Below are 72,089 nucleotides of genomic sequence, written 5' to 3'. Positions count from 1 at the left end.
AGATTATCTGTGCACTTACAACCAATGGGAAGCATTAGTTCACAAGTCCCTTGGGTTGAGGGGGATGGGTAGTGCCAAAGAGATTTTCACTTATAAGACAACATCTTAAAAATCCAAAATCCCTCTTAAATATTCACTTCAACTGAATCAATGACGCGTTTTAATGTGTTCATAAAAGATTTAAATAGATAAAAGATTCATAAGAAAAAAGAGATAAAAGATTTGTAAAATATTCAATTACAGCTGTGTAACCAAAACAGAATTCGTTTCTGCATCGCATAGAAAACAAAACACGCAGGTAGGGACGAATTTTATGGAGATTTTTATGTTCGGTTACCAGTAAATAAAGTGAGGAACTTATTCATCTACCTGATATTTACTAATGGCGTTCATGAACAGGAAGGAGCTTCTGAGATTTGCTAAGTAAGAATTAAAGAAAAGGTTAGTGAAGAGTCTGATCTGGAGTGTAGCGCTTTACGGTGCAGAAACAAGGACACTTAGGAAGGAGGACGAGAAAAGACTGGAGAAATTCGAGATGTGGGTGTGGTGAAGAATGGAGAAGGTGAGTGGACGGAGAGGAAAAGGAACGACGAAGTGCTGGACATGGTGGGTGAGGAGAGGCAGCTTTTAGATGAGATACGGAGGAGACAGAAGATATGGATGGAGCGAGCGTTTTAGAGGGTAGAATGTTAGGCAAACGAGGGAGAGGAAGGAAAATATTTGGATTTTTAGATAAAATGAAAGGGAGTAGGCCTTATTGTGAATTGAAGGGTGAAGTGGCTGATGGGGAGGGAGGATCCGAGAATGCCTCTCAGTTCTCCATGGAAACCTACCTTAATCGTTAGAATACTTTAATAATAACAATTACTAATGATATTCTCAGTGAAATGGTGTACACATCTACCTACCACCCATTTTCATCGTTCCTATCTGTCATCGTCACCCAGATTGGAAAGCTAAAATTGTCAGATGGCAATTACCTGAGGCTTACGCTTCGAAACTTACAAATTTTGACGAGCAATTCCTTCCCGTAGAAGGTATTGTAAATATTTAGAAAATACTGAGGCAAAATTTTCGAAATTCTGGGACAGTAAAAAAAGTGCGATCTACTCAATATACTTCCTAAAAATTTTCATGATTATATCGTTTCAAGTATTAAGCTAGTAATATTTCACGAAATATACCGGTCGAACGGGACTGATGCGTTCCCGAATGTTTTTTCTCGCTACAATTTTTAAAAAGTGACATGTTTTTGTCGACGCCTATGCCCATCGCGAACTGATAGGGTCGGGTGCAGATGGAAGAGGAGTGGGTGCAGACCGCAGGGCAGCCGCGCTAGCTAGCGGAAAAGCAGAGAAGCAGCAGGGCCCTTCAATATGCTGACGTAACTCCCGCTCATTTGTTTACACACCCCCAATAACAATGCTAGTCTCCCTTTTATGGCGCTCGCGGCTTTATGGCGCCTATGCAAGGAAAACCTCCTTCCCTCGGACGGAAGGGGAAACAAACGAGACACGAAAAAGTTCCGCCGAGACCCAAATCACACGCATGTAAATGTTCAACTGTTTTCGCAGTTCCGGGTGACGAATAAAGTTCGAGGGTATTATTAGGGTTATCCGGATGGAAGTCGATTGCTGACTGATGAATGAATAACAGCGAGTATAAATTACGCTTGGCGTTTGAGTGCGCTAAATTTGAAAAGTGGAGCAGGCATAATTTGATCGCCTGCTGAAAAAAACTCGTACTGGAGAAAAACATACAGATCTCCGAAAATTCATTGCAATAATTATTAACGTTTTATTCACACTGAGTGATTTAAAAAATGTTCAGAAAAGGCATTTTTTCCCCATTAAATTTCCAGTATTCTAAAAATTGAAAATTTTGTAACATGTTCGCAGCCGAATTACAGGATTTAAATCCTACGGCTATACTTTATAGATTACTGAATATTTTCAACATAAATAGCGGAAATCTTAATTATTTCCTTAATTTCCCTGTGAAACGCAACTTTGTGATGCAAGGAAATAAAGCTTTAGTAAGAGCATTTGAAGCGACACAGTGCCAATTTACTTGCGTAGTACTTGAGAGAAAATTTACTCTTAATACATACACAATAAAAAGCGAATATCGCCTAACTTTAGGTTCACACAAAAAAATGTTCAACGCGTCTTCAGAAGATTTCTCTCTCCACCATTCAGTGGCTCGATATGCGAATTTGCTGAAAATCAAAACTATGCATTTGTCAAATTCTAGAATTTTGTACAATTACAATGCCATAATTTCTCCCCATAAATTAGCATTCTAGACCATTCACTATTCGGTTTAAACTGTAAATATATAAAGTATTGATGGTAAATATCGGTAAATTGCAGTATTACACTTAAATAATCAAATGCCTCTCGGTCAAATTTATACCATGTGATTACAATCCCCAGTGTTTCCTCCAAATCAATATCAAATAGCCTTTATTTCCGATTACCTTCCGTGGAATTCTGAGTAAATAAATTTCCTGAACGGGCAAGAGCAATTCAAAGTGATAAAAAATTAGTCAAACGGACGAGCGTAACACCACCCCAGAAGTGGTATGAAACCTTATTTGGCGACCATGCACCCACACGCGTTCCTCCAACACGGAGCCACATGGGTACAACGGCGCCAACAGTTGAATGGCGGTGATTTTTGGAACTGGAACAAATGTCACTGGAGTCTTTCCCTCTAGGAATGGGAATGAATAGCATAAGGCAATCACTATCCCACAGCAGTAAACCCTTATTGGTTTGGAGAGGCGCTGAAAAAGCCGTGGCTTAAAGTAAACTGAGTCGTATTGGGCTAGTAGAGGGGAAAAAATCACAAATAAGAGATTTTTGAGGATTTTGACAGAAAAGTTGAGCTCTCGGAAATTAACAGATGGGGTCTCATGAGAGTTTCGACCAAAAATACAATGTAAAAAAAATTTCACGCCCATTTAAGGTAATTCCTAAATTCCAGACGCAATAGAGGTGTACCATTCATAAAACAAAGAGATGATGACAAATTCAAATTATTTGAAGGCAAAATAATGTAGATGAAGAAAACTTTAGCATATTTTTCAACTATTTCAATATGAAATTGCGAATATTCATTACATTCTGTCATAGTTAATGAAAATTCAGCCCTATACAATGATGTACGTTAGTAACTCTGATAAAAATCTATGCTCAATTCAACATATTTCATCTGCATGGGATTGTTTATCAAAACAAAATCATATTTTTTATAAATGTTGATACTGTTTCAGTTTTTAACTCATGATATTTTTCACATAAAATCATACCATTCAATTGCCAAAGATTGCCCTTCGAAATATTCTTCTTAAAACTTCGACTAGAAGCGAATAGGCGTAGTTTACTTGGTAATTTGTAAAAAAAATATAATCAATTGAATACGAAAAATCGTTCGCACAGAATTAAAAAACAACGAGGAAGCCCTAAATCTGTTATTTCAGTATTCGAGTAATTTTCGAGTAAATATTCTTTGAGAAATAGGAATCAGTTGCAAAGGAGAAAGCTCTTATGTAAGCGGGATGTTTAAAAAAAAGTTAAGAGATGATGTACTTTAAAAGATAGGCATATTTTCAAGAGTTTTGTGATTAAGAGACTACAAAAGTGTAAAAGTTGAACCGACTCTATCAAGAGAATGAATTCATTGAATACGCAAAACAAAATAGAAGTTTCAATGGTTCGCACGGCCATCGGTGACTGCGAAGCCAAGTCCAGAGCTATTTTTTATAGCCTTAGGCCACTCAAGATGGCTCCACATTGACCACAATCCGCAGCCAACATTGAAACGCCAACTTCGGAGTAATTGTGGGAAACGGAAAAACTAGATATATATTTTATTCAATTCCAGATTCTTTTTCCTCTGCGAGATTTTTTAATTAGATGTAAATAAAATTTGTAATCGAATTAAACAACATGAAGACAAATTTTATCGTCATACTAATATGAATTGCCATGAGAAAATTTCCTAGGACTGGGAATTGAACCACATAACTTCGGCATACGCGCCACTGCACAGACTACTACGCTATGCAGATTTCTTAAGTCCAAAGTCAATTTTATAATTAATATATTAATCATGTCTATTTCACGTTTACACGGCAGGCTCAGAATATTACTTTTTCGTTATAGCGAACCAAGCAGACCCGTCACGTGATCTCGGATTTCACCATTTCAGTCTTCGGCCCATGCGCAGTAGCCGAATATACCCCTTGTAAATTGCGTGAAGATTTCTCGGGATCGCCACCGGGTCAGGAACTGCATTACTGCCGACGTTTCGATGTCCGACTCGGCCATCGTCTTCAGGACTAAGAGGGCGATGTCGTCGTCAGGTCTATGACACATAGCCCTGAGGACGATGGCCTATTTGGAAATCGAAACGTCGGCAGTAACGCAGTTCCTGACCCGGTGGCGATACCGAGAAATCTTCAAGCAATTTATTCGCCGGGAAAGCGCCAAATATATTTACACATCTACGAAATGTTTGCTCTTGAGCTTTCAACAAACTCAATAATAAATAAAAAAATTAATAAGACATTTACGGATAAAAATCAATTATTCTCCGCGGAACTTCCTCCACAAATCGTCATCGACAAGCGCTCCAAAGTTTATCTCCCAGTACTAATTCCGTCATGCTCGTTTCGGTGACTGTGAGAGATCGGAAAAGGTCATTCTTCATCCCGGGGAACAAGTCATTCGCTTCGGACCCTTAGGGGATGAATGAAATTCCCGAGAGGGTGATTGGCCCACGGCCTTAAGGGGTACAAAGGAGGGATGGAACGGACATGGGGACGGTGGGATAGGCATGGGCTGAATGAGTATATGAAAGATACTGAAGAGGCTCCGACAACAGCCACTACTCCCAACCACGCCTGAACGTTAACATGAATGCCCAACCCCTTAAGAACCAAGAATACCTAACTCCACAAATTCTATCATTCTTAAAATTACCACAGAAGTTCGCCAGATCTTGTTTCATTTTGAAAGAAAATTAAGTATTGACTTTCTACTGGTTATAAAGTCGAGGACACATTTTGCCAAAAAAACTATTTATGAATGGAAAATACCTTGCGATATGGAGTAGTAAAAGAGGAGATAGGGATAGGATCAATACTTTTGAGATTTGGATGTGGAGGAAGCTGGAGAGAGTGAAGTGGGTGGATAAAGTGAGGAATGACGAGGTGCTAGAAAGACTTAGGGAAGGATAGTATATTATCGAGAATTATACGAAAGAAAAAAGGGAATTGGATAGGGCATGTATTGAGAGGGAAGCGGATTTTAAATACTGTGGTCGAGGGAACAGTGGAAGGAGAAAAGAGAAGTGAAAGAAGAAGGGTGAAGATGACAGTAGAAGTGAGGTTAAAAAGAAGATATGAGGAAACCAAAGAAGAGGTACGTGACATGAGAAGGTGAAGACAACTTTGGGTTGGATAGCAGACAGAGAGCATCGATATAATTTTTCTCTAAATTTGGTAGATTTTCCGGGTGTCTTTTGACTTTGGTCCAGAGCTAAATACACCAAAGGATGAAGTTCGCCTTGAAAAAATATTCGATTTAGCCGGAATTCGAACCCGGATCTCCCGATTGCCGGTCAGGTGCGTTTAGCCAGTTACACCACCAAGCCATTTTCTCAGAGCGAACTTCGGGATGGGTTTTAACCGAACAAGATGTTGACGTCACAAGTCCACACTGTGGCACATGTGGCGAGGGTCGTGCTTACTAAGCCACTGTCGGGGTGAAAAACCCTTATTTTGCCGCTGGTCTGCGACGACGATGTCCAGAGTTTTATTTTACTTTGCGTCGAGAAATTTTTTAAAACAATGCCAAGAAAATATTACGTAATTTTCCATTTTTGGCCTCTTTAATTCTGGATTGGTATGAAAAGGATGCTAGCAAGCCTGATAAATTTCCATTGCATATCCACCATTGGTTATGGCGGTCACGGACTCTACAGACTTCTTCACATTTTGGAAAAGGTTAAAGTATATTGATTTTTTTTAATGGAAAATACTTCGGAATTGGAATAAGTCTAGCGTTGATAATGATAGCATTTTAATGCGAATACGACATACATAATATATGCCGTGTCCGTAACGTGACAAACCAATACATCTACTGCACAAACGCTCAACAACCGCCCACTGAATCAAATCCGCTCATTTAGGAGCCCAAAAACAATAATCCGCTCAGCTGGCAGTAGCAGGAGCATAAACGCTTACCTCCGCATTCGTATTGTTGAGGCTGGGGGGGTTTAGGTACAACTAATACCGGGATGTTTGGTTGTGTGGAATACCCACCAGGATAAGCGATAGGTGCGAGATTAATAAATGCGGAATTTTAAGATAAATGTTTCAAAATGGTGAGTTTTACGGCGTTCTGAGGGATATTTTATTAATCCTTACACTATTCTATCAGTAATATCAATCCAATTAAGAAAAATTTATTAAACTTAAGCATTTCTCTGAGCTCTGGGGGGGGTTTTAACCCCCAAACCCCCCCCCCCCCTCGCTGCGCCACTGATACCGTGCACTTAAGATAATAACTAGGACTCCTATGACCAGAATGCGCCGATTAGCCCATTATAACACAATATTACTTCTAAGTAATATCAAAAATGTATACATTTTTAAATCTATTCAGGAATAATTTAACCCACGCGTTTGTAAAGTTTAATGGAGAAATATGTAGATGGCACAATAATTATGATTGAGTAGAAAATTTTCTCATTTTTAACATGAGAAGTCTTGAAATTTTATTTCTCCCGGAAGCAGCTCCTTTTAAGAAAGGGTTAATTGTAAAAGGCACAACACACGTTCCGACACGATCACCCGACACGACCGTCCCTGTCGCGACATGTCGGGGCCAGCTCTACAGACGTCCAAACCAATCCACCCGACCCAGCCAACCTACCAAATATTCCGCAGTACGCAACGTGATCGCGTGGAATGCAGTTGCGGTTTCGGCTTATGTTGGCAATGGCTCCGCATTTTTCGAAAAATCAAAAAATGGGTTTGGCTTTAGCCAATTAGGTTCTCATTGATGACATCAAAAAAGAGTGTTGGCGAAGAAGTGACCGCTTGAAGTTTCACCCTCATGAATTTACTTCGAGAATTGAATGGAGATGATTTCCGAAATTAATTGAGGACGGCCGAAGTGTCTTTCATGGAGTTCCTAGGCAAAATCAAACCTCAAATTGATAGAAAAATAGCCGATAACGGTACAGACTATGCGACGTCACAGAAACTGGGGTAGGGCGGTTGGTCCTAACAGACCATCCAACGTACTTTTTTCGTCGGGCGAAGGGTCTACACATCCTTCAACCATTGCGTCGGTGCCAACGTAGTTCAACTTCATAAACGGAGTTTCAAAAAACCTGACAAGATCATGAGTTGTAGAAGTGTTGGGGGAGCATCCGGAGGTTGGAGTGTTTCCGTACAAAAGCAGAAGGGATGATTAAAATGCTGATATTCCTCTTTGGAATGAGTGCGGACTTGGAAAGCGGGCCGGAATCAGACAGCGGGACACGTCCTAGCGGAAACAGAGGAAGAGCGAATTGCGGTGCGAACAGAGATATCAAGAGTCTGCAGTGAATGGGCGTATTGAGGTGTCTCGAGCCTCTTCGGGTAACAGATCGATTTTTAACCAGCTCACTTCGTGGAAATTCATCGATAGTAGGTAATGATACAGAGGTAGTAATTTTCTACACTATTTTATTTGCTCAACTGGTTGTAACGTATAAACATCATTATCAAAAGCTGTCTGAATGAAGAACAGTTAACCTGGTATATATACTGGTGGGAGGAGTAGGTGGGGAAAAATTTAGAAAAAGGAATGCGGGGGGGTTAGGAATGGGTAATGGGAAATTTGTACCCAACCTAAAACCCATCCTCCAGAGGAGTTTACCGGGCTAGCTGCTCTTAATTCAGACAGATAATGATGTTTATACAATGGAACCCGCTGGGCAAAAAAATAGAGTGGAAAATTACTGCAGCTGTTTGTATCGTTACTCTTAGGGGTATCCCAGGTCTTATAACGTAATCCCTCCATTGTCACCACCAGATCTCGTTAAAATTTTGCTAGGAGATAGAAAATGGATACCCAGGAGTAGTTATTGTTTCAGCTGCCAACGCTCAATGCTTTTCGAGATATTAGCGACGGAAAATAGCAAAGATTATATGAAAATAACGTGTAAAGCTCCTAAATGTATGCAAACATTGCCGTCAGTGTTCTTCGTCCTAGCAAATAAGCTCTAATTATAAGGATCTACTGCTGCGCTGAGGGTTGCAGGAAATTAGGCGTTTACCTGGAACTTTCCGTCGCTAATATTTCGGAAAGTATTCATCGTTGGCAGCTGAAACAAAACTACACCTCGTGGGTATACATTTACTATCACCTGGAAAAATATTTACGAGATCTGGTGGTGATACTTGAAAGACTTCCCTGTGAGATGTTTTCAAATCAAAATCACTCCCGAAAGAGCCCATTAGTAAGAATGATTGAAATGTGACTGATATACAACGGGGACAGCATATTATACCTTCACCGATAATAATAAATTCTACATCAACGGACAGTTGAATGTGAGTTCATTTCTTCATAATACAAATGAATTTTTTCGGTCCAACCACAAGAGGTCAAGGTATAAGTCCATTGGATAAGGTATTGCTTAGTGCATTTAAATTAGCTGTGTGAAAGAATGTGTCGAAATAAATATCATGTCAGACAAATCTGAATATTTTGGATTTATTTCGAGTATCCAATGCCAAAACAATAATACAATGATGATTCCTAAAATGAGATAAAAGTAAGTGCACTCTGAATATGACTTTATTCTCATCATCTGAATTGATCTCCTTGATAACTTCGTAAGCATTTCAAACATTCAATGAATATATTCAACTTAAAAACTAATGCGTGAGCTCTAAAATGAAAACAAAAAAAATTACAAATTTCTAATACGTATACTGCTTTATTTCAAATCTTTACGACAAGATGCCTGCTAAAATTGGAATTTTGACAATATGATGTTGATAAACTGAGAAAAGTCATCAAACTTGAGTGCGGTCGTAATTTTTAAATGTTCACAATTTTTTGGTTCATAGATGGGTGAAAACTACCTCCACTTAGGGCTCAAAAACGGATTGATTGCTGCCTAAACCTCGGGTGCGGGCAAACAGATTCCGGAAAAAAAAACTCGAGAAGAGTAACGGATATATTCTGCGGAGATTAGGGGGAGGTAACTTCTCCGGGAACGCGAGTCAGGACAAAAATATGACTAGACATCCACTCTGCTTCGTGAGAAGAGACAAACATTTACCAACCGATTTCCAACAGTTGACGCTCCTCAAAAACACCGCAGTGCCGCTTCGCACGAGAAAACAAATCTGTTCTCCAGAGACCGACTGCACGGCCATATTTCTGAGCTGGAATTTTTCGCAGCCTAGTTTCCCCTCGCAAATTTATGGCGGTTCCGGGAGCATGGACGGATGAGAAATGGCTGAAAAATCTGGGACCCACCAAAACGTACGGGAAGGCCAAAAAGCATCTTTGAGGCGAGGCGTCGGGGTATCCCTAGAAACTGCCTAAGGTATTTTCAATTCAAAATCTCAACGAAAATAATTCTCAAGTAAGACTATAACGGCATGTTAGAACTTAGAAATAGGTTGGTTGAATGAAGGTTTAGCTTACTCGTTTATTCATTCCTTAATGCAACTTTCTGAATTTTTAAAAATATTTTTAACAGAGTGTTTTGAATCTCCTAGCTTCATCGGCAGATTGCCTTTCTAAGCATGGGCGTACCCAGCGAGGGGCAGCTAACCCCCCCCCCCCCCTAGAAGCAAAAATCGGTACTGAATTGGAACGAAAGTATTCAACAAATTTTCTTTAAACCCACGAAAAATGATATGTATTAGTATAAGATATGTAACAAAAATAAAACTATTTTTTCAAGGAAATAATCTCATAAACTAATGTCACAATTTGGCTTGCCCCTCCCCCAAGACTATGGCTTCCCCCCCCCCAGTTATGATCCTGGGTACGCCCTTGTTTCTAAGTAGGATATAGTAGCTTATGTGTTATACGTACCAACATTTGAGGTCTGCATGTGGGGATCCACTTACATTATGTATGCTGGCAATTGATCACCCCCTGCCAAAAACCTTAGAGGTGGCTCGCAGAGTTTTATGTAGAGAATTGTAAGAATCGACTACTGGAGCATCGGTCTACCAGGGAGACCCTTAGCTGGGCCTAGGGCATTTATTGATAATTATTCAACCGCAGAACCAAGGATATTTCCTCATCTAGGCAACGCTATACTAGAACTTGGCTAATTCAATGGTAATGTTGATTATATTTAGAATTAATACTTCCCTATTTAACCCTAAATGAGTGGAAAGGCGAAAATATGAAATGAAAATCGAGGCGATAGACATTTTACTATTTTCTTTACACTTGCTCCCGTAAACGTCTGATTCTGTGACTATCCTCAATATTTTCTTGTGCCCTTTCCCTTTCCCCACATCGTCCTGTTAAAACTGGCCAGGCGACGCGTCGCGACGAACCGGAAACGCATGGAACGAGTTCGGTGTCATCTCCTAAGATGTTGGGCACGGTAACTTTGTTTTTAGTCGGCAACACATTGGCCTATTTCTCGGTCTAAGTGTAAACTTTTACCAAATCGTTAAACGGCTTCCAGGAATGCAGTTCAGGGCCAGAAGATATTTGACCCTATACCCCCAATCACTTCAGTATTTTCATTTTCTGTGTAATTTTTCCACGGCGAGGAGGAGGAACGATGAAGTGCTGGACATGGTGGGTGATTAGACGCAGCTTTTAGATGAGATACGGAGGAGACAGAAGGTATGGATGGAGCGAGTACTTAGCGAAGAGGGGATGTTGAAAATAATGTTAGAGGGTTTGAAGTTGGGTAAACTATGGAGAGGAAGGAAGAGAATAGGACTTTCAGCAATTAAATCCACAAACATTTAAAACCTTCACCAATCCGAGCAAACAAAAAGTTGGCAAAGATGAGAGAATTTTGACGGAACTTTTGGCTACGGGCGACAGGAGGAATGCCGACAAAGACGGAGGGAGAGGGTGAAAAAAAAGAAAAGGATCCAAACGAGAGAGGTCCACAGCCATCCATCGTGGAGAAAGAATCCTCTCGGCTCGCGCTGTGGCTTTAGATTTACGACCCCTTTCGACGGTTATTGACCGGAAATTCACGCGCGCGGCTAGGTCACGCGCGTCCCCCGTGTGCGGGTGGGCGGGTGATCCTGCGGGGTCGAGTTGAAGGGGTTGGCCGCAAAACGCAATTATGTAAAAAGGCCGCAAACTCTGCCCCCTCCTCCCCCGAGTCTCCCTCGCTCGCAACCGCACCAATAACTTTTCCGTCGCCCACGGCGGCAGGACAGAAATTGTGGGAAGCCGGGAGAAGGAGATGGAAAGGAGTGGAGAGGCGAAAAATATTAAATGAAAACCGAGGTGACAGAGATTTTATTATTTAAAATTATTTTTCTCAACGCTTACCCCCAGAAACGTCTGACTCCATGACTTTCCTCCACTTTTTCTCGTGTCCTTCCCCTTTACCCATATCGTCCAGTCAAAAGTGGCCGGATGACGACCCGAAGACGCATGGAACTGATGGGATGCCGTCTGCTGAGATGTTGGCCGTGGTGACGCTGTTTTATTGTAGGCAACATATGAGCCAATTGCTCGGTCTAAGTTTAAACTTGGAACAAATCTTAAAACAGCTTCCAAGAAGAAGGGTGTACACAGGATCAAAACTAGAGAGGGGCAAGCCGTGGTCGTTCAACTTGTCACAACAGATAAGGTTATGAAAACAAAATTTCAAGAAAATTATAACAGCGCTTTATTAGTTTTTAAAATTGATATGCTCGGAAAAAATATATTTATATTAATTAGGTACATGTTTTATTCTAATATCGCTTTTCTTGGATTTAAAGAAAATTTGTTAAAAAATTTCGATTTGAACTAAATTTACTTTTGATTCTGGGGGATAGCTGCCTCCTCCTCCCCCCGCTGGGTACGCCCATGTCCAAGAATCCAGTTCAGGGACAATCCTTGTTTATACTATGATTAAAATCCCCAAGAATATATGCTATATTAGTTAGATGGGCTAAGTGAGAGTTCTCTAGATCGTCTTACATTAATTACGTAGAGCGAGGGAGTAAAGTTGAGAATGGCCACCTAGAGAATTCTTGAAGTCCCATTCCGGCGTCTCGTAGACAAAGTGTAGTCAACTATGCATACCAAGTCCAGCACCCTGATTATGTAACTGTGAGAAGGGTGAGATGGTAGGAACGATTTCGTTGCCAGGGGCAACGCGATTCCCACGACGGAAGGTGATAGCAGCGATTATGAAACCGTGATCGCACTCTTTATCACGCTGCGAGCGTCATCGGCCTATCACGTTCGATACCGATGGTGACAAGCATATGCTGATATAAAAACGAGCACCAAATGCAAATATTAGCAAAAAATTATTGTTTATTCAATTTAAAAATGCCCTATAATCGAGTAAAAACCAATAAAAGTTTTAATTATTTCTACTGGAGTGCTCTCTTGACATTATTAGTTGTCCACGTCGCTCAATTGTTATATGCGCATGGTGGTGAATTCGATTAAGCAGCTTTATTTTCACCCAGCAAATTGGAAAGTACTGCTAATTGAAGTACATCCGTGATTTAAACGTCAATTACTTTATATTGAAGTTTAATTATCAACCTTTGCCAAGTACGTTCTCCAATATATCAACAGCGTTAAACTCCTTTTCGATAGGAGAACGTGATGGTCATCTATCGCCGTCGTCGCTGTCACATTTACATAATCGAGGTGCAGCGCGCGAATGGCTTTCTTCATCTCAATTACTCCCGAAAAAAGTAAAATAAGGCCTTTACACCGGAGGTGTCAACAAGAACTACCAATAGGCGATAACAGACAACCATGCCTTGGTTTAGGGGAACCTATCTACCCGGTACTTAAATCCGCGACCTTCGGCTCTTTGCACAGACACGGATTTAGGATGGCCTGTAAAAAAAAAACAACCGGCCGTTATTTATCGGTGGAGCGCTGCTTGCACTTACGCAGGATTTTAACCGGTCAAACGATCGCTAGCTTGGTTGTCGAGATCAACCGACTTCCGATGACGACGACAACGGGTTCCACGTTGTCAATATTGACATGAAATTAACATGAAAATATAAACGTCGATGCCTCCACTTACGACATTGCTGCTGGACAAAATCTGACAAATCTTTACATCGAATGCGATGAACCAGGGTCCACGGATTGGAAACCAACTATCTAAAAGAGAAGTGCGCCAGGAATATAAAAATCAAAGCGATATGGTTGAAGATGATTATTCTTCGGACTATAAACGAAAACGTCCAATTACAGCAATTTTCTCCGCATATTCTTAAGCCCTTTTACTCCTCTGACTTCAATCTGTCAAAAGTACCGAGTGATGGTGTAAAATCGCATAGAACACTAGCGGTGCCATGTCTACACGGATATTCCCTGTGCTAACTCTCTGGTGTTCCATTGATCCGCGATAACGACACGCGAAAACCTATTTAAGCGTTATCATTTCGTTACTGGAAGCTCCATTCCCTAATGCACGTTATAGACTCGATGTAAAAACTGAAGATAAACTGAGCAGTGCCTCCGTGGCAGCGGGTACGAAAGATGAATTCTTTCGTTGAAGTCAGGGGCGGTTTGTGGTGATTGGGGGCCCTCGGTTGGGGCTAATAATGGGGCCCTCCTTACCGGGGGATTTGGGAGTCCTACTCAAGAAAAATTTAGGAAATTGCATGCCCGGAAATGGATTTTGATGCTATTCTGGCTCTATTAAAAACTAGAAAAAAGTTGATAAAAATAGCAATTTCGAAAGAAATGCCTTCCATGAAAAGTGAGAATTTCACAGCTTTTAAAATTAAATTTTTTATTATGGTTCTATTATCTATTTAGTGAAATAGTTCCTTAGAGCTTAACTTACATAAAATTGACAGAAAATAACTCCCAAATAACCTTTTCGAACAACCCTTTCAAAAAGTATCAGGTTCTCTTTTATCTTCTGACACCATTATTATATTTACTGTTTATACAATCTTTTTACACTGACAATGAGTATGTGGAAAATAAAGCAATTAATGAAAACGAGGCATTTTATAATTGTAAAACAACTTTGGTTTGGGTAATCTTGAGTCTTTTTATTACACCTTTCAAATACGCTTCACGATAGACGTGAGCATTGAGGGGAGCCGCCTAAGCTCGGGGCCCTCGGCGATTGCCGACCAGCCGACCCGGCCAGACGCCCCTGGCTGAAGTCAGGGGCGCAGCTAGGAATTAAGGCTGGGGGGGGTTTAGGTGCAACTAATACCGGGTGTGTGGGGGTATGGACTACCCACCAGGATAATCGGTAAGTACGAGATTAATAAATTGCGTAATTTTAAGATAAAAGGTTCAAAATGGTGAGTTTTACGGCCTTTCGGAGGGATATTTTATTAATCCTTACACTATTCTATTAGTAATATCAATCAAATTAAGTAAAACGAGCGTGATGCGCCCGCTCCCAGCGGGCTTCCCCCGCTCTTTTCAATGCAGGTCACAGAGGGATAGGCGCGTTTCTAATTTTAAAATGTAGAAAAACAGGCAGGGTCATATGTACAAATTTAATTGGAATGTTCATGCACAAATTGAGGTCAGAGGACCTCTTTAAACACAACATTGGAAGTAACTACACTATCCTCTGTTAACCCTTTAGCGCCTAGCGTGTTCATATGATCACAGCAAACATGTCTTGCTCCACGTAACCCTCCCTTCCGCATTTCTCAAAATTTCGTTGTGGGTTTTTGGTAACAATATCTCGATACATTTGTTGTCCAAATGACGAAATATTAAGTCCTTTCAACTGAATGTTTTTGATACACAGCTTTCTTAAAGTGGTGGTCTACCCTTCACTGCTCCGCGTGAATGCATGACTTCAGTTAACTACATAGTACAAGTACTTCTATAATATTTGAGATATATGTTTTTAAGTCAATAGCGATCAATCCCTGAAAAGAGGAAAAAAATCGGAGGAAAAAAAAATATTCCGGCGTTAAAGGGTTAATACTTGCTTAGCGTTTTCCTTAATATTTACAAAAATATTTTGAAAAGATCTCACCCTAGAGAATGCTACATAAAGTTGGTCATGAGAGAATACAGGGTCAGGCAGGAATAAGCCAGCTCTTTGCAAAGTCTGACCCTGAGCCTTGTTAATAGTCATCGCATAGGAAATTGTCTGCGAGTCAAATTAAAAGGCATGGTGGGATCCGACGGCGTTAACTGTATTCTTGGGATGAGGACAATCTTGCCGGAATCGATTATTTTTTTATGTTTAAAAACCAATTTTAGGAAACAATAACAATATTTAGGAAGTAAGATATGCCATCGCATGTTCTCTGAAAAATTCTGTGCATTTTGGTACCTCATTTGTAGATTTTGGTTGCGTATAAGTTGAGAAAAAGGTATCTATACAGTAGAAATAATATAGAGCATGGATTTAACTTAAAAATTTCTCGGAGCTCTGGGGGGGTTTAACCCCCAAACCCCCCCTGGCCACTGGCCACTGGCTGAAGTCATCATAAAATTGCTGCGATATCTTTATCAATGCTTATATTCCAGCCCTCGAGTAACTCTTAAAAACAATCGAAATTCTTTTACGTCAGTTGGCAAAATTTTGGCCACACCTACTGAGATTTTGTGCCATGGTTCTCATTTGAAAGTGTAATTGATGGAGAAGAGGGAGGTGTAGATAAATACCGCCTTTTAACTTTGACCAACGTCATTCGGAGGATATAATTCCTAATTAAGCCAGCAGTTAGCGCTTTCGCTGGGATTTCACGGGAGTTATATATCTGTGATGTCCGCAACAGTGACTCGCATGCCATCTCACTGAGAAACGTTAACTAGATAGAACCCTGAAATCCATACCCTTCCCATTACTGAAGGACTGTAAATTATTAATTTTTGACTCCATTCAGGCAAATTGATAATTACACATTTTCAAGGTAGTCTCCTGATACTTACTTCATGCAGCGCTCCTGTAGTGCCGGCAAAATTTTCATCCCTAAAACCGATCGTTCACCTTTGCACATAAGTATACAATAAGTAGCCGAATTTTCAGGAGAAATGAAAGAAGCAAAGATAAGCCAATAAGACGGAGAACAATCTCATAAAATTTTATTTTTTATTCTTGATAATAGATGAATTTGAAAAATTGTAGATATTAAAGGATACAAAAACTATGAAACTAACAAAACACATAAAAATTTGATTCATTTTGAGGCGTCACGCCTCTTGTGCCTTTAATGGTTCAAGCCTAGGCACAGAGTATATCTACTCTGTGGCCAAGGTTTAAATGTCGGCAACTTTCCACGTTCGACCTGCGGTATGAACCTCGGTAAATTACCAGGAAAATGCCAACAACATGGAAATGCAGGTGGTTCAAACCGCACTAAATGCCATTGGAATCCATGAACCACGATCAGGCAGTGGCCTGCTACGAGACCCAAGGACGAGTAAGTCCATGGTTCGATTCCCAATCGAAAGGGACTTTTCTCCCATTGAATTCATTAGTGTAAATGAAGAAGATTTTATTTATAAAATCAACTCGGTATACTGAATGATTATAGTGGTTAAATGGCAATCCATGTAAGTTCGAAATACTTCATGATGATGACAAATGAACGGCTGTTCACAGCGAGATATTTGAGAAACATACACACATGATACACCTATCGAATGAATAATACATTAAGAATATATCGTATATTCCATGACCTTTTACTTGCAAACTCTTTCGGAGGTTTTTTTTACAGACCCTACAGTCGGCGATTTTGTAAATTTAGTATTCAAAAGAGGGTAAAAAAATTGTGGTTTTATTCCGCTGCGGCGAAAATCTCGCAAAACTATGGTCATGAAGAGATTAGTTGCTCCTCTGACAGGCATGAGCCGACATGACATGATTAACATAAACTAGACTAATCAGGGAATCACAAACCAAGGCCTTCGGCGATAGAGAGTTTGAAAACACAGCGGGGTGTACACAATATTTCTGCAAACAACTTATGATTATACGAATGTAACACTCACCTTTATTCACGTACAGTGGTTTGCAAAAGTTTCTTAACAAATTGAGCGGCGCCACTTCTGCTCTTTCAGAGAAATTGAGCTTCACTTACTGCTATTATTGTCCTTGGTTACGCGCCGCATATATTTCGTTTGTTTGTAAATAGATGTTGTTCTCGAAGGTAAGAGCGTAGAATATATCGTGTTATTGCATATTTATCTTTCTTTCGTTGATTTATTTAGTTGAAAATGATTTTTTCGTGAGCTGCAATGACTTTCTGGCTTCCAGAGTTCCTGTCGGTTTGTATTTTGCGTATTTTAAGCCTTGCACTGCATTGAACTATTCGCGTTTAATTATTACGATTATTGTTTCAATTTAATCTCATATGTATGGGTGCCATATGTAAATTTAACTTATGATTACTTCTGTGCGTGAAATAGTGCATTGCGGTGTTTTTTAAAGTAGATATTTGAGGTGTGTGTGCACTACTTCGCTCGATTTCTAATTGCATTTTCGCGAGGTTGATGACATTTTCTGTATTGTGAAGTGATCGCGCCAAACATCTTTGTCGGAACGGAGATTTACTTTGTTTACTGCGATGTGTTACTATCCAAAATACGTGGAGAGAAATAATTAGGTGCATATTCAATATTTCAGTGTTGGTATTACTGTTGTCGTCGCCTCAGGCAGGCATTTGTTTATCTTGAGTGAGCATACGAAGGTAAACAATCGTGTGATGAATGATATTATATGAGTTTTCATTCAGATTTGCGAGTAATGGTGCAATTATTCTAAGCTTTTTGTGTGCGCTACGGCGATCTAAGAATGATATAAGTTAGCGATAGCCTCTAAATTGCTAATTAAAAGAAGCTTAAGGTTGGAGGCTGGTGAATTGTTGGCGTTTCGGTATATATTCGCGTTTCTCTATTATGCCCAAGGGATGTAACTTCAACTTTTCTTTTATTTAATTTCATTGAGAAAATATTTTTCCCTTTAGGGTCATTATTATTGATTTAGTGATTGTGTAATGTTATAGCCGAGTTTTTAGCCTCCATAACCTTCACATACTTCTCGAATTTGTTTTTATTTACTACTCGTGTGTCATATGTTTCTGGTTTCCAAGTAAATTGTTGCGAACACTTGCGAAGATCCAATCTATCAGGGCTGATTCTTCCAGTTTGTCTGTGGGCCAAAAAATAACAACCTGTTGATGTTGTGAGCTGTCGTTAACCCTACCGCGACTGAGCGGGGTAACACTGTTACCCCATATAATGTTAATGTTGTATAGTTGTTTTATTTATTATTTTGTCCCATTGATATTTTTTGTATTTGAGCTCAACCACTTTTTCGTTATTTAGGCGACGAATGATTTTTTTTACATTTAAATTGCATTCGAAAACTTCTATTATTATTGGTGGGGTAATTGCGTTGTTTCACTACAAACCTTTTGGCGGGTAGAAAAAAGAACTTGTTTGTTAAATGAGTGCAGGCATAAAATTTGAATGAAATACATTTTATTATTTTATAAAATTACCAATTATAATTCGATAACGCCAATATTCTACATGACTATGTAGTACGTGACTTAAACGTGATTTCTACTTGACTCACCTTTTGAACTCATATTTTCAGAGAATGTTAGTCAATGTACACTCAGGGCAAATTTTCTGCTGTGTAAACCATTTGGAACTGTCATCATTCTGCTTTGTAACCACCGATTTGTATATGCTTTTGAACTGCTTTGGAATTGAAACTAAATACACAGCAGTTGATGACATCATAGCGTCTTACCAAGTCATCAACTCCTTTGTACACATTTCTTACTTATATGTGTCACATATTGAACTGTTTTTGATTCCATGGGAAACTTCCACCGGACAAATATTCAACCTTTGGAACTCATTTGGAATGTTTCAACACTTATTTGCGAAATATACTTTGAAAGCTTAGAAATCGATGTTTTTACTATAATAATCTACTGGAAAACGCCAAAAATTGCCATTATTAACGACGTCGCTATTGAATACCTTATTTTACGCAACCAAGAATCCCGGTATGTAGTGAGAGTAGCCTTGTCACATTTCAAATCGGCCCCAAAAATACGATTTTTATCAACAGGGAAAACAGAATAATTATCATTTAAACTCATTCGAGGAACATTTTCGAGTTCCGTTTCCATTAACTGACCTACGATTATTTTTAAACCGCCTATATACATTTTTATTGCGAGGATCATTTGATAAGTTCGCGACTTTTTCAATTTCCCACTTAGTTAATATAAAAAAAACAATATTTCCGTTAGTTTACACCTATTACTAAACAACTATGAAATTTCGAGCAAATTCCCTCGTTTAGTTTGCGTTTGACAGACATTGCAGAAAACCATGTGAAAGCAGACAACCTTCCGAATTTTAACAATAACGGAAAAAAGGGAATTTCGCGTGCTAACTAAATATTATTTTTGCGCAAAAAATGTCACTAAAGCCTTGGAAAGACTTTGTAAATACTAGGGAAACTCTGCGGTATTAATTTTAATGGTGAAGAAATGGTTCACTGAATTTCGTTGTGGTCGTACCAGCTCAAGTGACGTCGAACGTTCAGGACGCCCGAAAGAGGTCGTCACGCTAGAAATCGTGAATAAAATCCATGGAATGTGTGTGGAATCAGTGTGTGAGATGACTGATAATGTAGGTATCTCAAATGTGCAGATACATCACATTTTACATAAATATTTGGGCAGGAAAAGCTATTCGCGCGATGTGAGCCGCGATTGCTCACACTCGAGCATAAGCACAACCGTATGACCACTCCAAAGGAGTGATTGGCGATGTTAAGTTGCAATCCGAGCGAGTTTTTGTGCCGTATCGTAACCGTTTATGACAAAAGATTCCATTACAATACATATATGATATGATTTCAAAGTTTTATCATAGTCGATATTTAAAGTATTATTTCATATTGGAAAAAAAGCGATTATTCCGATCGATCAATTTAAAATACTAACTATAGATATATTGTGTATATTAACATGTGCCCCGGAAATTTTTGGGCAGAGAGTGATTAACTTAACTAGTAAACTCTTAATTCTTGATAACTAGAAGCGGAAATGTTCTACTATACAGAATGTTATGGGTTCAGTTATTCTCAATGAATTTAAATGTATTAGTTGAATCGTTCGCGTTTATTGTTTTGCATCATCATCCGTAGTAACGTTCCTTGGCAATGGTGACAATCCCTAGAAAGTCGTAATTATATGAAATTTTTTGCTTAGATTTCCACTAATTAAAATGCTCGTTGACATGTCTATTGGTTCATGTTCCGTTGCATTACAATCTGTTCTTGCTGTGCCGTTTTCCTTATTTTTACGCTGTAACATTGTTTATCGTTTGATATCTTTTCACGGCGGTACATTTCTTGCGGAGGTCGTCCCCATGTATATACTCTAACTGACTGAATGCGACTGACGAAATTGAGTACATAAGAGTTGTGATATTTTAAAACTTATCGGGGGGAACCTATATGAGAAATATTAGTGGCAGGGCCCTGAAGAAGCTGGGATTCGTCCAGCATATTGTGGGAAGATTTTCGGATAATATAGTAAAAGACAGGTGATTTTTGCACTCGTCCGGCCACGCCTTGAATATGCATCGAATATATGGGATTCGTTGCAGAAAGACAATCCGTGAAATCAATAAAATACAAAGAAACTTTTCCTCTGTACGATGTATGACTTTAATGTATGCCTCGCGAAATTTCGTCAGAGCATTTCCTTTCTATGAGTAAACGGCTGGTGTCCTAACACCGTCCCACACACGACTTATGCTGATATTTTAAAATTATGATGAAGCACAAAGCACAAATTATTATACACTTATGAGCAAAATAGATGTCACCCATACCTTTAAACGTATTTATTACACTCACCAGTGATTTTTCAGTGACGTTTAAGCAGTGGCGGCTCGTGAGTCAAATGCTAGGGGGGGCGCACTCCACCGGGGGGTCATAATTTTTTAATATTTCGTGTATTTTATTAAGTTTTTACGGCAATCTAGGAATTGAATTCTGTGATGCCATACGTTCCGTTTTTTTCAACAAAAATACCTAGTTTTCCTAATAAAGCTTGATTAATAAATACTAAATGCAGTAGACTCTCGGTCATACGGATCGGCTTAGTCCGGACTCTCGATGATACTGATCAATGATCTTGAAGAATAAAAATATATTTGCTGCGATATTTTGCAAATACAAACGAAAATACGTAACTTTAGGTTTTAGCGTCTACATTCTTCGTGCGGATATGCCCGCAATACACTTCTGTTGTTCGTTTTGCAATCATAATGCGTTATTTGTCAAATCTATACAACATTTGCAATGATTTAGGTAGCAATGACACTTGTAACACCTGAGGAGGGAGGAAAGTGTCACTGACTTCCACTAGGCAACAAACACTACTAGAATGCGCGCGCTTTGCTATTGCAGATGTAAACTTTGATGGCGGTGTTCGCGTTGCTTCTTGAATACAGTATGATTTAAAATCAACAATTAAACATTTCTCACACATTTTTAACAAAATATGAAATACTCACAGGCCTTTAGTTATATTGCAAAGGTCCATCCTTCTTTCATTTTGTCCAGCAAAGTGATCAATTACACGTTCGTTGAAATCAGCGCTGGACAACAATTTCTTTCTGATTGAACACATGGCAAGGGCACTAGTCTATAAATAAACAAGGGACGACACAAAATAGGCCGACGAAAAATACGACCAAAAAGAACAAGGTGCCTGGACCAGTGGCGGCTCGTGAGTCAAATGCTAGGGGGGGCGCACTCCACCGGGGGGTCATAATTTTTTAATATTTCGTGTATTTTATTAAGTTTTTACGGCAATCTAGGAATTGAATTCTGTGATGCCATACGTTCCGTTTTTTTCAACAAAAATACCTAGTTTTCCTAATAAAGCTTGATTAATAAATACTAAATGCAGTAGACTCTCGGTCATACGGATCGGCTTAGTCCGGACTCTCGATGATACTGATCAATGATCTTGAAGAATAAAAATATATTTGCTGCGATATTTTGCAAATACAAACGAAAATACGTAACTTTAGGTTTTAGCGTCTACATTCTTCGTGCGGATATGCCCGCAATACACTTCTGTTGTTCGTTTTGCAATCATAATGCGTTATTTGTCAAATCTATACAACATTTGCAATGATTTAGGTAGCAATGACACTTGTAACACCTGAGGAGGGAGGAAAGTGTCACTGACTTCCACTAGGCAACAAACACTACTAGAATGCGCGCGCTTTGCTATTGCAGATGTAAACTTTGATGGCGGTGTTCGCGTTGCTTCTTGAATACAGTATGATTTAAAATCAACAATTAAACATTTCTCACACATTTTTAACAAAATATGAAATACTCACAGGCCTTTAGTTATATTGCAAAAGTCCATCCTTCTTTCATTTTGTCCAGCAAAGTGATCAATTACACGTTCGTTGAAATCAGCGCTGGACAACAATTTCTTTCTGATTGAACACATGGCAAGGGCACTAGTCTATAAATAAACAAGGGACGACACAAAATAGGCCGACGAAAAATACGACCAAGAAGAACAAGGTGCCTGGACACAGAATTGGGACAATTTTTCCCTATATTTCCCTTTAAAAAACGAGCACTGTTGATTAATTCAAAATTGTCTTCTTGAATGTACACACAGCACTAAGAAACTTCTTAATCGGCAATTACGAACAATTAACTCCTCGAAAATGATGTCTGAACTCATTTCACTCCGTTCTTTCCGAGAGTCTTGCCGTTACTATAAGGACGACTCAAGGGAGATAGAAGTCGTGGTCCACTAATGCTGATTCAGCTGAGGGACGAATTTAAGGTCAGCAAAGGCATTCAAGCAAACAAAGGACGTCACGGACCATCTCCTTGAGTCTAAGATTCATATGTGGTAAACACACGAGACGCCAACGGGTCGCATTTGGAATAACCGTGTCTTCGAAATCATTGCCATGATATAATAGAAAATAAGTTCTAGATCGTAAAAGAAGACGACTCGACTGAGCCACAGATGGGAGCTGTAAGGATTTACGCACTGATGTGAACTCTTCGAGGCCACTTAAATCAGACCCAAGTGGGCATTTTCCGTCAGACAGCTACCGCTCTGCCGCTGAGGAATTAGGTGAACATGAACTAATTCAACAAGGACGGCTAGAAAAATGATGAACCTACACACAAAAGGTGCATTGTACGCGGCACTTCATGACATTAATTGAATGACTCTATTTAAAGTCGCGCTTAACGATTTAAATCATATTTAATCCTTCACCCTATCACGCACGCAACTATTTCTTAAATTATAAATCAGTGGGGAATGTTAACTGATTTTTCCTAATACTGCAGGTCTTTTGATAAATTTATCTGAAAAATAGGTACCGCATTTCTAATCATCGGGAAGATATGAATACATAGTTAAGGGCTAAATATTATAATATTAGTTTCCCCAAGGTTCTTGAAATTCGTAATCATAACAGAACTGTGTCAAATACTCGAGAATAGTTTTCCTTCGTCAATACGGCCTTTAACTGGTTGGATTTTATGTGTTCCGGAATTCAAACACCAAAAAACGCAAGCATAATGGGATAATTTATTTACTGTAGCAATACCTACCAGTAATTAAAAATAAAAATAGTATAACTACACCCAGTACAGTGACCATTCTGATTCCGTAGGTCCCTTTTCTGTGGCAGCACCAAGTAGACGCCAGATTATACGCCCGCCGGCCTGCGCAGCGATATCAACTCATACGTCGCTCTGCGCATTTTCGGACGACGTCCCAAGACCTCCATAAGACACAGCGTTAGACGCGTCATAGCACCAGCGGCCCCCACCACTACCACTCTCCATATAACTGCATGGGGATGGATTGGGACGTTCTGGCCAGCGCCCCACGGCTACAAATACGAACTTCTCGCGCTATTTCTTTTCGTGTTTTTCCAACACTTTCGATGTATGGGACTGAAAAAACGCTTTGATTAATCAGATGTATAATTATAAATTAATGGATATTTATTTTTTTACTTTTTCAAATATTTGGGAGGGGCGGCGTCCGAGAGTCCTTATGGGCAAACCGCCACTGCGTTTAAGTAGGGTGAATCCGTCCATCGTGTTTTCTATAGTTAACTGGGGTAAAATCAGAAAGCGAGGCCAATAGAATTACAAATAGATATGTTTCGGTATGATTATTCAAAATATATTTAAAACTTGAAGAAATGGATGATACCCACTCGGTCAAATGTGCATAATTTTCAGTGACGGCGCGTGCTTATACGCATGTTAGCAACTGCACACCCAAAGATGAATGAATTATAAAAGAAAACTAGGTGTTCCTTTGCAAAGGGAAAGATAAAAACCTGTTCACACAGAGATGGGGTATGAAGCTCCGAACGCTACAGCAATTTCCATGGCGAATTCACGGCTCTACAAGTGAGCGATTCTATGGCATCGCACCGGCACACAGTGGTCCCAATCGCTAATCTAGCGGAACAAAAGTCAGTTTTGCAACTTTAAAAAAAAGAAGCCGCCGTAGGTGTCGCGATATCCGCAAGTAAATGCTTCATCATGATTGGTAACTTTTGCAACGTTATAAGTTATAACAATGTTATGCAGCGGCAAAGTTACGCATTGAGATTGCCTACCCAGACGGTGGCTGACTGGCCAGCATTAACACATATCTGCTAGACAGCAAAAACGCGAGGAACCACAATTTATAACGGAATCTTATAGTCATCGGTATGTAGCATTATTTAGATTGATTTTTCTTCAAATAAATTTGCTATCAAATACTAAATTTCAAATGGTAATCTCTCAGTCTTTACAACTTCGTTTTTTATCGACTTCAAATGTTTAAATTGACTTATAAAAATATATGTATAGGTAGGATTGCGAAAACTTCAAAGACATGTAGAAACGTCCTTACAGTTATACATATTTTTATCAGATTTTGCGCCTACTTACGCTTTTTGACAATTATGCCCATTTTGTTCGATGAAGTAACAAACGGGAGCCGTTGAGACCCGGGACTGGGGGTATTTCCTCGGAGGACGCCTGGATTATCGGGATAAATTACGCTAGAAAAGAAATATTTTTAATTTTAACGATTGTAGTTTTGTACGATACAAATTTTTATTAATATTTATGGTGCAGTTATTACATGGCTTCAATTTTTTAACATTTTTTGGGAAAATTATGTCGCATTTAGAGAGATTTAAGGTACCGGCGGTAAATCGCATGGAATTTTTATAAATGCTGCGGAAGAAAAGACTATAGATGATTTATTAAATGCGTAGAGCATAAATTAGTATTTGAAAGTTTTAATGAAGATACCTCAAAGGATATCAGGAAAGTTGTGATGCTATTTAAAAGGAATTTTGATAAAAAGTGGAAACAGTGCTCCAGAAAATACGACAGATTTTGTTCGATTTGTACAGTCTCTTGTGAAGAATATATCGAGAGTAAAACTTTGTTTCGCAAGCCAGATTTCATTGCGGAGCTCCGGAAAAAAGATGCGGCTGCATTTATAAAAGACGTAACTGAAAGCATACCAAAGAGAGATACCAACTATAAGAAGGCTTACTTGTCTTCACCTTTGACTCCAATACCATATGCATCATTAGAAGCTTTGTCCTTTTCCATGGAATAAACTTAATAAGCAACAGCACGTAAACATCAGAAGAGAGGCCAACCAGAGACGGTGCGATATTTATCCCTCCTACAAGATAAATTTAAATTCAAAGTTGTTTTGCTACCCTCATCACAAGAACTTACCATTACTGATACTTGGGCCGAGGTCAAATTACTGGTTCTATTGAATAGCACTATTTTGGCTCAGAAAGATGTCACCGCCGCTTTCGGTCTGGTAATGGATTCAAACTTACGATGATATTTAAGTGGGGTTAAGATGGAAGTAGTGGGCACAAGCAATATAACCAAAGTATTTCGGAAGGAATTAGGTCCAGTGGATGATTCCTATATTTTTTCCATTTCTATGTTGCATCTTCTGCTAAAATCAAATGATAAAAACAAAATCTTATGGCAGAATACCAGGCCATCCTCGATAAGGTATCGGAATGCTTTCCGAAAGGGCCCAATGAGCAAGGAATAAACATATTGGGAAATTCAAAGAAAACCACGCGCTAAAATATTCAAAAAAAGACACAATGAGAGATGTTTTTAACCTACTATTAGTCACATCTGATCCGTATGTTTCCAGGATTAGTTCATTGCACCCAAGGCATTGCTATTCCCTCTCGATGGATGTCAGACAGCTTCTCAGGGAACCAATATTACTTGTACCTAATGAAATGAGTAATGTTAAAGAGATGGAGGAAGTGGAGTCGGTAAATTTCGGAGATGAAGGGATTGGGGAGAGTAATAATGATGAAGGTGACTAATATTCCGCACTTTACATTCTGGTGTTTATTAGTGTATTTTTAACGTAATTAGTTCATTAAATTAAGAAAAGCGCATTACTATAGAATATTTGATGATTTTATGTATATTTTTCTAAGTGTTGAGTGACATGAAATTATTTTGTAAATTAAATTTAATTTTTTCATAAAAACATCTTGAAAATACCTATGATAATGTTATTTGGTCTTTTTGTTTACAATCTGGTAATTCTGAATGTTTTCACCACAAAAGCTGTAATTTTTTTGGGAAAAATAATTTTGTCACAATAGATTCGCAATTCGAACCATTGTGCGGCCGCATATTCGGTCTACGCGATCGCTTGGGGGTGCTCGGGGGGGGGGGGGGGGGGGGACGAGGTAAGCCATGCTCAAATGGCTGCTTGAAGCAGACTGAACATGACGCGAGTGCGCACGCGCATATTTGGTGAGTAAACTCCCTGCGCTAAGGATACTAGTCCATCAATGCATTCAGTACCATTTAGCAGCATTGATTAGTACTTCATGCACTTTTACATCATCGTTATCTTCTCCAATGCACACTCTGGATAAACGATTTTAGTTTATCCTGGTGAATACTTCTAAATAATATTTCTCAGGTTTCCATCCAGGTTAAAGCTTTTATACAAGCCGACGTTTCAGAAGACGACTTGTCTTTCATCCTCAAGGCTGTGTTACTTTATGGAAGTCCAATTTCACACACTCTGGATATATAACCACCAGCCGCCACTGATAATTATTTATAGTTGTCGGGTTAATAAAGGTGAAAGACTCCATAAACCATTTTTTTCAAACCTGGCCATTAGTGATAATTGCTTTTCGCACACGCACTGGAAGGAAAACGTTGGTGCTTTACATCACGAGGAATAAATTTCCCGCCTTTTTTTAGGCCAAGTATAAAGAATTTGAACACTAACATTATCGATATGATTACTATAATTTTTCTTAACGCAAGGTTATCAAAATGATTTCAAATACAAATGTATTTGGTTATTCAATGAGAGTTGTAGTTACTATGAATAGGAATTTTACTCATCGGAGATTTAACAGTAATTAGCCAAAGGAGCACGAGGATAAAACTAGGTACTGACACCTTCCCTGCTTATGTTTTCTCCGTGAATGGATCTGTTCAGAAATAAATGTGTAGACAGAGACATCATTTTAATGCCTTTAGTCTTTTCAAAAATTTAATATGAACTTTTTCTTGATTTATCTGCAAAGATAATATTGAGAGCAAGAATGTCTTGTTTAAACATAAAAGAGATTGAGATTACTTCGGACTCGAAGCCTCACAGTTGTTCACCGCAAATACCGCGAATAGAAATGCTCGGCTAAGGAGCCACGTATTTATAAAAAAAACTCGCCATGGAGCCCGAAAGAAAACACTCCGAATGCCCAACGTTTGCGTGGACGTGAGTTTCCTCAGTTCATTCTATTCGTAAATATTAATTCCGATTGGACTTATGTTCCAAAATTTTGACTACAACTATGGTTGCTCAATCGCGTCCGCGATAGTTTTCGTCGGTTCTTGGTGCCGTGGGGGCAAAGGATGCAGGTGGCTTCATGTGCCAACCTTCCAAGTTTTCGCATGCTACGAAAACCGAATTACCGACCTAACTGTGGCTCGTGTGGAGGCTAGAGTGTTGGCTTCCCAACATATGGGCTCGGGTTCAAATGCTGGTGGAGTTTAAGAATTTTCAGATTCCTACTCGAGTATTACGTGGAGGACCTTTGAAGCGCAACACCACGTCCGTCGGATGGGACGTTAAGCTGTGGTCCTCTTGACGCCTTTCGTTAAGAGCACGCTGACGCCGACGCCGAGTTTTTCGCCCCCGTTCCTTCAATACTCTTCCTTCATCATTCATGTTTGAAAAACAACGTTATCAGTGAATATGGATTTCGAGGAATCATACCTGTTTAGAAGTACTTACCTCAGAAGACGTAAGATGGCAATAGGTGAGAAAAGGTCTTGTTGGGTGAATCCAATTTATCTGAAGAGGCGGACGATGGGCGATTACAATCATTTCCATATAAATTTGGAAAATGAACCACCATAGTTTTTTTGATAATAGTGAAACACAGGGTAGAACGGGGGCCGGTTCATTAAGGGTTTTGGGTTTTTCTTGCGACTAGGAGGTGCTGTCAACTATCATAGACTATTCAAAATAGATAAACCTGTTATTGCTCATCCTCTGCAACCATGCCAGTTTAGTTAACTGAGAGTTAACATGTGAACTAGGGTTGTGTGAATTTTAGCCGTTGTTTTCTAACTTCGGAAGATCTTGCATCGATGATAAGTCATATACAAGCGTTTAAATTATAGTAATTCTTGGTATGTGTTTGAAGTTATCGTTAGTTTCGTATAACTAAATGTCTGAATAAATGTAATTTTCGGTCAGTCAGTCGGCGTCAGTTCCTAGGTAAGCGCAAACGTGTTCTTGGAGCAGAACGGGTAGGCGGAATGGGGAAGTAAGAAAAAATGGAAAAAAGAATAGGGTAGCTTCCTTCATAAAAAAAAAACGAAAGGCACTGAATGCGATTCGCTACCCAAAATTAGTGTATTCATAATATACAAATTATTTGGTTTTAGAAATCCCAGTTTATACGAATGTTAATGGGCTGCGCGTTTCGTCAAAAACTGCTACGGGTCTACAGACAATGTTATGCAGATGTTAAGAGATGTTAAGCGAATTAGGCTGGGAGTCGCTGGAGACTCTGAGACTGCGCGCTAGGCTTATATTGCTTGAACAATTGAGAATGCATATCTTCAAGAGCGACACGGAGAACATAATATTAGAGACACAATATATTTCTAGGTCCGATAGAATCGATTAATTAAGAGAGATATTTTGCCGAACGGATAGATATGGGAATTCGTTTTTCCCCCGAACCATAAAGGACTTTAATAAATGCTAGTCCCAACTTCGTAGACCACTTCATTTTTTATGTGTAGACGGCTGGTGTCCTAACACCCCCTGCCACACGCCTTTTAGGCGGCTTGCGGGGTATTATGTAGATGTAGAATCTCATTTCAAAAGGCCACATTGAGGCCATGCGATGCCACTCCACGTGACATCACTGGGACCAAGATGCTGTACGAGTAGTCAGGAGTTTTACATAGTCTGAGATTACCAATGTATGCATGTAACAGAGAGCTCAGGGAAACATCTCATAATAATCATCTATTAACCCGTTATTCCCCAGACTGTATGTAGGGCTTTTTACTTCGCTTATTCCGCATTTTCTGATTTATTTTGGCCTAATTAAGATGAATTTCTGGAAAAAAAATATTTTCATCATATAATATATGATTTTTTTAAATACTGCGTATACGCAACGCTGGGAATACTACGGTAAATAAACACGAAAAGTGTAATTTAATAGAAAGTATACGTCTTTCATTGTTTACCTTGATTAGTACAATCGAGTTAATCAGTATTCCTTTGGAGGAAATGCCCCATTCTGCCTTTCAACGGACATGCTGGTGCATGTCATTTTTCATAGCGTTTCTCGTATGTATGCATCGATTTTTATGCCAAACACCATCAGTCATAAAAATACAATCTTATAAATGAAAATGTTGGTGTACATGAAAAAATTAGAAATTGATATACTTAAAAAATGCAGTTAATCGAAGAAAAAATTATTCCGAGGTAGAAACTTGTTCTGAGAATTAGAATTCAATAATGTTGCGCCAACGCAACCCTGGGGATTAATGGGTTAAAGTTGCCATTTGCCGGAAAGTTTTCTTCGTTTGATAGGGTATTAATAATCCTTATTTAAACCAAGCACTACCTGCTAGCAGCCTGCATCGTATCGGCGCTCATAGCCTCGCACCACGGTGGCCTCACAAGGCGAAAGCCGGAACCAGAATGACGTCACACGGGCTTTTCCCAGCATTCATACTTAGCCGTCGTGTTTTCGCGCACATGAAATTTTTCACTTTTTAATTAACTTAAATTTTTCACTCATTTAACAAACAAGTTCTTTTTTCTACCCGCCAAAAGGTTTGTAGTGAAACAACGCAATTACCCCACCAATAATAATAGAAGTTTTCGAATGCAATTTAAATGTAAAAAAAATCATTCGTCGCCTAAATAACGAAAAAGTGGTTGAGCTCAAATACAAAAAATATCAATGGGACAAAATAATAAATAAAACAACTATACAACATTAACATTATATGGGGTAACAGTGTTACCCCGCTCAGTCGCGGTAGGGTTAACGACAGCTCACAACATCAACAGGTTGTTATTTTTTGGCCCACAGACAAACTGGAAGAATCAGCCCTGATAGATTGGATCTTCGCAAGTGTTCGCAACAATTTACTTGGAAACCAGAAACATATGACACACGAGTAGTAAATAAAAACAAATTCGAGAAGTATGTGAAGGTTATGGAGGCTAAAAACTCGGCTATAACATTACACAATCACTAAATCAATAATAATGACCCTAAAGGGAAAAATATTTTCTCAATGAAATTAAATAAAAGAAAAGTTGAAGTTACATCCCTTGGGCATAATAGAGAAACGCGAATATATACCGAAACGCCAACAATTCACCAGCCTCCAACCTTAAGCTTCTTTTAATTAGCAATTTAGAGGCTATCGCTAACTTATATCATTCTTAGATCGCCGTAGCGCACACAAAAAGCTTAGAATAATTGCACCATTACTCGCAAATCTGAATGAAAACTCATATAATATCATTCATCACACGATTGTTTACCTTCGTATGCTCACTCAAGATAAACAAATGCCTGCCTGAGGCGACGACAACAGTAATACCAACACTGAAATATTGAATATGCACCTAATTATTTCTCTCCACGTATTTTGGATAGTAACACATCGCAGTAAACAAAGTAAATCTCCGTTCCGACAAAGATGTTTGGCGCGATCACTTCACAATACAGAAAATGTCATCAACCTCGCGAAAATGCAATTAGAAATCGAGCGAAGTAGTGCACACACACCTCAAATATCTACTTTAAAAAACACCGCAATGCACTATTTCACGCACAGAAGTAATCATAAGTTAAATTTACATATGGCACCCATACATATGAGATTAAATTGAAACAATAATCGTAATAATTAAACGCGAATAGTTCAATGCAGTGCAAGGCTTAAAATACGCAAAATACAAACCGACAGGAACTCTGGAAGCCAGAAAGTCATTGCAGCTCACGAAAAAATCATTTTCAACTAAATAAATCAACGAAAGAAAGATAAATATGCAATAACACGATATATTCTACGCTCTTACCTTCGAGAACAACATCTACAAACCAGTGCAACTTCCTATGCCCGCCGTACAATTTTGGTGGCAGGTTTTTGAGGCTGCGGAATTTTAACGAACTACGAGCGCTACTTGTCGTGTACCCATGCTTTGTATGTAGCTCGGTAAGTTCACGTGTGTTTGAGCGAGTTATTTGCACTTGAAAAACTATTTAATTGAGTTCTTCAGCGTTTTTTTTTGTAATTCTAAACGCTAAAGTAATTCACTGTGTGGATTTCACGGGTGAGGGAGGAGCTAGTTCGCTTTATTTTCGGCGATATTTGAAATGCCACAAAGCTGTGTCGCACCAGGGTGTACTGAGGGGTATGGCTCTAAAAAGTCTACCTTCTCATTTTTCTCTGCTCCCAAAGATCCTGTTAAGAGGAGTAAATGGCAAGCTGCAATACCAAGGGTAAACTTTGAGTTGAAGGCAGGTCAGAGACTGTGTGAAAGGCATTTCATGCCCCACGACAATCATCCAGTGAGTACCTTGTACCATAAGTATTGATTATCTATATTTATTCTCGACATTTCGATGGCTAATGTAATATTTTCTTTTCACAGTTATGATGATCTCGTAAGGATGAGATACGGTACTCAACTTAGAATTATTGCAATTCATCTTTTACTCTCATCACATTTGAATGTTAAATGTCAATGTAAGTGCTACCCTTGTTAACAGATACTTGTGAATTTTTGAAGTGAACTTTGCCTTCTCCATCAATGTGAATGCTAAGGTCCTGAGTTTATGCGAGGCTCTTCATCCAGTAAGTAAAGATTAAAATGAACATTCATGATTAGCTGCGTATGGAGCCCTGTTTACTTTGTTGTCTTTGTTTTTTTAGATGCCGAGATTGCCTGAGAATGCTCAATGTCTTTTCCATTTGTCTTTTCTATTTGGATTACAAATATACCATTGCCACGTGTGTTGAGTGACTTCAGGCTTCTGTGCCAATGCTTTTACTATATATCTCAGTTCAGATGGTAATCATTGTTGTTCATCAAGTAAGTTACAATTAATATGAATGGAGATTTCCTTAGCTACGTAGAATCTTTTAAATTTGTTAGTCCTGAGTGATTGGCTGTACTAAGTCTTCATTGCAAAATGGAGTGACACTTGCGGTGTGCCTAATGCTATGCTAATTCTTCACTTTACATTGTAATACTGGTTCTGAATGCAATAATGCAAGTGATGATGAGAATTTAGTATTTAATTATTGTACTTATTGTTACAGCCATCAGGATATTGATTTGTTATAATGTTGACTGATGACAATATTTTTTCCTAGTCTAGAATTAATTAATGTGTGATATTTGATGCCAGATGGTCAACAACTTTGATCATATAGATATGTGAATTCCCTACATTCACCAATGTCATTCATAGTTTAATTCTTAATGCCCATAATGCATAATGGCATGTATTCCCGTAGTAAGTATAATTGAATGATGGATTAGAAGAATTGGAAGGTAATTATTTTTATCATTGAATTTTTCGTATTTTCAGTTAAATTGCTAAAGAAAACTGAAGATGTAAGTATTTCTGTAACATGTAATTTATTGCCTTGTGATTGACTGATGTTAGAATGTTTCCTATTTACAGATTCATCTGTTTATCAGCAATATCTGTTAAGAAAATGACTTCAGTATGTTTTTGGTGCCAAAGTGGTGTTACATTAACACGGTTCTTATATGGAGAAAATTATTGGATATAATTTTTCGTGTGGCAGTGATGTTCTTTGATAGGTGCCACTAATGACTCGGATTGGAAGATTTTTGTGTCGTGAATTGGAAACTAAGCCACAATGAATGTGCAGATAAACTTTTAAGGGACGAGGTCATCGCAATACATACATAGTTAACCCATGGAAGAAGGAGGGAACAGCTTTTTTGTGGACTGCAGGCGGCAGCCGGCCTGCTTGAATGGGTGGCGCATCAGCATTAAGTGCTTATTGCTGTTGCAAGAAGAACTGAAGGTAAGTTATGGTATCGGGAAATTAAGGACACGGGTGCTGAACCAAGATGCCTTGGAAAACATGTTTGCTGTGGTCCGTCAGCAACATGGATGCAACAGCCACCCGACAGTGGTGCAGTTTGGGAGAGGGTATAAGCAGTTGATGCTTACTGCACTCTCCAAACTGTCCCGCAACTCAAACTGTGAGTTAGATGTAGAACGGTTTTTGGTTAAGTATAGTGAGTTTGTTTTAAAAAATAGTTCTAGGATTAGGGCCGCTGATTCCCATGGTGAGGTAGATGTAGGATTTAAAGACCTAAATGTATGTCCGGAAATGGAAGTGGACGAAATGAATGTGATGTATTATGTTGCGGGCTATGTTTGCCGCCTGTTTCTGAAGAGGCACAAATGTCAACAGTGCAAGGAGAGTTTAGTAGATGAGAGTGAGATGCAACAAGTAGACATTCATCAAATTTTTGCCCACTTGAAAGCTCACAAGGAGCTGGGTGGTGATTATGGTCATCTAGTGCTGCCTCAGTCAAATGTCCTTCACGTGATTATGTGTTGGGAAAAGATTTTCCAATCCATTTTCAACGAGTGCATACATGAGAACTTTATTGGAAGGTACATTAGGAAAGTCCTGGACCAGAATGGTCCTACATTAAGTCTGCCATGTTCTTCCTCTGCGAATTTGTTCAAAGAGGTATATGTGAGGACCAGAATTTTCTGGGCAGTGAAATTTTTGAACAGGCAGATATGTTAAATGGTGCATATTGGTTATTGTTAGGGTTTATTTTTGGTCAATGGTTTTAATGGTTAAGTATTATTCATGTTGTTAAATATTTTCATTTGCTTGGACCAACCATTGGTATATACGATTTTATGTAGTTTCTTTAAATTTCTATGTCTGCTCCACACATGTATTGGTTAATATTTATTTGTGCTGGTTCATATTTTGATTTGATTGGGCCAACCCCCTTGTAGGTTAGATTTTACTTGGTCAAGTTAATTGCTTTGCTTGCTCCACACAAGTATTGGTTAATATTTTCATTTGCTTGGGCACTCCTGGTAGGTTAGATTTCACATGGTCCTTTTAATTGCTATGCTTGCTCAACACATGTATTGGTTAATAATTATTTGTGCTGGTTAATATTTTCATTTGCTTGGGCTACCCCCTGTTAGGTTAGATTTCACTTGGTCATGTTAATTGCTATGCTTGCTCTACACATGTATTGGTTAATATTTATTTGTGCTGGTTAATATTTTCATTTGCTTGGGCTACCCCCTGTTAGGTTAGATTTCACTTGGTCATGTTAATTGCTATGCTTGCTCCACACATGTATTGGTTAATATTTTCATTTGCTTGGGCCACCCCCTTGTATGTTAGATTTCACTTGGTCATGTTAATTGCTATGCTTGCTCTACACATGTATTGGTTAATATTTATTTGTGCTGGTTAATATTTTCATTTGCTTGGGCTACCCCCTGTTAGGTTAGATTTCACTTGGTCATGTTAATTGCTATGCTTGATCAACACATGTATTGGTTAATATTTATTTGTGCTGGTTAATATTTTCATTTGCTCGGGCTACCCCCTGTTAGGTTAGATTTCACTTGGTCATGTTAATTGCTATGCTTGCTCAACACATGTATTGGTTAATAATTATTTGTGCTGGTTCATATTTTCATTTGCTTGGGCCACTCCCTTGTATGTTAGATTTCACTTGGTCATGTTAATTGCTATGCTTGCTCAACACATGTATTGGTTAATATTTATTTTTGCTGGTTAATATTTTCATTTGCTTGGGCTACCCCCTGTTAGGTTAGATTTCACTTGGTCATGTTAATTGCTATGCTTGATCAACACATGTATTGGTTAATATTTATTTGTGCTGGTTAATATTTTCATTTGCTCGGGCTACCCCCTGTTAGGTTAGATTTCACTTGGTCATGTTAATTGCTATGCTTGCTCAACACATGTATTGGTTAATAATTATTTGTGCTGGTTCATATTTTCATTTGCTTGGGCCACTCCCTTGTATGTTAGATTTCACTTGGTCATGTTAATTGCTATGCTTGATCAACACATGTATTGGTTAATATTTATTTGTGCTGGTTAATATTTTCATTTGCTCGGGCTACCCCCTGGTATGTTAGATTTCACTTGGTCATGTTAATTGGTATTTTTGGACCATATATCTCTTCATTAATTTTCATTTGTGCTGTAAAATATTTTCCTTTGCTTTGGCCAACCCGTGGTTGGAACGATTTCACTCCTGTTAATAGTAATTGCTATGCTATGTTCTTATTGATGTGATTAGATTTGTGTTGGACCTATTGTAAAAACTTACTCTGATGGTGACTTATATTGTTTTTTTTTTCAATAAACACCTATTGCCGATTATAATTGATTATTTCATTTTCCTCCAACATTCATCATGGCAGGGGTGTGTACTTTCGACTGAATATACTCTTGTAGGCAGTCTCCTAGTCTTGGTTCCTATTTGTCCATGGAATAGGTTATGTATCACTATTTTCATTCCTGCCACCATTTTTTCCCTTAGACTTCATTGGTGACATTACTGGTATTCCTAACAGGTGCTTCATCTTTCCATCTATTCGTATGCATTTAATGTCTTGTGTTTTTATCCCAAGTTATTTTAGAATTATAGTGGCATATTTTAGACGTCTGATAAGGAGATGCATAATTCATTGCTGTTGTCTACTATTATTGCCTAGACAAGGCCATTTGGGGTAGAGCCAGTGGCTTAAAACCATTGGATAGTTTTTATTTCAACGGATCGAGATCATAAATAACTTTGTAGTTATTTTGAAGCCACGGTGGTCCATATCTGGTAAAACATCGCAACTAGACGTTTTGAATATAAAGGTAGTGGTGTCTATGTCGCTGTGGGCGTCAGCCATTTTGAAATTGGCGCCGATGAGGGAGAATTGGCCACCAGAGTGCAGCACTGTAAATTTATACCCATTAGCCTTATGGGAGCTGCGCTTCCTCTCCTCCTTCTTCCATGGTTAACCCTTTTATGGAGTTTACCACTTCCCAGTATTGAGAAGGTCACATTGTTCTTTTTATTTGTTCAATCCATATCAACACATGTTTCAAAGGTATCTCCAAACCTGAATAAATTACTTAAATGCAGAGGGTATTTACTTTTCATTTTGAACCAAACCTTTCATAAGATAGATATAATGAATTTATTTTTAGTATAACTCTCTTCCATTACCTAATTGAGAAATTTGTACTATTCCTCTGTTGTGACAAATATTTAGGTAATGTATCGCGTCATTTACGTAAACATCACCTTACCGTGATGAGAATCCGTTCGCTAATGTCGTAGATAATCTCCAGTATTTATTCCATTGCTTCAAGGCGTACTTAGCAGTTACAAGTTCGTAGCCGAAGGGAGAGACATACCGGCATATAATTCGCAATATTAATGTACAGGAGTGTTAGAATCCCTGCGTAAGCTCGTACAGTTTACAATAAAGAATGGCTATTTAATTTAAAATAATAAGATTTAGCCTTATATCTCCGGAATCCAACATATTCTCCACAAATTTTTCCTTAATTTACACGGATTTCAATGCCCTAACGACGTCTGCCAGGGTCCAAGACAGGTGCTGCCATTAGTTCCGACTTTCACCGCGGCCTCAAAAACATGCCACTTTTTTCTCGGGAGTAACAGCGGGTTGAACATCTATTTACAAACAAACGAAATATATGCGGCGCGTAACCAAGGACAATAATAGCAGTAAGTGAAGCTCAATTTCTCTGAAGGAGCAGAAGTGGCGCCGCTCAATTTGTTAAGAAACTTTTGCAAACCTAAAGTTTAAGTATTCCCGCACGTGCACTTGCGCAGAGGTTAGAAGCAGAAATGCATCCCACAAAGTGATCCCGTGAACAAAAATGGAAAAACATTAAGTTAAAAACAGCCTTTCGATTCCAATTTTGAGCAATAAAAATAGGTAATCATATATAATAACTCTAACCGTCATGCTGTTCTTGCTCGAGCCGACACACTGCATTGATTTAAACAAGACTGAAATGAGGCGCATCAAACACCTTTTTGAAAAACAAATGCATGATGCATTTCAATGATTGTAAATTGTCCGATTATAGGAGAATAAAAAATCGTTCTGCTATGAATTGGATTTTTAAGCGCAGAATTTCATAGTTTGATTCTTCAATGCGGCAGTCGAGCGAGCAATGATCGTCTTGTTCGCGTGCAGCCTACACCGGGACGACAGGGGACCGTCCGCGTTTTGGACTTCATTTTAGCTGTGAATCACCATGCATGGTAAACCTATAAAGTTTGACACATGTGTACATCATAGAGGTCCCATGGTGTAAATCTGGCAGTCGTATTCATCGGCGGCAGAGTCTGCGCTGTTTTTTATGGCTGAATAGTTATACTCACCATAACGCATGGAAAAGGCCTTCGCAAATGTTAGTCATTGAAAGCGTGAGGGCAAGCGTGTTATAGAGGAGGGAAGTGGTCGGTGAAGGACGAAGTCTGAGACGGTGGTCACCTCTATGGTGGTTACATACAACTAGAGCGATATTTCATTTGACGAACATCATTCAAAATAAGGATTGAGATAAACCTTTTCTTGAAAGAACTAGCTGTTACATACGATCGGCTAGCGCATTGCGAACTCAGAAAATATGAGTTTGTTTACGCATTACCTTAAATTAGGAAAATGGAAACAGTCGATTTACCAACAGAAAATAAATGCGCTGATGCTTAGCAGCACGAAAATAAGGAAAAGAAGCTTGAGTTGAAACATGAGCGATTTCTACATTTTCTATCGTTTACAGCGACAGGCAACGTGAAAGACAGTCGAAATCGATGCGAAAGGCTTAAATTCACGTAGTGAAGGCTGCTCGGGTTCTCCACCGGGTAATCTCCTCCATGGCTGCCTACGTTACGGGGCACGAGTCTAACTCCATCATCAGGGCTGAATGCGATGAAGTAGATAGACTCGTACCGCGAAACGTCGGCAGCCATGGAAGAGATTACCCGGTGGAGCACCCGAGCAGCCTTCACTACAAGCGTACGCCGGGAAAACATAAGATCTTCTTTCGTAAATTCAGGTAATATAACAGGATTCAAGTGCGGATCCTGGATTTTTTTCTAGGGGGGCACCAGGGTCTGACAGGCAAATGGTCTTCTTGTATTTGGGATTAAATAGAACAATGAACAATAGGGTAGTTTCCTTCATCAAAGAAAACGAAATGCATTGATTGCGATTCGTTACCCACCATTAGTGTTATCATAATATACAAATTATTTGGTTTTAGAAATACCAGTTTAGACGAATGGCAATGGTCAATTTTAACCGCATTTGAAAAAGGCCAGATTGGCGCCCATGCGATTCCACTCCACGTGACGTCACAGGAACCTAGTTTCTATATGAGTAGATAGGAGTTTTACATCGTCTGAGATTACCAATGCATGCATGAGGCACAGAGCTCAGGGAAACATCTCATAATAATCACACATCAAAAATACCTAAGTTCGGAAAGTTTCCTTCGTTTGATAGGGGAATAATAATCCTTATTTAAGCCAAGCGCTACCTGCTAGCAGGGTATTCAGCTACCTGCCAGCAGCCTGTGTCGTATCAGCGCTCAAGCTTCGCCCCAAGGTCACCTCACATGCCGACAGCTGGAACCAGAAATACGTCACACGGACTTTTCCCATCATTCCTACTTAGCCGTTGCGTTTTCGCGCGCTTGAAATTTTTTACTTTTCATTTAATTGCGAAAAATAGATATTGTCATTCGAAAATCTAAGAGCGTGAAATGCGCACTCCAGGAGTAATAATCTTTCGATTTAGGCAAAAAAAATAATAATAAACCACCCTATTACTCAATGAAATGAACTCTTATATTTTATATGTAAGTTATTCATACGTGTATATTTATATTTGTCATATTAAAATATAAAATTTATTAATATTTGTATTAAAATTCTCGCCTACCTTTAGAACGTCTTTTTGCTTGCACTTTAGTGTTTCTAGAGCCATGTATTTAATGCCCCTCAGGTTACTCAGGAACATGTACGATATTAAGCACATACCACAGATGCTTCCTCAGGCAGATCTAAAAAGCCATACATGGCATAGAATTATAGATCCTCTAATATCCAACCCAGATGTAAAATCTGTTTAGAGTAAACCAATGTAGCAATGGTTTCAAATATTTTTTGGGTGAAATGACAGGCCCAAGTCTAGCTAGAATACCAATTACTTAATAATTCATTGAGGTATCCACCTGCAATGTCTGAAATAATGGGTGAGCGAGCCTAAGTAGTGAATAAGCAATGAGAGTCATAAATTAATTCACAGAAGTCGATTTATTATCTTCATAAAGCTGTAAATCACACATGCTTAGGGGCACACATACACACACACATCATTTGTACAATTCTTAATCCTAAAATGGTTGGATTCACAAATGCAAGTACAAAAATGAAATTCTATAATTAATGTGAATTTCCATGAGTTAATCAATTAATTTCTAAACAGTCACTTTTTCCAAACTAGGAACCAAATATCACACGATTAAGTATAATATAACGTTCATAAGTCACAAATGATTGCAAAAAAGTTAAAATCACACTGAAACAGGACAAATATGACATATCATTTACAAATATGCAACCAATTCCTTAACTCGTAGTTTTCTTAGGAACTTCATTATACTGGCTTCTTATGAAATATATACAGTGCCATTTTAATGTGATGTTTTGTAATAAATGTATCAATAGTTTTTCAGAAGCAACAATATTTAAACTCTCTACATAAATTGCACTAAGCCACATATTTGTCAAAAGGCACCATTATCACATGTACATCTACATTTTCGCAACAGTTTTTGGAAGACTCGTACACAAATAAAATGATGTGTAGCATAATTTTGAAAAATTCCATTTCAGTGAAATGAAAACAACTTTGTACCACACACACAATTTCCCTCCTCCACCATTTCCTTCAATGCATCACAACGTTTTTAAATTACCCACCTTCACTCATTTAAATCACTGGATCATCAACATCAAATCACATCATCAGAGAGTAAATAAATCATCTTATAATATCCACATTAAAAGAGGGAAATTTCAATGAAATTCTTCAAATAAGCACCTCACATTCCATAAGATTCATTGGTACATTGGGACGCTTGAAGTTAAGAAAAGTATGAGAAGTAAGTGACACATATATCACTAGGATTGTACTCTACCTTGAACAGAGAAATTACAAATATATGTATGACTCTTTCATGGTAACTCATAACCTCAGATATGAAAAGTGATGGATTCTGCACGATTTGGCCAATCTGGCATTGGAGAAGAAAATCCACAGTCTAGTCTGCAGTCAGGTTGAAAATTCAGTTTGTAATTACTCAAATTCAGTAATGAGTGTTAGGCAACCAAGTTCTCCAATATAGATGCCAATTCCATTATTTCCAGTACCACCAATTCCCAGAATTAGGTCATTTTCTCAGTTTAATAAAAGATATTGAAATAATTACTAACAAAGGAATAACGTTGCACAAGCATAATTGCAAAATGTATATTTTGCGGAATTAGACATTGATAAGTGTGTTCTGCAGCTAAATTATCACTGTCACGAATTATTGATTTAATTTTAAGAGTTTCCAAAAGAAGAACTTTTCCGTAAAACACTCTGAACCAATGGATTATGCTCAGATAAAGAGTCAGACACACATATCAGTTGATTCAAAGCTATTTTATTCTCATGACTATGAGCCATGAAAATGTGCATGAAATATCACTGGGGTCACAGTTTTATAAGTTCCAATAAAAGACCAAGATTTCGAATATGAGTGGAATTAGAATCAGTTTATCATGTTGGAAGTGCATGAATCCAATTCCAGTCCATGAATCAGGAATCAACGAATCAATTTAGCTTATTATATCCCTGCTAGGTAATAAAAATATAACTTTAGATAAATTTAAATAATTTGTTTCCTTTCAATCCTAAATGAAATCATGATCACAAATAATGCAAAATGAGACTCGAACAAAATACAAAACATTTCTCAAGTTCTTCAGAGTTACAAAAGGAACGCATCAAAAGATTAAAAATTGACACACAATAATAATTAAAATCTAAAGAGAATAAAATTTTTCAACCTTAAAAGGCAATTAAAATAGAATTTAAAAATGTTAACACACACATACATATACACACACCTAACGATTCATATTGATTCCTTTCCATGAAAAATTTAGTTGAGTTTCTGAAATTCGAAGTCCCCAATTGGTTCACAAACAACACTCTTAAATTTGTCCATAGTATCATGAATTAAGTCTTGCATCCTAAAACAAAGAAAAGATGCTTAGTTAATCACTAATAAAATGTAAGATGAGTACTCAAATGCACTATAATTACAACACCGCCAGCTAGAATATAAGTTTACTTTACGATACAATCTAAGTTTCAGTGGCGAAGCCAGGAATTTTGTCCAAAACCAGGGAGGAAAATTTTTGAAAAACAGGATACTAAGTAGAGGGTTTTAAACTAATTTTAACACTTTTCGTAATCGAAAAAAACTTCATTTTTCAAAAAAAAATATTTTGTAAATTTATGATTTTTCAATATTCGGTCTTCCTTTGTGATGCAAAGAAAGTGTGCTTTTATTTTTTGGGGGGGGGGGGGGGTCAGGACCCCCTGATTCCCCCCTTGCTACACCACTGCTAAGTTTATTCCTTAGCAAAAGAAATCAATACAAATACATATCTTATCATACAATCAAAATTTCTACCATTCATCGGACGCAGAGAAATATCAGAAGCAACAAAAGGTGACTCATGAAGAAACATTTACAGAAAGTTCTAATAAAGAACAACAATTCAGCACTGAGAAACTTTCAGGATGGGATCATTAGAGTTTCCATTCTTAGACTATTTTACCTTATTTCAATGATAATTTGATGATTTCTACTGAATAATTGCAGTGTACTGTTAAGCTTTCTATCACCAGTTTGTGTATACATCATCTGGATTTGCTTTTCCGTTTTTGAAATGAAAATTATCTCTTTCAGATCTCTCACTCTTATAGGTATGAAATCACAAAACCGAGTTTCATTTACACTGGGCATTAATGTGAGTTAATGTCAAACCCATTGTTTTCAGTGTTAGCAGTGCTTTTTTTTATTCCTTCCACACTTTCTAATGTGAATCAGCTCATTTTATCTGTGAAGTCAATATCATCATCTACCTTTTCGTCATCATTAAATGCTATGTTCTCACTTACATAACTGCAGCTCATTCTATTGGACAAGAGGGATTTGATTGTTTCCCACTTCTGTTTGGATTCTGATTTTTTATCATCAATTATACTTAATCCATGCATGCAAGTCCAATCACACTTGGTGATATACATATATTATTTATCTCAGAAAATTCCATAGTAAGAGCTAGCAGGGTTCCCACTCTACAACTAAATAATAAAATTCACGGTTTTTTCCAGGTTTTCACGGTCTAAATTGCGTCAAATTCACGGTCTGTTTGATAAGCCATTTTAGGAAGAAATATTGATCTCATAAAAATCACTGGCCGCACGTCAACTAAAAATATAGCAAAAGCAATAAACGCCGGGAATGCAAAACGCAGCGATGAAAGTGTACTTATGACGTCGCCTATTGTTAGCAAAATTTAGGGCCGGCTAAAGGTTGTGAGTGAGAAAATGGAGGGTGACAGGGAAGTAAAGAGGTGTTTCAATTCTCACCAGGGTTGATATGATCACTTTGGTTAAAGGTCGTCCAATCACAGCCTTAAGGTCTGTGTCGTCATGACACACGGACCAATATTTGCGCTTCGAATATACATTTGCAGGTAAATATGTGAACAGTGGACAGTATCTGCGAGTGACTGACCTACTTTTCTTTTGATCTGTCAGTCGTAGATCTACAATCAAGTTTGAGAGGTTTTTAAGGTTTCATGACAAATTTCACTGCTATTTCCAGGTTTTTTCACGGTAGACGAAATTCACGGCTTATTCACGGTTTTAAGGTTTTCACGGTTGAGTGGGAACCCTGGCTAGTAAAGACCCAGCACACAAAGCTGATTATCTATATTCCAGCTAGCCAAGAAGGATACCCAAACGGTAGCCCAGTGTGTTCAAATTAAGTTACTGCAAGAGAATAGGAAGTACTTACGCAGATCTCAGGGAATAATTTTCACTCAGCACATCATACGCATCATGGCCATTTGCATTTCCTTCCATGTCTGGCAGGAAAACAGGAAACTGGTCTTTTATCTCCATACTTCGTGCTGGTGACGTAATATCTTGCAGACTTCTCATTATCATGGGGAACTTTTCTAAATCATCGGAAACATTGTTTATGTTTGGTGAAGGTTGCCTAAGGCCTACTGGAGCCAAATCCTGAGAAAAACAAAAGTGAAGCCATAACTAAACAATTTTGATTTAAAAATCAGTGATTACTTTTATAAAGCTACCATAAAATGCAACGTGACTCTATAGTTTCTGAATGTAAATTAATGAAAACACACAAAAATTACACACCACTTAAACTCTCAACAGTATACTGTATGTCATATGAATAAATACATTCCCAACCAATAAATAATGTTACAGACTATGAATATTATGAATTACATTTGGTATAGAGCTGTAAATGAGATTCCAGATGTCCCTTTGCCGCTGCGATTGATGACTCCATAATTGGTTCTTTAGCTTCGTAACTTGGCTGATTGCACCTCGCAAAAGCTTCATACTTTGCAGAATTTCTATTTGACACTCCAGCACCTTCCTAATATAAAGGAACATGAAGAGAAACAAAAACAAGAGATTATTACAGAGCTGAGCATGTGGTAAATGCTGGAAATTAATAGTTCAAAAACATCTCCAAAAACAAAAAATTTGAATTGGTTATATACAAGTTAATCCATTCGTAAAACATACTGAAAGTACATAAATCTAATGTATAGAACACCTTTTATGAAGCATCAATGTTGAGGCGATTTAAAATCAACATGGATTAAAAGTCCAAATTCCAATGAGGCAAGTGACTGCCAAACAAATGAGTTAAGGAGAAGAGATGAATTCAACAAATTTTACTACATATTTCTATGCCTTCCATTCACCACCCATAAAATTCAACAAATCCTTTGGATAATACATCAATAAACATGTGCATCATATAACTTACACAAGATGAGATTGAAATGCCTTGTCCCGGAGCAATTTGTCCCTTTCCTTTAGACAACCATAAACAACCTTCACCATGTCAACATTATCACTTTTTTTGTAGCGAACTTCCTTTGGACGGCGGCATAACTGCTCATAGCACTTCTGACCAGCTAACACTCTGAAAATAATCAGTTTCATAAGACAATAAGTGTATACAGGATATTAGATTGTAAGAGGTAACGGAATACCCTGCATGCATAGGTTACAATTACGTATTGACATAATACAGCAAGTATCATCACTGAAATTTCTTATTTTACCAATTTCATTATCGTAAGAGCATAAGAAAGCCACATACTACATGCATAGTTGAAATTTGAGAGCAAATATCACATAATTTCACCTTTCAAATCCTACATTAACATTTCAGTTGTAAACCTATCCCAAAGATAGGAATTTGTCAATTGATTTCGGCAAAAAAAAATTGTTGACATTTATGGATGTCACCCATGCCATATGAGGGTAGTTGTGGTATGCAACCCACATTGCCTGCAATTCTTCCCCTTTCTGATGATATTATTAAAGTATTCTACTGATTAAGGTAGGTTTGCATAGAGTATTTAATAGGTATTCAGATAGCCTCCCCTTCCTTCATGGACTTCCCTCTCCAATTCACAATAAGGCCTACTCCCTTTCATTTTATTTAAAAATCCTATTCTCTTCCTTCCTCTCCCTCGTTTACCTAACATTCTACCCTTTGACACTGTTTTCAACATCCCCTCCCCACTAAGTACTCGCTCCATCCATACCTTCGGTCTCCTTGGTATCTCATCAAAAAGCTGTCTCTCCTTACCCACCACGCCCACCACTTTGTTGTTTCTCCTTTTCTCCGTCCACTTCACCTTCTCCATTCTTCTCCAGACCCACATCTCAAACGCCTCAATTCTTTTCTCGTCTTCTTTCCTAAGTTTCCGCACCATACAGTTCTACACTCCAGATCAGACTCTTTACTAGCCTTTTCTTCTAACTCTTACATAACGATCCTTTCATATGCTCCTTCCCGCTCAGAAATACTTGCTGATACAAGAAATGCTTGCTGATCCTGTATATTTGGGAAAATTCAACTCCCAAATATCCAAAACATTCCATGATGAAATTCATAAATACTAATTATGTACGGAAGTGGCAAAACATCTTACAATGGTTCCAAAACATGGTATGGAGTGTCACGAGGGGCTGGATTTGATTTGAACTGAGACACTAGAGAAGCAATTGCTGAACATCTTTTTTCTTGAGTTTCAACAGCGTCTTCCAAAAGAGGTATATTTTTCGAAACTGCATCACCATTTTTGGTCCAACCTTCAAGAACACTTTTTTGATCTGAAACATTTCAATAATATAACATGAATGTTTGCATCAAGAAGCATAGATAACTTTTCATCCGCCACAAATTGAAAATTATAAATTCAACAATAAGCAACCATATTTTTCAGCTTTCATTCAATATATATGAATTCAATACAGGTGAAAAGGTATAGAAGAAGAATTGAGTAAAAATCTTAAAATATTTACAGGATAAAGAGAAAAACTCATCATACATGTCACCCGACTGCCTATTTTGGCAACGTGCTCCTCCCATAGGCTCTCATCTAATTTGAGGCTCTGCGAAAACAGAGAATGCTGGGATAATGTTTGCTGATATTCCGTGCGCATTTTTTGCCATAACGTAGACATGCTGGTGTAAGAATCATACAAATGCAGCCTAAAAGATAAAGTTATGACATTAGCCAAAATTAAATATATACGTAAGTTAATTCACAAAAACTAAAGGCAATAAATTGAAAACAGTCGTGCTTTGCATACAAACCAAAGGGTAAAAAAAAGCCAAAATTGTAAATAAAATATCTGGATTAAGAATTGGAACAGAAGAAAATGAAGGCCCAAAGGTAATTTTAATTCGTTTGAAATGCAATTCTCATCAACAATTGTGGAACTCTTCAAGAAACAGAATGTAAGAGTAGAGATTCAAACCTAGAGAATGACTAGCAATAACATTAACAATTGAAATACTTCTACCCATAGGAAAATTTTCAAATAACAAAATAAGACAATTTTTATAAAATATAAATGCTGAATCTATTAGAAATGGGTTGCTTCGGTTCTTCAGTTCAATAAATTCTCTATCCTGGGACCAGAATTCCAAAAGAAGTCACAAAGAATTGGTACCCAAATTATTAGAGAAAAAATAAATTTAAAAAGTTTTCATAGTGCAGAATTTCCATCAATACTTTACACAAACAGTGATATCATTGATCCAATCACTAGGGCGATAGTCTGATGGGTTATTTTAGGCAGCCTTCATAGTAACAAAAAAATCATTATTTCGAACTATTCGATGAAAATGAGGCATTTAAGGAAGAACCAGGAACTGAACCAGATCAAAACAGTGAAATCAACCATCCTTAAAAACTACAATTAAAAATTCAACCTACTGAGAGCACTATAGCAGCATGCCATTCCAAAAGAGAATTGCAATCATTAGTATATATGTACTTACATTTTTACTTTATAGGCATGGAGGAACTGGCGAAATAGATGGGCCTCTTGCTGCAAAAAGAACACAGCATTCGCCCACATACGCTTCTGAATGTGATATTCAATTAACCTTCTAGGGTCATTCAGCATCTTTTCAACAAGTTGAGGAAAAGTTGGTGGAACCTGAGGTATTTCCAGAGAATCCTTGAGGAAAATGAATAGGGTGCACTCAACCCAATTCTTTCCTTTCCGATCGTCCTAGAATTAAAAGAAAAACTCAGAAAATGCAGGCCCTTCAAAGCATTTTCATTAAATTATCTTTAATTATGGTATTAAATTTCTTTTCTCATTCAAGCAGCACAATTAATAAAGGCCAATAACATGTACTGGTGAATTGGGTGAAGCACTACACTTTAGATCAGAGGCTTCAGTAGCCTTTTCTTTGAACACTTGCATAACGATCCTCTCATCTGCTCTTTCTGGTGAGTGAATTTCTTCTTTGCTGATGCAATTCTCTTCCTGACATCCCAATTGCTGTATCAATTTCCCTCTAATGTACTTCCTAATTAGTTGAATTGCTCCACTTGCTCAAGTTTTTCCCCACCTACTTTAATCTTGAACCTCACATTCCTTGCACGCAATGCTTTACAAAGTTTAGTCAACCTGTGATAAATCCTCAAGCCATAATCCTCACAATGCTTGTATAACACATCCACCAGAACCAGCAGCTCTCTCCCTGACTGGCTAATCAACGCTTGATCATCTGCAAACCTCCATTTAAATATCATTCCCCCACTTAAACTCCAGTTTCAAACTCATCTCTCAACCACACCTCTCTTATCATCTCCACAATGTACACATTAAAAAACAATGGTGATAGTGGACAGCCTTGCCTCACTCCTCATCCAATGCTTGCCCACCCTGATTCTCTGGAGCACTCATGGGAGAGCAAAGATGTCACTGAAGATGACATCATTCCCCGTACCACCCAACTCCAGACACGTGGAAAGTGTGGAGCAGTAAATGGATTCAGACTCAGCAGACAGGTCCCATTATATAAGTTTCCCAGGCTCATTTGATCCTACCATATTCCACGTTTCTAGAGAAGAGATAGATGGTAGGGTTTTCCATACCCATTCCAACAGTATTTTTTACATGACACCTTCGCATGGGCTACCTATCATATGAACGTGCAAGACTTTCCACCAAGACAACTTGGAAGATAATGTAGCTAAATTAAGCAGTCTATCCTCTAACTGATGATAAAACATTTGGCAGTGTAAAATGGGATGATTGAAAACAAACTTACATATGTGAGTTTCATACGGAGAATTACTTTGGCTGAGTAAAAATATTTTCTCAAAAATTTACTAATTTAATGCCTTAGTGCAGTAAGCCTTCTCACTTTAATTTAATGGCACCAATCTTGGTAATCTCTCAAAAATTATCACCTATCTAAATTCAAAACCAATTTTCACTAACAAAAGAGATAACCCAGAGAAAAGTTTTTAAAAATCAAGTAACTACCTTCATGATGTGATCTCATGCATTATAATTCTACTCAGTTACAGCCATAATAAAAATCTACTGACTCAGTTACAGCCATAATTTATCACAAATATGTCACTGGTTTTGGAAATCAAGTCAACCGTTTCCAACTAACAATAAGTTCTCATACAATAGCTTGACAGCCGAAGCAATTTGCAAAAAATGCAATCAATTGAAGTAATTATAAACTATTCATGTAAATGATTCTAATAAGTGAATCAGAGAATGAAATACTTGATTAGTTTCCAATTGGTTTCACCACATACCTGAAAAAATTCAGGAGGTAAAGCAGGCTCATCAGGATTCATGGTCTTTCCTCGATTCACAGAGGACAAAACTTCTTGTCGAGTGACGGGAATGCTAGTATCTCTCTCAATCCAGCCCTGAAGTGTGCTCAGTCTTGTAGATTCATCAACCTCATAACTCAATATGTCATAAGTAGGCACTGAGAAGATGTTAACAACCTAATCAAAGTGAGTAGTAAAAAAGAAATGCAAAGAATTAACAAAAAAAGTATTACGCTAATCGTATGCAATATCAATCAAGGTACATCCTCAACTTGGGCAGAGTTTTTGAGGGGCCAGGGAATAGTAATTTGTAGGGAAAAAAGTACAAAACCTGTGCATTCCAGTAGAATAAAAACAAGAACATCAAAAGTTAAAATAAATTTTAGTCTTGGATAGAGCTTAAAATGCTGTTTTCAGAGGCTAATTCAAATGAATTTTCCAGGGGAGGGCACTAGGATCTCCCCAGTTTCACTGGAAAATATTCCATAGCCCCCTAGACCCCCGGCAGCCACCCCCCCCCAAAACATAAAACTCTAAACTCTGCCAATAATCCTCAAGCCGAGAAATGGTTTCATACCAAAATATCAAAACTAAATAATAGGAAAGGAATGAACTTAGGATTGAGAGAGCAGAATGTATCAGCACAAAAAAAGCATACACAAAGATTAAGGACAAAAAAAATGAATCAAATAAAATATTTACTTTCTTGGAGAGGATCTCATTGACCATAGAAAATACAACCACTCTGCTCTCATCGCCTCCGCTAAATGCCCTTCCCCTCCTTTTGCTGTCCCAGTCCAAACAAAATGGCAGCCATTGCTCCATGTAGTACTTGAGGCACCTGATAACCAGACACATTCACTCAGAGCACCAAAAAATTAAAATAATAAAAGAAAAGCAAAACAAACATATGCATAATAAATATAAAATGCTCAGCAATAAAAGGGGCTACATTACTAGACACAAGCACAAATGAGAGAACTTAAAAACTATAACTTTTCAGACTTTCATAAAAATTTTGTGTTTAAAAAAATCTTTAACAATTTATAAAGCAAACTTTTGTGGCCGCAAACTTTGCTTATCACTTAAATCAGCCCTGCCTATAATGAGGAAAAAATACTAAAAATTAAATTATTTCAAACTTATCCATACTGGAAATACAAAATTCAAGTTAAGATTTGGAACAAAATTACGAACTAGGTACTTGACACAACTTTTCTCTCAATTAATTCACTAAATCTAATGTTATTAATCCTTACTTGAGAAATATATAGAATAAACTCACTGAGATATGTGATTCTGAGGGAATAACTGTTGACTAAAAATGATATTCCCATCATAATCCTGATAAGCACAGATGTCCTTGGGGCTCTTCTTTTCCACTCGGTTCATCCTGAAACAAAACATGGAGCTAAATAAGAAACCAGATGTAATTCATTCACAAAAGAAAACAGCATCGGAGCAAGCATCTTACATGTAAGCATAATGCATGATCACATAAGACACCAGTCAAGAAATATTCTAAAGGTGCCTAAATATGCCCACAAAGTAAAATACTCAAATAGGTGCTAGTATGTATTTTAAACTAAGGCATTTACACAAAATCAAAGGAAAAACACAAATTATTCACACAATAGGAACTCGACTGGATTTTCGTCCACAGTTATATTTCCTTAGTACAACATGTTTAGACACATTGGTGTCATCATCCGTTCCTCCGTGCATCTGTGTATCTGTTTCATCTCTGAAATTTGACTTGCATGCAGTTGACCCTGATACACTGCCGATTTCTGTAACAATAATGCCTGTTCGCTGTCTGTTTGAAGTCTGTTGATAGCCTGTTGGAGATTTAGTGAACAGAGTAAGAACAACCTACGAACAATCTTGGGCCACACACAAATGGGAACAACTTAAGAACAGCTTTGCAAGAGTTTTTAAACTGTTTGCAGCTTGTTCCTTAACAGGTAGGCAACAAACACTATGGGAACAATAGTGAACAAGCTCTTAACAGGCAGGGGCCGGTTGGTTGTATGCTTCACCACGCAGGGAATGAACAGACAACAGTCAACAGGCAGGGACTGGTTGGCTGTCCGCTTCTCCCAACCAGTGGCAGATTTAGGGAGGATCACAGGGGTCGTGACCCCCCCAAATTTTATTCATTAAAAAATATTTTTTTTATATTAATCATTTTTTTTGCTATTCATTTTCCTCCATTATTAATTTAAACTTTTTAAATTGTTCAATATTCTTTAAAGGCTTCATGCAGGAATTTACCCCTTTTCTGGAATATGTATTAGAATTTTATAGAAACAATCAGGGCATATTGTTCATTTGGTTAATATCTCTTTCAGATATCCAAGTGGATCACATCACCTCACTAAAAAATGTTGGCACTTCATCTCGGCATTTACTTACACTGCTAAGATGGATTTCTGCCCAATGCATCAAGTCTTATCTATCAAATGCCATTTGAAGTACATATATTTACGAGAGCAATGTGCATGTTATGCCTAAAACAGTCGTTTTCGCCAGAGCAGTGACTGGTTGTGAGATGGATCACATTGGCTAAAAATACTCTATTATCTGAAATATTCCTTTCTCATTGGTGTATTTAAAATATAATTGAGGCAATCGAGAAAAATTTTGCGTTAATCGACAGCAGCACGCCCACCTGATCCTTGCCTTCATCCAACTTTTCACTTCGATGTTTTCAACAGGTAACTCACTCTACCCCTACTCCTACTGTCATGTGCTAGCAGATATCCCGAGGCATTTTGCAATTTTCACATGCTTTGCCCCAGGATTCTTTTCTTCTTTTTCCATTATTTCCAGGCCATCTTTTAAAGTTCTCACCTGCTTCTGCCGAAGGGCCATGGTCCCAAAGCGAATAATTAAAATTAAATCTCACTTTATTAAACCAATGCTGAAAACACTCGCTGATTTGAAGTCAACACACACTGGAAGTTACAGAACCACTCATACGTTGTGAAGTTCGGAACTCATGCAATCGCGTACGGTGTACTTAGAACTGGCTGGAGAGGGTGAAGCATGACCATATGACTGAGCCACAAATTTTTTTTACCTAGAGAGAAGGCAACTTACCACTCATTTGTAGGTAGCACCGGATAAGCATATGAATTTGAATGGCTAGTAGAGAGGAAAAAAATATCCTGAGAAGATATCCCTTCATCATTGACTGACTCAGATTGATTGACTGTAATCTGATATCCTGTTTTCGGAAAAAATACCACACCAACAGCCCCGAGAAGCCTACGAGTGAGGATATCCAGTTTTGCCAGAATGCTAAGTCTCCGTCATATTTTGCCAACTATCAGAAACAGGTAACTTCGAAGCAGGCAGGTAGTGAGGGAGAAAGAAGGAACTGTGAAACACGTTTCTATTATTCTCATGTTCTCATGTCACTTGATATTTTCTTTTGAAGCAAATGATTTATGATCTTCGTAACATGATCCCTGCATGAGCCATAGCGAGCTCGGGGTCTCGAAGGCCTTGGCTGGTTTCGGAGAGGAGGAAAGCATCAGAGGGGTCACCAAGGGCTGATGGGAGGGAGATAGTGGATAAATATCCTTTGGCATTGAAATTCTCCCTATGGTAGTTCCATCTCTTGGGGAAGATTCAAACACATAAATGACACATTGTAAATACTTCGTCTCATTTTTGTCAAACGATGGATGTGGGAAAATTATACATCGGGACCATGATCTTCAAACGATGATTGAAGGAAAATAATACTTTGGGGGACGATAGATGTGGAAAAAAATTACATTGTCTGTACAGAACTTCATTTGGGGCCAGTAAAGGAGAACAATGAATTAGGGAAAATGATAGATTGAGGTTCCATTGTAATTTAATTCTTAAAAATTGAAAGTGAGCGTGATACTTACCAAGTTACAGGAGGCATATTTGGAAGAAATGGTCTAACACCAGTGATAACTTCATGAGACACCAGCCCCAAACTCCAATAGTCAACAGAATGGTTATACCTACAAGAAGTGCATAAATATTTTCAAAGAGACTTACATAGCAGAAAAAAATACAGACGTTAAAATAACTGACGTGATCCAACACATTACCCTAAAATCTAAGATAAAGATGAAATTAAAAGTGCACTCCCTCTATCTACCCCACAAAATTGATTTTCCAATATAAGGTACAAAATATATGGTTTTATAATATAATATCACAGTTTATCTCAACCAGAGTTAATCAACTAATTCCAACCAGAAGGCTTCAGGTTCCAATCGACATCTCTGTTCCAATAGTAAAACTTCTATTACTCATCCCAAAGGAAAATGCTCAAATGAATCATCAAATGAGACAAATGATTAATTTATCATCATTTTCTTAGTATTTTTTTCTTTAAACTCTGTGCCACACTTTCTCTGCATATTCTATTTTATAAAAATACAAATAATTACATTTTGTAATGGTGGATGAAAAGTTCTCGGGCTTTCCACCGGGTAATAAAATCCTTCTCCGCCGATGTTTCGATGTCCATCAGGGGCATCATCCTCAGGGCAACAGAATCAGTTGCCCTGAGGATGATGCCCCTGATGGACATCGAAACGTCGGCGGAGAAGGATTTTATTACCCGGTGGAAAGCCCGAGAACTTTTCATCCAACACCTACGCCGGGAAAACACCCGATTACATTTTGTAATGGTATTTATCAATTTGAAAATATGAAGTATATAATCAAATTTCATAAAATCGGGCTGAAGGACATCTGTTAGCCATGAGTAGCCAACCCTTGATTTATACCAATTGTAACCTCAAGCACAGTACAGAGTATGCACAGGCAATTAAAAGATTGGTTCAACATTGCCCACCAATTCACCTCCACCCCCCTTCCAATCAAAACCACATTGTTACATTACTCGTAATTCCTACTGTAATATGAGTGTTGAAGAGAGCGCAACACATGATATTTTCATTTTACTCCAAGTAAGGATTTTAACAGTCCATTAGAGTTTCCATACTAACTTTGCACTAACATTGGAATAAATGGAGAATAACAATAAAATTTACAAATTATTATTTTATTCTTTTTTAAGTTGGGTTAAACAGCACTTTACTATTTTCTAATTTGGACTCATGCAACCTTAAACCAGCATCCACACCACATCTGAAATTGGCATCTCATGAAATATTAAATTCTACAATATTAATATTGGGGTAAACTAATGTTTTCGATAGCTCTCTTTCCATTCACTCCCACTTTCCATGCATCACATAGAAAGCATTATTCAGGGACTCTTAATGATAGGGTGGATGCAGGACAAGCATGGAAGGCATAAGGAATACAGTAGATTGAATGAATGGAATGAGATAAGTCAGCTTTATGCCAAAATTAAGATTGAATTAAGTTATTCAGGTTCTAGCAGGTCACCGGGCATTGCTTGGGAAGGATAGCACCCAAAGAAGTGGGAAACTTGAAACTTAGAATTCATGGTCAAATGGCAGGATTTTAGGTAAAGAAATTCAGCACGTATGATGATTGTATGCATATGTAACAGAGAACAATGGAAAAAATGATTTCCATGTACCATGCATGGGATCAGCTTTTATCAATCTCCACAACATTGATCATTTTATGCGTCCTTACGTGCACTGACCAGAAACGTAGTGTGAACGCATACCCAAACAAAAAGATTTGCAGAAAGAGGATTAATAGTTAAGTGTGGAATCTTTAAGATTATAAGTGCTAAAATCAAGCCTAGTGTGACATGAGCAAACTACGACTTATGTGTATAAAATCGTATCCGGCTCGATTTTGTGGAAGTTCTTTATATCCATGATAAAAAGAAGAACACAATGGTAATTTCCACAATTTTAATGTCACAACTCAGCAACCGACCATGGTTTCAACACGTAAGTGTCATTTTCAAGGTGAAACTACCTTGGCCTGGATATATATACCGAGAGAGTACTGGATTTTTCACCTTGAAAATGACACTTAGCGTGTTGAAACCATAGTCGGTTGCTAAGTTGTGACATTAAAAGTGTGGAAATTACCATCGTGTTCTTCTTTTTATTACGACTTATGTGCATGGGACAGGCAAAATACAATGAAATCAATTGAAGGGAAATAAAACAGTTAAAAAAGGTGTTCTAGAACAAGGAAAAACCGGTATCTACAGTCGAGCAACGTTAGGACTATTTTACGTATAATTTCTAAATATAACAAAAATATACATTTGAGACTTACTTCTGGCTCATGAAGAGCTCCGGAGCAAGGTACTGCAGAGTTCCCACAAAGGATGCACATACACTATTTTGGTCCAATTCCTTTGCGTACCCTAAGTCGATGAGCTTATAAACAATCTGAAAAGGAGAAAACTTTTAAATACATCATCATAAAGAGTGAAATGAGTTTTCATAATTTTTGCAAACTTCCAACAATAGATAATGTGTTAAAACATAAGGACAATACAACACAATTGACTGGATGCAAAATGAAAATCTGGTTGTTCCGGAAGGTATAAGCAGAGAATTACACAGGATGAAACAATTCAAACAAAATACATAAGTTGATGGCGGCTTCCACAGAGTGGTGCTGTAGGCACAGCTAGGTTTCCGAGTGGTCCTTAGTGTCAATTCATCTTCGTGACAACAGTTACGCTGGCATTGCAGCAGGCTTCAGGATTAAAGTTACTTTAAACCTGACAAGAATAACCTAGAAACCCAGTGGCGGATACAGTTTGGGGGCGCAGGGCGCCTTGTAGGGCCACTCCCATTGCAGAGCCAAAATTATAACTTTTTATATCATAAAATGGCATTGAGCCCCCCTCTTGAGCCTTTTCTGTATCTGTTACTGCAGAAACCTAGTTGCACCAAAATACATAATTTATTATATAAAAAAACGTTCTTGAAGTTGGAATAAAATCACAGAAGGATTTGCCAATTGTAGTTCAAATATGAAGAAGCCAAGGCCAAAAAAAATATAATTTTTAACAAAATGTGCTCACCCTCTCATTAACTTCTTGAAGTACAATATTTTCAGGTTTCAGGTCTCGATGAGTAATATTACGAGAATGAAGGTACTCAACAGCACTGCTTACATCCTGTATTAAAGACCTAACCTCATTCTCTCTCAACCCACAGCAATTTTCAGCTTTGTTAAGGACCTTTAAAATGAAATATACATGCATGGTTTAGTAAAAGCAAAACTTAATGTAATCTATGTATAACGAAACTAGAGAAATTCCCAAAAATTCACAAATTTATTGCATTTGTACAGAGGAAAATCTTCTTCATTCCTCAGAATCCATTCAGCACTTTAATGGATGGTAATTTTCAGTAAATGTTAACCTTGTAACGAAAAATCACAATCAAACCTATTTTACACCATAATGGTATCAGCAAACATGGATTTAAAATAAGTCAAATTATAAAATCGAATCATGCAAAAGAAAATACATGTTCTCCTATTATCTTCCACACAAGGAATTTATGTGAAGGATCAGAAAAATGAAGTTTTAAAGTTGCCCTTTCCTTTATCAAAATCCATCAAAAATCATCATCACACAGTTACAGTGATGCCAACTTACAAAAAATATTGGGGGGGCCCAAACCGGGGATCTTGCCCAAGGAAATTTTATAAGTAGGGAGTTTTAAGTTTTTTAAGCATTTTAGAAGAGTCATATGATCAATATTAGAACCCTGATAACTCGAATCTCGATATCTGGACACTCCGGGGAAAATTGACAAGCCTGACACATTTTTTCCTCACACCCATAACAAATTTTTGAGGGGGCTCGGGCCCCCTCAGACCCCATGGAGTCGGCGCCACTGCACAGTTAAGAGAAAAAAACCATTAACCCTTGTGATGACAGTCTTCCTGCAGGTCATATGATTTTCTATCCAGTTCTGCAGTTGGGTCATTCCATGTCAACTCAACCAGGGTCCCACGCCCACCATCTCAGATTTTGATAATTTTTTCCCTGTTGTTAGTTTCAACCTAAGTTAAGAAAACCCCAAAATATTAAAGACCCATTGCAAGTATTTTCCAAGATATGAGTGTTTGAAGTCAATGAGGCACGCACAAAAATTCTGCGCACCAGTCAAATTATTCAAAACTACCATATTTGTGCCCCTGTAAAACCTAAACCAAATGAGCGAAGCTAGAACAAATTTTAGAGGCTATAAACATGCTGCTATAGTTTAGAAAATACTTGCAATGAGTCTTTAATATTTTGGATTTTTCTTAACCAAGGTTGAAACTAACAACAGGGAAAAAATGATCAAAATCTGAGATGGTGAGCGTGGGATCCCCCAAAAATTGGTTGAGTTGACGAGGGATGACCCAGTTGTAATATTTTTTCTCATTGAGATATTGGCAGAATTTTCTGGTAACAAAATATTCAAGACTGATGCATGATGCAGTGCTGATAAGGAAGGGTTGAAGGACTCACTACTCTCTCCTACCAAGGAAATTGAAAGAATGAAAACTAATAGTTGGTATTTAAAACTTGTACCATCTTATGATCACTATTCAGATTAAAATCAGATGTTAAGTTGAAATCAAAAATAGTTACAAGCAGTGAGAAGTTTTGGTAGAATTTAACCACCAGTGAGTCACACCCCAATTCGCCCAGGTGTGACAGTAAATTTACACTTTTTTTCCTGCAGCTATCACCATTTACCTAATTAAGAAGATAAGGTACATATAATTTGATACGTCTATTCTATAGATGGCAGCCTATGTGGTGCAACTGATATTGCTTCCAAGGGTGAAACTCACTTTGCTTAACGGCATAGCATGACCCACTGGGGGGGCATTCTATGCCGTTAAGCAATATCCCCTGGGTTTGGCAGTCTGAATGATGCCTTGAGTAATGGGCAACCATCTGCAACTTAGCCCACCACTAATGACCAGAGCAAACCCATTGGCATGCTATTTTGAGTTGGATACAAAATAGAATGCCAATGACAACCCAACAATAGCAATCAATGTTACCAATGTTACACAAGTGGCATAGTCAGGAATTTTGTTCAGGGGGGAAATTTTTTAAAAACAGGGTACTAAGTAGAGGGTTTTAAACTAATTTTAACACTTTTCATAATCGAAAAAATTGATTTGTCAAAAAAAAAAATATTTTGTAAATTCATGATTATTCAATATTTTGTTTTCTTTTATGAAGGAAAATATTTGCGTTTTTATATTCTGGGGTGTCCAGACCTCCCTACCTCTCCCCTGGCTACGCCACTGTACACAACCCTACCTGCTGATATCCCTTCAGAATGGAGTTTGAAAACAGTAGTTGTTGGTTGAAAAAAATGGAATAAGTGCCACCTAGCTCTGGTATGTGCCAGGTGGCTCCTTCAGGCACTGCCCTCAGTTTGTAGCCCAGTTGTATGAGAAATCATCAGCACCAAGACGTAATGTGCAAGTACAAGATGTGCACATGCCAAAATCTAGGGACTGTAATAGGAGGGCCCCACATTTAGGGCATCTAGCACAGTGGTGCAGCGAGGGGGGGGATTTGGGGGATAAACCCCCCCCCCCTCCCCCCAGAGCTCAGAGAAATTTTGAAGTTTAATCCATTTCACTTAATTGGATTAATATTACTTATAGAATAGTGTAAATATTAATAAACTATCCCTCAAAAGGCCGTAAAACTCACAATTTTGAATCATTTATCTGAATAATTTTCTAGACTCAGACCTCACGCACACCCTGGCAGGTATTCCACACCCTCAGACACCCCAGTGTTTTGCGCCTGAAACCCCCCATAGCCTTAATTCCTAGTTGCGCCCCTGATCTAGCATACTCCACAGTTGCAGTGGCTCTCAAAAGTGGCTTCCCCATTTTCCTTCACTCCCCTTCTACCCACTACTTTTGGTGAGAGGTCGCCTAATGTAGCACCACCTCTAGGCAGAAGCTGGAAGATGAACCTAAGTATGACCCATCTGCCAGATTGAAGTACACCCCTGACCAACAGGTGTATACCACCCAGCAATAGAGAATCAGTTTCAAGGCAAACGTGTTGAGAAATGAAAGGCTTCACCAACATCACAAGCATTACATTGCAATAAATACTGTGAAACAAGAGTATAAGTCTCTCATTTTCTTTTCAGTATTCTTCACCACATACAATAACTTTAATTCCTGTCAACACATACTGTGAATCACCCAGATATATGGAAAATATATCTCCTTAGCAGAGCCCTATGAACCAGGGCTAGGTCCATTCAGTCATTTGGTTCTTGTTGCCACCAGTTCTTGATGTGAGGACAGGAATAGGGATGGCAAGTTTCATATCACCCCAACAAAAATCCATTTCCTTGGGTTTTTAATAATAAGCACTAAAAATGAAATACTAGATGTTGCCAAAAGTTGTGATTAAGAACAGTTTCCAGGATCCCAACCGGAATCAGAGCAAACAAAACAGTAGAACCAACTCATCCTTACTATAGTAAGGATAAGTATAGTAAAATTGGCTCCTATAGAAACCAATTTTAAACCCATTTTGCTCAATACTCACTTGTCTCAGATCTCCCCTTGCGCAAAATTCCATGCAGAGCAATGGCAATCGTGCAGCTCCCTTACGAAGAGTTTCCTCGAAAGCTTTCTCTGGAACAGGCATGGCTTTGACAACATTTTTGTGGTCCAGACGAAGCATAATCTCAACTTCTTTCTCCCATCTCTCTTGTTGTTTTGGGTTCATCAATGGGTAAAGTTCTGAACGGCATTTCTTAATAGCTGAAAATTCAAAAAAATTTATTTATGTCAACCAAAAAAGGAAACAAAGAGAATCAAATCACGCTGAGCATATTCACATGCATGCATTAATTAATAATTTTGTATTTGTTGATATACCATATAACCAAGTATCAACACGATATATGAACTCCTCCGGTAGATTTCTCAACAGATTCAAACGTCATTAATAAAAAGCTCTTAGAAATATTCGTCGGTTGATAATTCATAGCAGTTCCAACAAACGTCTGTTTAATCAGTGAAGTTATGAGTTGACTTTCGAGCATTCCCAAGTAGCTACTGATGCTTGAGTAATCCACTGCTGGAAAATGTATCGTAGACTATTCAGATGGCAGCAGCAAGGCAGTAGTATTGTGACACAAGTATAGTACCTGGCACCCAGTAGCAGCTTTTATAATTTCAATAAGTAAGACGTTTCAAGAGAAGATTATCAGATATAACTGACAATTTGAGTTTAAACGATAATGGACAACACTTATGCGGTAATTAATTATCTAACGGGAAAACATGTGGTTAATTTTCATATAGCACTTACGGAGACCCCTCCAGTTCATGATCACCGTAGACAAGAGTCAATCGGAGGGGTGCTTTATTTCCTACGTATTCACTAACTTATCACGATTCTGCGCGACTGAGAGTAAATTAATACTTAAAATAAGTAAGGTATAAAAAATTTAATACGAATAAGATACTCACCGATCGTTTGACTAGTATTTTTGTGCTTCCAGAGTGTTACAACACCAAACCCTCCACTTCCTAATACTCTCATCCTAACCCAGTGGTCAATAACAGTAGGTTCGTCTGCGGCCATTTTCGCTTAATTAATTATTTCTAGTTAATACACCTTCAAAAAGTAAGAAAAATAAAATGTATAAGTAAATTTAGAGAATGCCCACTGCTTCCTGTGTAACATCCACTGGGCGAGCCTCAGAACGTATAGGTTTCATGGTCATTTCCAACGGATAAAGGCATTGTCCGCACTGTTTTCACATCTATACTAACCATTGGAGTAATCAAACTTCATTGAAGCAACACAATCGGCTAAAATTGGATTATTTTGAAAACGTTGTTGTTGTTGCAGACGAACGAGACCCCTTCCTCCCATCCCCAACTTGTTGTTGTTTCGTTTAGTTCCACTTTGGTAGGCATTTCTCCGATGGCAGCACTTGTGTTTTCGTATTTCGATTTCAGCGGTAGATTCAAACACCGAGTAGCATGAGTTGTATTCTTCTATGCATGCATGCATACATGATTTATTATTATTTACTCTAATTGTAAGACAAAATTCACTAGGAAAAATCGTTTTAATTATTCAGGATTCCACTGAACCTTCCAACTAACATTAACTTATAGCTGGTGGATTTCATTGCCCAGTGGTCGCATTTCCCTGCTGGATACAATTCTAACCCTAATGTATTAGTGTGCCCTTACTAGCACACCAGGCTAGGCACAAAAAAGGTTAAGTATACTACACAAATAAGCCAACTTCTCCAGTGATGAATATCAGACTTCGTTTGTATGATTCATCACTTACTCTTCTTAAATATGTTAATTTCAACTGCTTTCCAACCTGTCCCTTCAATACCACCAAAAGTATACTTGAAGTGGTACTTTCAATTGCAGATAGCTGATGACCATGCGTAAAATATTGTAAAAACTCTAATTTTAGATTCAATAATGCTAAGGAAATAGTATTTTCCCATTAAAAAATGTGAAATGTCAGTTCCGTTATGTCCAAAAAGAAGCAAACAGCATCATGGCTTGATGAGCCATGGCAGAATAACCCATTAAATATTTAAAAACTTAGATTTATTTCCTCAAAACTGAGCAACAATTTCAATCAGGGGTCTTCACCGTTAAAAGAAAATTAACAACTTACAACTTCTGGCATAAAGTGCAACTTAATGTAACAATACAGATATAACAATGAGGAAAATAAAAATACACATTTTTTTAAGTCACATGTATATTAAATATAATGATGGATACAAAATGATCCATTGACAGGGTAATAAATAAAAATACACCTTCACATGAGAAATATGATAATCCTCCACTGAACAGTTTTATACAAAATATACTTCTCTAGTTTCATTCAGATGTAGACTAAAAATGACAAAAATGGGTGAATGGCTTATAGAAAATACAGTAACACTATCACCAAACACTAAGTTCAGAATTATAACTGGACCGGAAACCAGATAAGTCAAGTAACTTTGCCTTTGCATGAGTATAAGTAAAATGAAATCCTCCCAAGATTTCAGATTTCCATGTACCCAAAAATAAATAAAAACCACATTGTGGCGCATGATAAAAAGACTATAAACAATTCACATGGCCATAATCCCACATGAGCAAAATAATTAATAAATTGAAAGAAATGATGAGAAACGGAGGGAGAAATTTTAAAAGAACATAACTCATGTGAGCATTTCCTCAAAAACTTGGCACTACATGAGCAATGCAAGAATAGTTATATCAAAACTCTTCCACTACAAGCCATGATTCACAGATACGCCCAAGTACTAAGTAAGTTACTTTAAAAAAAGGCACTAACTTCTAAGACGAATAAAATCATCACAAGAACTCACACAAATGAAGAAATGTAAACACGATTAAATCTCTTTTCTGAGGCTACCAAAAAAGACTAAAACTCATGGCATGTCTACATATAAAAGCAATATGTTTTAGACACCCCATATATATTATGATCCACAGTAAATAACACTGCATTCAGAGTCCAAGAAACCACTTTGTTGGATATTCATGGAAAATATCCATTTCATGGAAAATGGGAAAACACCACCAAGTACCCTGTTTATAAGCTGGCAGTTATTTACCAATCTAATTTATCCACTAAGACATAAATCTGGTCTAGTAAAAGCCACTCTAACATGGGAATGCAAAAAAATAAGCACAGAAAACTGTGTCACAATACAAACACCTCATAAAATACAATTTCTGGAGAGTTTTTACAAATAATTAGCTTCATTCCAGAGATAAATAACAATGTGCATGGGCTCAAACTAACACAAAAGCTGCTCATAAAATACAACAAAGGGCTTTATTCCCCTTGACGGAACATATTTCAAGCATCAATACAAATGCTTCCCACTAACAAAACAATGACAGAGCAAGAACATCAACCATGCTATCGCACCCACACTTAGGGCAAGTTTTATCATGTCTAGTTAACGTTAACTGGAACGTAATAAACACTACCTTTACTTGAGAATATTGAATATTCAAGTTCAGCTAAGTACATAGCTCAAAAGTACTTACAATCGAACATGTGACCCAGAATACATAGTTTCCTCTGATTTTAATACTCCAAAAAAAAACTTAATTAGACATGAAACTGGCCCTTAAATAAATAAGCAATAAGCAATTTTTTGCAACAAATGCACTCAAATCAAAATACTGAGCAATGCTCATATGACTTTTGTCAGTTTTTGGTAGAAAACATCCATCTAATGCAACAAAATTAAGCCAAATATCACACCTAAATGCACACAACCAAAGGGAGAAGGGGGAAAGTTGACCGCAGAGGTGGTAGTTTGGAGGGGAAGGAAAAAAGTTCTCTCCTCTATAGACCTTAAGGGGAAAGCAGTGTAGACAAACCAAAAAGGGGACAGTTTTAAGCTGTTTATCTCAAGGAAGCAATTCCCAATTGCTCAGCTGCAAGTGCAAGCATTCTCAATGGAGAGAAAGAATGGCCACTTTCACCCACACCTCTTTCTAACACCAGTTCGACACAATAGACTCGCCCAGGTCAAAACAAGGTTTGGTAAAGGTGCCACAAAATTTTATCACAGCTCAACCAATACATCAAAATAATATCAAGTTAATTTAAGTATACCAGGACTAGCCACCATGATAACTTTACGGAGTCACCCCCAATACACAAATTGTGCGAGAAATCCACGGAGTCAAGGAGAATGACATTAAATTCTCTAAAAATTGTCGCTCAAAGAAAGAGCAAGCAAAGCAAGAAATAAGACAGCAGGACCAAACAGACAATGATTATTGTCAAATTCATGTGTGTTTCACCAAAATAAAGCATGATTACAAGATGAAATGCAAGGAAGGGGACATATGCACACTTAAAATACAGCTCCACCCCACTTACTATACAATCATAAAGCACAGTAGTGATATCAATATAATTTAATTGTTTAAAGTTTTCTTGGAATTTCCACTGGTTTAATTCGTTTTTCAGCAACAACATTTCCATAAACAACTTGTCCATTGTCTTCAGGATGAAAAGATGACGGTTCACTCTGATGATGATGTAAAAGTTGTTCATTGAGACATTGTCGTTAAAAGACAAATTAAACGTACGGAAATCTCAAGAATACAACACAATTGATTTACTCGGTTAGAGTTACTTAATATTTTAATATAATTTAAGTTGTAGAAAATATCTCCCAGGTCTAATTTGCAAATTCAAACTTGTAAATGTTCCAATTTAGAATTTTTGGAATTTGAAAATATTATTCTTGAAGTATATTTGAAATCTTTTTACATCGTTGTTGAATTAAGTAACCTACAAACACATGAACACATAATTTTCACACTTAGCAAAAGGTGACCTACAAAACATAAAACACATAAATTCTAAAAAAAATTGACAAACTTGCAGATTTAATTCCCTGATGAAATTATTAGAGAACGTGCTACATTGGCCTGATGTCTAAATTTAACAGAGAAAGATAGGAAGCTGAAAGTATGGCAGAAAAAAAATGACAGCAAGAACAGAAGATAGGTTATATCGAAGCCAGTACATGTACAGTTTTATTCCAAGAAATTTCGTAACAATCGACAAAAGAAATGAGTTGTGCAAAATTAAATTTTTCAGCATGGTAAATAAAACCACTTTGTGCTTTCCACGAAATGTTATTGTTACCCCAATCGATTTCAACTACTGTGAGTTTTATGCAAGGGGAAGCCAAGAAGGAGGGGGTCAGCTTTCCTGCTCAGCAAATGATGCTCAGTCATTGAAATTGATTGGGGTAACAACAAAGCTTTGTGAAAAGAACAAATTTGTTTCATTTATCACTCTTAACCTTAGGAATTTCCACAATATCGCCTTCATCCATTAACTTAGTTTTTAATCCACGACCCTGAGATCCAACAATTTACCACATTTGCATAATTGAGCTTTCTCCCTTTCAGAAATTCTGGAGGAAAATATTTCACCTAACAATGCTAATTGTGGTGCGATGGTCACAGTGCATCATAAAGAGCATGAAGTTGGGAGGGAGGTTTCCCTTCCTTTAGTTTATAAAATTTGAATGAATAACTTGGATTAATGAAGTAGAACTAAATTAATAAAATTGCGGTCAGTTTGAATTTGTTATTTTCAGCTATTTTTCTACACCTATTTATAAAAATTGATTGACTGAATTCTTGATATTTATCACTCATTATGACAATATTGGTTAAAACAGTTCAACTATTTTCAATAGCCATTCAAAAAATAGAGAACCTTAATTAATGTTTAACTGAAAGCCATACAAATACGGAGCACCTCTTTTTCCAACAAACACTATCACCTTTAGTTTATTACATATCCAATGTAGGATGCCTACCCTTTTGTCAAAATCAGAAAATATCAAAAACTATTAACTAATAAGAATTTTGATTGCACATTTTTCACCACAAATTGTCAGGCTAAATTTTTCCTTTTTTTTTTCAATGCATTTACCTACTGTTTTTTCGATAAAAAACAGAACAACGCTCTTTCACGGAAAAGGCTAATGATTATTTTTATGCACTAAGTCAAATTAGGCTCCAATTTGTGCAAGAGATTGATATCAATTATTAGGGAAAAGAATCGTTTTAGTCTGAAAAAGATAAGAAATTGTGATCAACATGGACAGGATCCGATGGAAGAGTGTCACCACCACAGACAGAGCCCAGTTTAGAGTTTCAGGGACGTTAAGTACAGAGAAGGTAAAAACTTTACAGGTGAGGCAACCACATAAATTAATGAAGTCAGTACATCAGCATAAACACTGGCCATGTCAACCAAGGAGATCCACACTTAATGTGCTAAGAATTATCTCTACCTTTCCGAAATGTTTCAATGAAATGAGTTTCAAGGCCAAAAAAGATGCACATCTTCCATGGGAGGATGCTCTCATTCCAAACAGAAGAACAATTTTTGTGGCCAAAACTCTACACTACATAACCACCCCATCCTGTTTTGACCAACTTCCTATACTTCTTTCAACATCCCATCTTCCATGACCACGTAATAGATTGAAGACAGTGGTGGATCCAGAGAGGGGCACCCTTTCAGTATTCTTCTTATACTAGATAAAATGGTAATTTTGATCGGACCCTCACTACTGCTGGGAAATTAACCCCCAAGGACCCACACCTAACTCCCTCTTGTCCCTATCCTGGATTGGGCACTCATTGAAGATGATAGTATTCATCTGACGGTGGTATAAATAGCTGAATCCCAAAGGGTAAATTTTAGAAATACAGTAAAATTTGCAACAATTTCTTTCCTTTGACTAAACATGTTACGTGAGAAGAAAAATGAAAACTATGACCTTGGGTCAGAGCAGTTACGTCTAAATGCTTTCAACAAGAATAAGCATACCTTTGGATAGCACATTGAGAACAATAGCAAGAAAAGATGTTGGTACTCATGCCCAGGTTAAATAAATCAAAAACAACCACTTCTTAGTGAGAAGGATTGTCATGCCAATTGAGGCATCAGTCACCAAATAAATTTGTGATTCACAATACCAAAAAGCATTCAAAAGAATACAGAATTTGTATCGACAGCAGTCCCATTACACACTGGTTGCAAAGGTAAAACATATACAACATAAATTTAATAAGTAAAAACTTTTTGAGAGGGCCTAGAAAATCAAAACATTGATGTCACCAAGTACTTATAAATATGCATGTATCAAATTCTAAGCATAAATCACAAATTGGTAATAAAAATCTTATGATTACCACCCATTTGACAACAATAGGCATTTTCAACTGATACCTGTGAGTTCATTTGGGTAAAAATCAAGTAGCTCATGTTTTAGGAGGAGAGCTAACAAGCCATAGCAATTGCAGAATTATGGAATTCTTCAATTTTTTTATGAAACTACCACACCGTTAGCACAACTATCTTATAAATAGCCATTATATTAGGGAAACTAAAAACCACAAACATTTTTGGCAAACTGTTTCAAAAACGAAAGACTGACTACTCAATCCCCTTCCAAGTGGACTAGATGGCATACACATCACAGCAGAGCCTGTCATTCTATTAAATCACATTCACTCGGTGCTCCACTAATGGCAGGTGATTCCTGAAAATATAATTTTTATCATTACTTAGGGAAGTTAGGTTACTCTTGGACATCATCACAAAGTCTACCACTCACTGATTGTTCACACAAATAAATGGGAATAAAATTCTTATGCAAAGGGGTTATAGATAGCGAATTTTTTAAAGTATTAACAAACACAAAAGACAGCATTTTTTCTATTCAGACCATCTGGTTTCCTTTTATGGAGCTTAAAATGATTGTATGTATCTACTTAATTAAACATACCTTATCACGGTGTGATGAGAAAACATGGAACAAGAGAATTCAGATCGCATTTAACTTTGGCATAAGAAAGTCACTTGTATCACTTTGCCACAACCACGTTTTGTACCCAACCAACCATTACCTGCACTTGTCTCCAAAACTATAAACATTGAACTCATTCTCTTTAGCTTCTAGGTCCACAATTACCTCGAACAACTGAGTGTTGTTCTCAAGGGGAGAGACAACTTGAAAGGAGGAAAACCTTGAAAATGGCACTTAGTCATTGAAATCGATTGGGGTAATTACAAAGTGTGTGGAAAATACAAAGTTGTTTCATTTACTGTGTTTAATGACTGGACATTCCACAAAGTATCACTCCATCCATTGGTATAATTCCCTATTAAGGTCCAGAGTGCCAACCAATGCCTCACTAACCATGGAATCTAAATTTATAAACTGCCGCTAAATTGCCTCAAATGATTTTCTTAAATAATAGCTGGCAAAATCAAAAATTACCTCGTGCACAGGATTGTGGATCTCCTTTGTGCAGCATTCAGCATACTTATCCAACGCAACTGTCGCTGACACATTGGAAGGATTCATTGGTCCAGGTCTAACTTTCAGCTTCTCTTGCTTGAGATCTTCTTTACTTAAATTATGCTTAAGTACAGTGAAGAGATCAAATCTCTCTGGATCACAGCTGGTAGGCTCTGAGTTAGTCTCGTTCAGAATTTCTCTCATCCAGTGCTGAACATCTTCAGATCTTTCATTGCTAAGTTTCTTGAGAGACTCATCCTTCTTTTCATTGTCACTTCCAAGCTGAAAATAAAAATTAAACTATACATGTACATTCCCCTGTAAGCCTATGTACCAAAGAGCAAAAGAAACTTACTACAGTAATCATGGAACTTTTACAGAAGATGAGTTGCTCTAAAAGATCTTCTATATTATTTCTACTGTATAGATACCTTTTTTCTCAACTTATACGCAACCAAACTCTACAAATGAGGTACCAAAATGCACAGAATTTATCAGAGAACATGCGACAGCATATCTTACTTCCTAAATATTGCTATTGTTTCCAAAAATTGGTTTTTAAATAATTTAAAAAAAAAACAAAAACCGGTAAATGTTCCTGACGTTAACTGCGCACAAACTGATACATTTGTTCATTTGCAACAATATCTCGCATTCTTTAAATAACTTTTATCAAAATACGGCTGATTCCACATTCAAGTCTCCTGTTAATACGTAAGAATGAGTCATCATGTGCGTTTAACAGAGGATAGTGTAATTACTTCCAATTTTGTATTTAAAGAGGTCCTCTGACTGACTCTCAATTTGTACATGAACATTCCAATTAAATTTGTGCATAAGACCCTGCATTATTTTTTTACATTTTAAAATTATAAATGCGCCTATCCCTCAGTGGACCTACATTGAAAAGAGTGGGGGAAGCCCGCTGGGAGCAGGCGCAGCACGCTCGTTATTTTAAAAGCATGGGGTCCACACCCATGAAAGCTTTAAAACTAAATATGCATTAATATTTGATATTTTTCACTTCTACCTTATACAACATACATTAAGCCACTACACAGGTCTACGATGGGTAATCATCACAAAATAAAAACAGGGTTTCACAGGCCGTGCAAAACCACAACGATTGCAGAGATAATCAAGCTAATAGTTTAAAAAGGATCTTGCCACAACGTAACCCCATGATTCTGTTTTCCAAACGTAATCAATATTGTACCCATAAACTTTTGACACAATTTGATCGACCCTTCAAGTTAGCACCTAGCCTTAATTATCCCTGTAGCTTGACATACTCATTTATTATTCTACATGCATACTTATTCCTTAGATATCTAATACTGCCCATTGTAAGAAACTTTTTCAACACATACACCAGGGGCAGTCTGCAGTGATTGGGGGCCTTTGGCTGGGGCAAATAATGGGTCCCCCCTTACCGGGGAGTTTGGGGGTCCTCCCGCAGAAAATTATAGGGAACTGCATGCCCAAAAATAGATTTAGACGCTCTCTTAAAAACCACACAAAAGTTAATAAAAATAGCAATTTCGTAAGAAAAAATATAAAAAGTGAAAATTCCACAACTTATAAAATTTAATTCAGTGGATTTATTCCTTGAAACCTAAAAAAAACTCTAAAATGACTTTTACATAACCCTTTCAAAAAAGCATCAGGTTCTATCTTCTGACACATTTTAATCGATTTTTTACATAATCTTTTTACACAGAGTCAGGGGCGGATTCAGGATTTCTTTCTGGGGGGTGGGGGGGGATCACGAGCAAGGCCGAATCCAGGATTTTGTTCTGGGGGGGCACAAGGATACCTCGTAATACAAAATGAACCCAATGATAATCAGACCGTATTAAAAATCTTGCATATTTTTTAAGGGTCTGGGGGGGACATGTGCTCCCGTGATCCGCCCCTAGATCTGCCTATGCACAGAGTATGCGTAAGTTGTAAAACAAAAAATGAAAACGCAGAATTTTATTAATGCAAAATAGATTGGTTCAAGTAATCCAAGTCTTTTTTATTACACCTTTCATATACGCTTCACAATTGACATGAGCGTTGTGGGGGCCCCCTAACCTCGAGGCCCTCGGCGATTGCCGACCAGCCAACCTGGCAAGACCACCCGTGACATAGATCCAATAATTCTTTGTTAACTTCTCGACATTTACCTGCAAATCTTCAATCTCAAATGATATCATTTTATAGATACACTACAAGATATCAATAATTTCTCATGCTATTCCTGACCTTAGCATTTCCCTCGAAATTATAGAGACCATATGGTCAGAAAAAAATACCAATTGATGATTTTCTTACCTTTTCCAACTCCTTTATACTTTCATCTACAATTTCTTCGTTAACTGCGAGCACCTGACATCCAGAACAATTAGAGACTTCTTCTCGGTGAAGCATGTCTGGAGTAGATACAATGTTCTCACTCTGCATTTCAACAACAGATGCTTCAATTTTGACACTAGCAACGTCAATTGATTCTACCTCCTCCAGAGACTTGTAAAGAAGCATATGATCTTGGCTGGTTTCTTGATAATTCTGGACACTATCAAATGCAAATTAAATGTCATCACACTAGCAAGATTTCAACTTACACAGTTTACAATCAAATCAAACTGTTAACAACTACCATCATATACTCGAATCATAATATAAACCCTTACCGGCAAGGGAAAATGAAATTTTCGTTATCTTCACTTAGATGCATGAAACTCGTTCCCGACATCTCCACTTTTCCAATCGTTAGTATTTGGTCCTCCAACTCCTTAGTAATGAGAGTAAGCTCAATACCTGGAGAGGCTTTAACACTGTAAAAGGGGAGAAACAATAAGTAAATGGGACCGCCAGGGAAAATCGTTTAACAAACAACCAAATGGAAAACTAACCAAGTCGAAACGAGCATATGGATCATAAATGCATACCTCTTAACGTCATTCATGGGTCTCCCATCCTGCTCCTGAAGCATAAATTCCTTTTCTTCATCTTCGCAGCATATAGAAGTATCGGGGCTGAAAGTCTTGCGAGACTGCAATATTAATATTAAGTGATCGTGAATGGCATCTACTTGTCGTAGAAGCTGTTTTTCTCGAGCGTGTAAAAGGGACGTCAACTGTCTGAACGAATTTGAAATTTCCGCTTGAGCCTGCAAGAAATAACTCACGACAGGTTAGAGACAATCAATGAATCAAGTGTTCAATCACATCAAGTCAAGCGAACCAACTTAAAAGGTGAGGAGGAAATATACCTGTAATTTTTGAGCCTCCAGCTGTTTCAAGTACAGATCGATGGTTTCAAGCGAAATAGTAGAAATAGATTCATGTAGACCATGAGCAGTGATCGGCGACGAATTCTCTTCTCGTTTCTCTATCATTTTTCAATTTGCGAGAGTTCGTAGTACAATGTTAATCATGACCCGAGATTCACGCAATCCGAACGTCAATTATTAGCTCGCATGTTGACAGCAACCAGCGCCGTTGATTGGATCAGCTGGATGTTGCTTGTGCTCGCGCGAAATTGAATACCTTAGGATATGAGTACGCAAACGGTAACGGATAAAATGGATTTCTTGCCTTGGGATGAAATTACCAATATTGCCTCATGGGAATCTCCGTCGCACCCTTGTCGAATTATCCCAAAAAGATCCAAGAGCATCTATAATGGAAGAAGGAGAGGAGATATATCGACTCCTTCTTCCATACTGCTTCATTATCAGCACTTCCCTCCTTCACTATAGCAAAAAATTTCACATTAAGCAGGTTTCCATGCCATAAGAAAATTTGCGGGGCCAG

General features: G+C 37.8%; 2 protein-coding genes and 1 long non-coding RNA gene across 5 annotated transcripts; 1 reads left to right on the top strand and 2 right to left on the bottom strand.

The window, feature by feature from the left end:
* The first annotated feature begins 32,058 nt into the window (after positions 1 to 32,058).
* Positions 32,059 to 33,602, top strand: LOC124160849. Of its 3 annotated transcripts, XR_006865250.1 has the most exons (4): positions 32,062 to 32,408; positions 32,492 to 32,694; positions 32,773 to 33,397; positions 33,531 to 33,602. It is a non-coding gene; the product is annotated as an uncharacterized LOC124160849 (long non-coding RNA). The 3 variants fall into 3 exon arrangements; XR_006865249.1 differs by having other exon boundaries at positions 32,059 to 32,408; positions 32,492 to 32,586; positions 32,773 to 33,553; XR_006865248.1 differs by having other exon boundaries at positions 32,059 to 32,408; positions 32,773 to 33,553.
* A 6,637-nt stretch (positions 33,603 to 40,239) lies between these two features.
* Positions 40,240 to 61,308, bottom strand: LOC124160777 (inhibitor of nuclear factor kappa-B kinase subunit alpha). The gene is made up of 16 exons (XM_046536812.1): positions 61,199 to 61,308; positions 60,893 to 61,040; positions 59,961 to 60,178; positions 56,442 to 56,600; positions 55,682 to 55,797; positions 53,359 to 53,457; positions 50,739 to 50,846; positions 50,156 to 50,294; positions 49,433 to 49,630; positions 47,641 to 47,876; positions 46,682 to 46,845; positions 46,283 to 46,463; positions 45,103 to 45,261; positions 44,550 to 44,703; positions 44,089 to 44,315; positions 40,240 to 42,247 (listed from the first exon to the last, which is right to left on the bottom strand). The coding sequence occupies exons 2-16, from the start codon at positions 61,005 to 61,007 to the stop codon at positions 42,157 to 42,159; spliced, it is 2,364 nt and encodes a 787-aa protein (XP_046392768.1). The 5' UTR covers positions 61,008 to 61,040; positions 61,199 to 61,308; the 3' UTR covers positions 40,240 to 42,156.
* Positions 61,309 to 62,318: 1,010 nt separating this feature from the next.
* Positions 62,319 to 71,747, bottom strand: LOC124160776. The gene is made up of 6 exons (XM_046536810.1): positions 71,546 to 71,747; positions 71,223 to 71,443; positions 70,965 to 71,108; positions 70,606 to 70,846; positions 68,266 to 68,568; positions 62,319 to 67,524 (listed from the first exon to the last, which is right to left on the bottom strand). The coding sequence occupies exons 1-6, from the start codon at positions 71,669 to 71,671 to the stop codon at positions 67,474 to 67,476; spliced, it is 1,086 nt and encodes a 361-aa protein (XP_046392766.1). The 5' UTR covers positions 71,672 to 71,747; the 3' UTR covers positions 62,319 to 67,473.
* Between the last annotated feature and the right edge of the window lie 342 nt (positions 71,748 to 72,089).

This window comes from Ischnura elegans, chromosome 6 (assembly GCF_921293095.1).
Source record: "Ischnura elegans chromosome 6, ioIscEleg1.1, whole genome shotgun sequence".
NCBI lineage: Eukaryota > Metazoa > Arthropoda > Insecta > Odonata > Coenagrionidae > Ischnura > Ischnura elegans.
Note: the sequence above shows the minus strand (reverse complement) of the source record. Positions and strands in the feature narration are given on the sequence as shown.

What these genes read in the sequence shown, in the direction of transcription:
- LOC124160777 (XM_046536812.1), bottom strand. Translation starts at nt 61,007, where the DNA reads ATGGCCGCAGACGAACCTACTGTTATTGACCACTGGGTTAGGATGAGA. An exon ending in CCTCAGAATCACATATCTCA is followed by an intron (nt 50,295 to 50,738) that starts GTGAGTTTATTC and finishes TCTGGTTATCAG; the next exon opens with GTGCCTCAAGTACTACATGG. An exon ending in TACCTCCTGAATTTTTTCAG is followed by an intron (nt 47,877 to 49,432) that starts GTATGTGGTGAA and finishes TTTTAATTCTAG; the next exon opens with GACGATCGGAAAGGAAAGAA.
- LOC124160776 (XM_046536810.1), bottom strand. Translation starts at nt 71,671, where the DNA reads ATGATAGAGAAACGAGAAGAGAATTCGTCGCCGATCACTGCTCATGGT. An exon ending in TGGAGGCTCAAAAATTACAG is followed by an intron (nt 71,444 to 71,545) that starts GTATATTTCCTC and finishes TATTTCTTGCAG; the next exon opens with GCTCAAGCGGAAATTTCAAA. An exon ending in CCCATGAATGACGTTAAGAG is followed by an intron (nt 71,109 to 71,222) that starts GTATGCATTTAT and finishes CCCCTTTTACAG; the next exon opens with TGTTAAAGCCTCTCCAGGTA.